The sequence below is a fragment of the Capsicum annuum genome, chromosome 5 (genome assembly GCF_002878395.1).
Source record: "Capsicum annuum cultivar UCD-10X-F1 chromosome 5, UCD10Xv1.1, whole genome shotgun sequence".
Classification (NCBI taxonomy): Eukaryota; Viridiplantae; Streptophyta; class Magnoliopsida; order Solanales; family Solanaceae; genus Capsicum; species Capsicum annuum.
This window is the reverse complement of record NC_061115.1, coordinates 167885277-167957365: the sequence shown is the minus strand read 5'-3', so window position 1 is coordinate 167957365 and position 72089 is coordinate 167885277. Positions and strand designations below refer to the sequence as shown.

General features: G+C 33.9%; 1 pseudogene; it reads right to left on the bottom strand.

The window, feature by feature from the left end:
- Positions 1 to 34273: 34273 nt before the first annotated feature.
- LOC107872554 lies at positions 34274 to 36380 on the bottom strand (annotated as a pseudogene).
- Positions 36381 to 72089: the final 35709 nt, after the last annotated feature.

The window sequence follows — 72089 nt, the reverse complement described above, 5'->3', positions numbered from 1 at the left end:
GGTGGTGCAATAGTAATATTTGAAGAAACTTTTCATATTTCCATGTTTGTTAGTGGTTCAAGAACATTAGCATAAGTCCTAAAGTATGTTTCCTTACTGTAGAACCTGTCAATATTGTCGTACATAGGGTACTTCTTGAATAACAATGTAACCACAACATGTTCACATGGTATGCCCTTTAACTGACATAGCCTACAACTACAAGGTCTCTAGACCGTACTATGGGTTTTAGCCGCTCATGCTTGTGAAGAAATCAATAACATTCATATTCAAAAGCATAGATGAAATTACAATGATAAAAAGTAATAAAATCCACAACCGTAACTAAATTAATGAACCAAAGTCAATACAAAAAAAATCCCAAGATCAAAATTGGATCTTGGAATTAAAATATGTTTGTGAATATCAAAAGTGTGTAACTCCTACTAAAATGTACATAAAGGGTATTTATAGTACATGAGGAAACCCTAAAACCAAAGCCCAAACAAAATAGGAGAATACAAGGTCGGTGGCCACATGCAGTCTGTACCCGTGGTCTGGACCTAGGCACAGGTAGTACCTACAGTCTTGGCCCTGGGCACGGGTACAAGCCACAGGTACTAGATGAAAATTTTTTGCAAGTTTAGCTTTTGGGGTTTTGGACTTCTGGCACTTACTTTGCCTACCAGATGTCCGTAGGTCCTACATGCGGTTCGTAGGCTGACTTAGTAGGTGTCGGGAGTCATCTTTTCCGCTCTTCTTCAATTCACGAACATGCTTTGATCACAATCAAGCTGGAAATTATCTCGAACATCCACAATTGCTCCAAACATAGCCAAAAACACCTCTTTTTTACCCTTTTCACGAACTTTCATCCAAAACATGATTTCCTGCAATACATACCCAAAAAGCATTATATATAACAAATAACCTCAGAAACTTGCATTTTCCCCTTATTTTAAGCATCGAAGGTGCTATATTTCTATAGCACATCAACACCCTCAACTTAGAATATTTGAATGTACTCAGGCAAAAAAACATAACAAAAACAAAAAACGAAGATTAACTGGGAGAAACTATGCTATTCAAGGCAGTCAGTCAATACTTAAAACTCAAATTACAACATCCCCCTCCGATCTTATTTTTCAAAACAAATTGTGTATGAACATGAAGCATAACAATGTGACACACTGGGATCAAGGTATGGTAATTACATTAACAGTAGATGACCACTCATATATATAAGTTACACTACCCAAAACAAGCAAATTGCTAGCAATACGACTCAAGTGCCCTCACAATAAGGATGTCTCAGTCACTCAGATAAAATTATACATGTTAATGCAGGGACAGTCAAGAGACACTCATACTCAGAAGAGAAGTTTCAATCAATGCATGTCAAATACCATAGGCTTGGCTTTATTCTCTTTACCTTAGCATTCAGATAGTCAAGTTAGGATCACTATTGGACTTTTCTCGGCTTGTAATATAGGCTTGGGGGATAGTACAGTACGTATGGGCATATCAAGTGACTAGCCTCCTTGGCACTAAAATAACCTTAGGGTCTTGCTTATTAACCAATTTCCATTTTATTCCACCCTTATTTCTCTCTTTTTGTTCTTTATTGCACATTCACGTTGGGTGTGGTCTTCTATTCTTTCTTTTTCTTTTTTTTTTCAGAAATTTCTTTTCTTTTACTTTTTCTTTTCTTTTTATACCACACCTAGCCCTACTAACTTTTGTCCTCTTATTTTACCCTTCTTCATACCCATTTTACACTATGCACCCCTATGATAGCCACCCTCAACTTAGGTATTTTATTTGAGTTGAGGTGAATAATGTCCAAGGAGGATTAGGGCCAAAATAGGTTCACTGTACTATGAATGGGCAGGTGAATAGCAGAACAAGAAAAAACAGGCTACAAGGCTCAAAATATGGATTGAGGGATATAATTTACATATGGAAGGTCATTTAGGCTAAAATTGGACTAAAATTAAACACGACCTATGATCGTTTCCTAAACGACTATCCTTCAACCTAGGAAAGACTAACTAGACAAATTTTGAATTCAACACACAAAAGAAACTAGGTAGTATCTCAAACACACATAGCCTAGAGTCAATATTACCAACTACTACCTATCCGATACATGCAATTGTTAGAAAGTGATTATCATGTCCCTAATACTAATTCCATAACAAGATCCACAATGTTAACACATATATACATTCATACAGTTCTAAAACACAAATTTTTGGAAGGGTACAGTCAAAACATGACTACTATCCTAAATACTTAAAATCTCCTAATTACACTAAAACAAAACATAATACGAAATAAAATATAATACGACACAAAATTATCCTAGACATGTCGGTTTTACAATCATACTGCATACTGTTAAAAAAGAAGCACAACAACAAAAACTTACGCTGGCATGGTATGCCCACCTCCAATAAAAAACTACACACTATCCTTAATATGCTAAAAAAAGTAAAATAGAGGGAAGTGAGAACATACCAGTGACACACTAGGGCCCTAAGTTAGGAGCATCCCTAAATAGGACCATATCAGTTGCCCGAGGTGGCGGTGGTGGCGGTGAACTAATGGATGACACACCGGCTGCTATAGATGCACACTTCTACCTATTGATGAATGCATACTCCATCGAATCATGCCTGGCCTTTTTAACAGCCTGGTCATATGGTAAATCAGGGTCCTACAAGTCATCTATGAGACCTCTCTTAGCACCAACTATTGGGACTTCTTCATCACCCTTTGTGAAGAAATCAAACTTTTTTGATTCATATGTAGGCTATATCTAGACCACCTGGGGTATAACTGAGGGAATAGCTGCAACACAACTCTCTATGACATAGCATACCTCTGCTCATAATATATCAAACTCCTCCCATATCTAGGCTAAATTTGATGCATATGTATTTGTGTATCAAGCTATAACTTATCTCTCAAACTCATCGAGCCATGTATCAAAGTTGACATATAGCTCTAACAGTGTAGCACTTAGTGCATCCTCCCATCGGGCTTATGATTGCTTAAATCTATTCCTAACTCCTAATCTCATCTGCTTGTAGAGGGTGGTCATCTCAGTATTGACAACCCTCGCTATAGCATCTATGGTCCTCTGATTGTCCACTAAGCTCGATAAAAACTAGTTGGATATAGTGATCATACCAGAAGCAGGAGCTATAGTAAATAGGCGAGTAGGCTCTGAATGTACACCCACCAGGTTTAAGGTCAAAATCAAGGCTAAAGAAGAAGTAGCTGGTGTCCCCTCACCCAGCGTACTGGAGTTTGGATACTCTCTCTGCTCCCCTATCTCTATTGCAATACTAACACCCATATCACCTTGATGTGCTGCGTTAGGCTTTGTGAAAACTGTTGGGCCCTTAAAGCGGACCGTGGTACTATTGCCTGTTGTCTCTATCTGCTTGCTATCTCGATCTCTTAGAATCCTGGACGTTCCAGATCCCTTATAGTATTAGTCTGCATAGTCACCATAGTAGCTACCCTCTCGTCTACACCCAGTATCTCAGGCACACCAGCCTCATCGTATAGCCTCTGAATCATGCAAGGGAATAACAAATTAGTCGAATCCCCAAAGGTCTATCATATAACTCATACTTGAGGATAGCAGCAAAATTAACAGCATAACCGACCATCATACAAGCAACCAGTGCAGCTTCCTCTTAGGTCAATATATTATCCAAAGTAGTTGGTATCAGTCTGTATCTAATCAGCAACCACAAAAACTAATCCCTCAAATATCAATAGGCCCTTCTTGATCACATAATACCCCTCAATCCATGAGGTTGCATCACCCAAAGGTAAAATATAACTAGTTATGCACCTATCCATCTTGACCCTCTCACATTGGTGCTCAGCCTCCTAAATGATATATCAATCATGTGCGATGATTAGTCTATGATTGAACTCATATGTAGATATAAGAGTAATGTAATTTGGGATGAAGATAAATCTATGGATAGTCTCTGTCGATATGTCAACTCTGACCCCTCTAATAAATGTGTGCTCAAGTTGCAGCTGCCAAGAAAATCTGATCAGGACTGGATGTCTGTGCATAAGAAAGACCAAAGTAGCTCTATAAAATGCATAAAATTCCTATACCACAGCAGGGCTATAAGAATTGAGTGGCATAGTAATCCACTCTATCTAATATCTTTCAAATGCTTCTCGCAGTTGTAGTACTCGATCTATCCTTGATAGGTCAATCCGATGCTTTTTATTAATGCACCTCATAGGCCTGCCTGCCTCCCAGATATTACTGTCAATAATAAATATCTCCCATATCCCTGGCACACACACCACCTCTAATGTCCCTCCTCAGGAGGTGCATTTGAAGCATGTGCAGAAGCAGGACTCTGCCTCTGTTGTATTGACTCATTGTGGGTAGCCTTCACTGTAACCTCCTCAGACTGTGGTACATCTATGTATTGTACATGTGTAGCTGTACCCTCACCATACTAGAGAACCACTGATGGCTCTTCCTACTCTACCTTGTCGAATAAATCATGGGACCCCTCCTCAGATTGGGGGTCCTGAGCGATAACCTGTGGAGTAAACTCAAACTCTGTCTCTAAGTCCTTTTCATCATCATCATCATGTGGAAGAGTGTATGGTGGTGACATCCTGGATGACTTTATTCTTGACCGGGCTACAGCTAACTGAGCATCCTGGTGAGTCTGTCCTCTCATGACTCTACGTGTTACCTCAACTGCAGCATCTATACGTCGCTACCTTGGGTACTCCTTTCGCTAAACCTATAGGCTTGGGAGACTTCATCCATATTATTAAAGTATCGGCCTTCATCATTTTCACAACCTTAGATGTCATATGTACCTAAAAAACTAGTTATTATTTCCCAACAAAAGGGAGGGATATCAAAAGTTGAAGAAAAACTCAAAATTCAAAAGGTTTAAAATTTTCCTCAATTTTCACACCTCTATAACCTATTTGAATTTCCAACAAGTCCAATGTACACACACTTATCATAAATTACAGCTTTCAAAACAAACAAACATGCTTAACTATTGGTATACTTACATTCATTCATGGTCAACTTTCGGTTGGGGCCTAACTTTAGATTTTTCTTTGAAACAAGGCCCAACATTAAGTTTTTAGGCTACTTCAAGGATCCTACATAAAAGTATGATAGTTTCTATATATTCTGCAATGGAATACACATATCAACTTATTTAAACAATAGATAGATCAATACATAACCAATAGGAGCCAAGAAAGTTACCTTTTATATGAAGAACCGGAAGAGAATAATGAAGAGGTCAAGCAAACCAAAGTTTCAACGTGTTTTTAGAGTGTTGGAACAAGTTGGTATCTTAAACATGTGACAATTTATCCATTAAATAAGTCTAGAGTGAGTTGGAGTTTTTAGAGGAAAGTTTGAATTCAATGAGAAAAGTGAAGTTTTGAGGAATAAAATGAGTTAGAATGAGGTTAAGGTTGTTTAAATATAGGTGGGGGGCTGTTTTAGGTCATATGTAAGTGTTGGTGGGACCACAATTGACCAACCTACGGAAGCTACCTGTGGTCAGGCTATGGGCGCAGGTGCTACCTGTGGCCAACAGGGGCCAAAAATTTTGGCTCACTTTCCTGCAGTTTGGACTTGGCGTTTTGATATTTTTTCAGCTACTTATGGTCCCGTAACCTAAGTTTGAGGTCCTAAAAGTAAAAATAGATGCCAAAGTACACAACCTTACATATTTTGTTCATCCTCAAAATTTTAACTTTTCATCTTATTACTCAACTTACCGTGTGGGACTTGTGACCATGATAGGTTGATCACATAGCTCCCTTACCTAGAAATTGATGAATGTAGCAATTTTTTACCATATCCAGGTAAGTCCATGAGCTAAAAACCTACAAAATGAAAAAACAACACAAATGTAAATACTAAAAATAGTGGGTTTTCTCTCACTCAGAGCTTGATTTAACATCACGGCACAACATGGCTATGTTGGTTACACATACTTCACCAACAAGCCCATGGGTTACCTCCCATGCAACATTTGATTTAATGTCATGGCACGATGCGGGTATCTTGACTACTCAGAATTTATCAAGGAACTCATAGGAATATCCTCCAGGGTCATCAATATAATCAATCACCTACATTGCCCTCATGTCAGATGGATGCTTCATTGACTTTCGGATGTTGAATGTGGCCTCTGCACCGTTGACTCTAAATTTCAACTCACCTTTCTCTATGTCAACTATAGCTCTGCCTGTGGGCATAAATGGTTTTCCCAATATAATAGGCATCTCAGTGTCAACCTTACAGTACAGGAAGATAAAATCAATCAAAAAGATGAAGTTATCCACCCTCACAATAACATAAAAAGAGATTCCCACAGGCTTCTTCACTGTGCGTTCGGCCATCAATAACCGCATCAATGTTGGTTTAGTAGGGTTCAAACCTAATTGCTTGAGTACGGCCAGTGACATCAAATTAATGTTGGCCCCTAAATCACATAGGCCTCTGGTAAATCAGGATGACCCAATAGTACATGGTATAGTGAATGCACCAGGATTACCCTTTTTTGTGCCCAAAACCTAGTCGTGAATGCACTGCAGTGGTGCATACCATCAACATCCTCAAATGTTTCTTATTTCTTCCTTATGACCAACTGTTCCATGAACCTGGCTATCCAGGCATCTGCTCCAACGCCTTTAGAAGGGGTATGTTCAAGCTCAATTCTTTTAGTACATACATAAATTACTTAAACTTACTTTTATCTTTCTTTTGCCTCAATCTCTAAGGAAAAGGTGGGGGCGGTCTCAAAATCTGTCTAATTTCTGGCTCAATGACCGGACCTTTATCTTTGTCTTCAACAGTTTTACCTTTATCACCTGTTACCTTCTCAGACTCAATAACAGATGTCTCATCATCCGTAGCTTCTGCAGCAGATCGTGGGGGATCCATTGTAGTAATACAACTCCTTATTGTAATAACAAGTATGTGAGCACCATTCTTTAGATTTTGCATCGTGTTGCTCAGAAGGTTAACTGGTTGTTTCTAATTCAGAGTTGCTGGCATCTCCCAAACTGGTGCTCCATCTGCTTGATAGCAATGGTATGTGACTCGACCTTCTGGTTCAATCCTAAAATGATGACATTAATCTACTTAAGTTCGATCTCTTGATTTTCCTGAACCTTCACCAGCTTAGCCAACATCTCTTCCATTCTGGATTCTGCATCTTATTTTTCAGGTGGAATGTATCTATCACCCTTTTCTCTGTAGTCATCTTTTTTCCTTTAGTCACCATGTCAATCTCTGCTACAATCTCTGTATTTGTCATAATATTTCTAACCTTAGTTCCCTTTCCCTTGGGCTCGAAAACTCACCAATTGACAATCTAGATAGTTTACTTTCTCTTCCAATTCTGACACATACTCTTTGGAAGATGACCCCTGTGCTTATATTATATTTACCTTTTTTGAAGTTGCTGCTGCAAGTTGCTTTGTAAATATCCCAAAATCAGTCCTTTGCAACATAATCTCTTACGCTACTGTGTCATTAGCTACTTTGTGGTCGCAGGAGGCACCAATATCATAAGTGTGAGATCCTCTCTCAGCCTCCCGAGTTTGCCACCCTCGGTTAGTGAGCGAGATCTAATCTAACATCTTCAAAGATGCCTCCCAATTTTGGCTCATAAAAGCTCACCCAAATATAGTGTCTATGATGGCTCTAGAGCTAATGGTCAGGGCTCTGTAGAATATCTCTAGTAATTTCGTCCCTGATAACCATTGGTTGGGTACCATACTCAGCTTCTTCTTTAACCTGAACTAAGCCTCGTACATAGACTCTAACTTCAGCTGCTTAAAGTTATAAATCTTGTCCTTGAGCTGCAATATCCTACATGGAGGAAAGAACCTATTCAATAATTACTTGTACAACTCATTCTATGTAGTGATAGAGATTTTTGGCAGTTTCCCTAACCATAAAGACGTTTGTCCTATAAGTGAGAAGGGGAATAGACTTAAACTAAATGCTTCTTAATTCACCTCTAGATTTGTATATGATCTGTAGATCCCTAGAAAATTGGCAAGGTGCAAGTTTGCATCATCTGTAGGCAGACTTGCAAACACTCCCTTAAGATTTAAGAGTTAGATTATTGCACTCGTAATATCGAACTTGATGCCTCTGGGCAAAATAGAAGGAACTATGGCATCAGTATCTGCTGGGTCAACCTATCCTAAGTCTTCTTTGTATCTTTATATGGCTGCACATACTGATTGCTGATATTACTTGAACACTGGCACTTTTTGCTTGTCTCTACTCAGCTAGCTCTGCCTCCCCAGCTACTTACTGAGCTTCTTTCTTAACCCTCCTCTTGGCTTCAGCTTAAGCTAATAGCTCATCAGTCTATCGATTAACTATATCCTATACCCCTTTGGGAGAAAGGAAAGGTACAACATCACGAACCCTTTTAGGAGATTCATCTCTTTTATACTCAGACATCCTACCAGGTGTTTGTAGGATCCTTATTAGATTCGAATTCAATGGGAGTCATGGATTGCCTCTACTCTATATTCTAGGAATACACCAACATATACCTAACTAAAAACAAAATAAAAACCCAAAAACTTCAACAACTTCAAATCACAAATCAACACCGTATTCCCCGACAATGGAACCAACATTTTGATGACATCCAAATAATACCTCCTATCAGATGATGATATGGTCTCTATCAAAATATAGTAACCCAAGAAAGGTTGGGGTTGAATCCCAAGAGAGCACGTGGCTTTGCGGATCTTAGCAGTTGCAGTCAACGAACAAAACAAGAAAAGTAAATGGGGGGTTTTTGTGTAGTAATATAGAGCAAGTGACTACATTAAATTCGGTTGTAATCAATGTAGGTGAACACTAGGATTGTGTTCCCTCTGGCTCCTCAACTTCGTAGGCTTATTGTGCTTTGTTGAACCAACCCAATACTTTGCATGAAAAATCGATAAGTTATGTACTTTTTGCTGTCTTTTGGATGAGCAAAATAATTTCACCCTTTACCTTTTGAGTCTCGAGATGTTGCCTTACTAACCCTTATCTTGATCCCAGTTAACTATTACCTTTTGAGTCTCTAGTTATTAGATAAAACCTAACCATCTTACTAAGATAGAACCTAGAAGTGTGGATCGACAGTTAAACTCCAAATTACTATTGTCTTTATCTTTTCCTAGTCACTACTCCCCTTTTGGAGTAAGCAAAAATATCTAGACGGGATCCTAATGTGTGCACCCATTAAGAAATCTATCATAACAAAGATAAAGCAGTATATACATGGGTATCGATTTAGAACAACAAAAGCACTTCCCCTACTTCGTCAATCCACCAGGGTTTTCAAAACTCTAGCTATGGGTTTTAGATGCTCATGATTGTGAAGAAATCAATAACATTCATATTCAAAAGCATAGATGAAATCACACTGATAAGAATTAATAAAACCCACAACCATAACTGAATTAATGAACCAAAGTCAACACAAGAAAATCCTAAGATCAAAATCGAATCTTGAAATCAAAATATATTTGTGAATATCAAAAGTGTGTAACTCCTACTAAAAATTAAATAAAAGGTATTTATAGTACATGAGGAATCCCTAAAGTCAAAGCCCAAACAAAATAGGAGAAAACCAGGTCAGTGGCCACATGTAGTCTGTACTCGCGGTCCGGCCCTAGGCGCAGGTACAAATCACAGGTACCGAATGAAAAATTCCTGCGAGTTCAACTCTCAGGATTTTGGACTTCTGGCACTTGCTTTGCCTACCTACGGTCCGTAGGTCCTACATGTGGTCCGTAGGTTGACTTAGTAGGTGTCGGAAGTCATCTTTTTAGCTCTTCTTCGATTCATGAACATGCTTTGAACACGATTAAACTGAAAAGTGTCCCAACATCCATAATTTCTCCAAACATAGCCAAAAATAACATTTTCACCTTTTCATGAACTTATCATCCAAAATATGATTTGCTATAACACATACCCATTCTGAATAAGGGCATTATACTCCTCTTGCATGGCTTGCCTCCAATCCGCATCCTTGTTAGCTTGAGAAAAATAAGTATGTTCAATAGGAAGGGATGTAGGATAGAACAGGTACTTAGAGGCCGAGTTAGCTTATATGACATGCTCTTGGCCTTATCTCTAGTGATCATAGGGTGTGGAATAAATGGAGCACTTGGCTTGGATGAAGTAGCTACTGGATGTAACGAAGAAACATTTGAAAAGGAAAAGTCAATAGAGAGATTTATTTTTGGTACGAAAGATGGAGAAGTAGGAAGAGATTTTGAATGAAACTGTGGCTTTGTTGAGGGCTTGAGACATTTCGGGGAGGAATAATATTTGGTATGGTACATGAAAAATTATTGTGTACATTGTATGGTTGTTTCACATCATGAGTGAAACTAATATTAGGATTACCTTGTAGTTGAGAAGAAAAACTACTACAAGGTACAACAACTAGTAACGAAGGAGGAAGTGAAAAAGTAGACGGCAAGGTCGGGGACAACAAAGATGGGGACGACTGGAGAACAACCTTGAAGGGAAAATTTGATTCATCAAAAATCACATGTCTTGATATGTACAATCTATTAGTTGGAACGTGCAGACATTTATACCCCTTATGATGAGCACTGTATCCAAGAAAACACATTGGAGAGACCTAAATTCTAATTTGTTAGAGTTGTATGGTCTCAAATATGGGAAACAAGCACAACCAAACACCCTTAAGAATTTATAATCTATAAATTTTCCAAATAACTTTACAAAAGGAGAAATATTATCTAAGATCGGTAGTCTATTGATAAGATAAATGCCAGACAAGAATGCATCATCCCATAGTTCAAAAGGCAACGAGGAATGAGCTAACATAGTTAAACCTGTTTCAACTATATGACGATATTTGCATTTAATAGTGCCATTTTGTTCTTGTGTGTGGTGACATGAAACTTGATGAAAAATGCCATATTGAGCAAGAAAATGAGAAAGCTTTCTGTATTCCCCACCCTAATCAGACTGCAGTAACTTTATTTTCCTCTTAAAATAGTTTTCTACTTGTGATTTAAACTTTAAACATATGGAATATACTTCACTTTTGGAAATCATTGGAAATAACCAAATGTACTTACTATAATCATCAACAAAAATAGCATAATAATGAATTTTATCATTCGCAAGATAAGGAGTCGGTCCCCATACATCTGAATAAATTAAATCCAAAGGATACATAGATACCAACTCAAATTGTGAAAATGACAATTTATGACTTTTGCCAAACTGGCATGCCAAACAAATATGAGATAAATAACTACTTAAAAGTGTCAGATTAAGCTTTCTAAGGACATGAGTAGCAGTTTTAATTGATGCATGACCTAAGCAATTATGCCAACGCTCGACACTTGACTTTGAGGAGAGTAGAATTTGAGGTTGCATATTTGCCGATCTAAGATAAAATGATGAGGATACTTGGAGTTTATACAATCCATGCTCAAGAGTTCCTCGCAGAAGTAGTTTCCCCATTTTACGATCCTTCACAAGAAAAACACGTGGGTGAATTTCAAAGTAGGTGTTATTTTCAGATATAAATTGAGAAACAATAAGTAGATTCTTAGTTATAGTTAGAACATGCAATACATTTCTTAAACGTAATGGATGAGGAGAACAAGGTAAAATTGAATCACCAATATGTTTGATAGATAAACCTTTACAATTTCCAACAATGATCTGACCAACACCACCATATTCTCCTCGAACATTTATGTTCTGCAAGTCATTAGTTACATGGTTTGTTGCTCCAGAATCAGGATACCAAGCTGGATCAGTAACAGAGGATGGTTGAGGAAACAATGCTTCCATTTGATTCTTTGAATTTGCCCTGGTAAGCATGATCAAAGAGATATTAACAATTAATCGTTGAATAGCCAAACCAGTTACAAATTTGACATTGCACCAAACCACCAGATTTTTGATTAAACTTTTGATGGTCGGTTGTATTTTAACGGCCTACGTGACCACGTCCTCTGCCATTTTTATTGTGGAAATTATTTAAAGACTTCTTGGTACTGCCATCATTCTTGGGACCATTGTGGAAATTGTTATTATTAGAATTTCAGGAAACAAGATTAACTTGAGCCAAGTTGTGCTCAACAACTTGCATTTGTTCAAGCCTATACTCATGGCTAAGCAAGAGACCATGAAGGTCTGTAAGTGTAATAGGTTCTGATCTAGCGGTCACAGACACTACTAATGCATCATAGTCGGGATCAGGACCTCCAAGAATATGAAGAATTAAATCATCTTCTTGAATAGGTTGTGCAACAGCAACTAAGTTATCAACAAAAGTCTTCATTTTTTGAAGATAATCAACCATAGACATGTCTCCTTTCTTGGTTTTTTGCAGTTGCAGGTGTAATTGCACGATTTTTGCATGAGATTGTGAAGCATACATATGCTCTAATGATTGCCATGCACCTCTAGCAGTAGTACAGCGAACAACTTGAGCTAATACTCCTTCAGTTAAGGATGAAAAATCCAACTTAAAAGTAATTGATCCTATTTTATCTAGGCCAAATATGCAGGATTAAGAATAGCTTCCGCCTTACTTGAATTCGTGTCGCTCGATAAGCCTGCAATGAATTTGGGAGGACACAATAATGAGCCATCTACGTAACCTTTCAAGCCATGACCACGTAAAGCGGGAAGGATTTGGAATTTCCACAACACAAAATTATAATTATCCAACTTGATTAAGTTAGAAAGAGAGAAAGAATTATTATTTAATGACTGGTTTGAATTGGATAGACCACTGTTTGAAGGAGAAGCCATGGTGATTAGACGTGAGTCTTGTGTTAGGGTTTTTTCCCTGATTTTCTTATCAAAATTAAGTTTTATTTTTATTAGAAGGAAAATAAAAATAATACTATAATTACTTTTATTTTTTCTGAAAGGAAAATATAATTCTTTTTTATATTTGGCTAACCTCTTTCTTGGGAGAAAGATTTCGTTTAAGAGGTTTATTTAGGGGGAGATTTTCTCTCAAATAGTTTTTATGTTTTTTATTTATTTTTATTTATTTTTTAATAAGTAGGTCAATTGGTCAAATCATATCAATAACATACCTTTCTAATTAGTATGTTTATGTGTCATCTGAATTATCTCATCTATGATTGACAAACTTTATGCTTCCACATGACACTCTCTCAATTTCGAGCCCAATATCTTGTGTATTCCCTGATACCATGATACTAATTGAGTTTGAATAAAAAATCAAACTTGAGTTTTACAATTACTAAAGTCAAATATATATACACAATACATGTGCAATAATTGAATCTACTAAGAATATCTAATTAATAACTTCCATTAGTATCCTACTTAAAATACAAGACTTAAGTCTTTATCCTAACAGGAGGAAACATTAGTATATATCAATATTACAACACAAAAATCAACAACTTCATCATCTTAAAGATTCTGATGAATATCGGTATCTCTTTGAAGAAAATTTGCTGAAGCAGTCATGGACCATCCATTTCATATTTAGAATACTTATATTTCATTCGACCTAAATTAATAAAGACATATTCAGTATCAATAAACATTTCAAAATTATTGTTACAAATTTTAAGAAAAAAATTATTTTTTTGATGATCATCAAGTTGTTGGACAAAATATTTAATTTGTAGTACATCAAAAATAGTTTTAGTACCCCACACCAGTCACATGCAGTTGTAGGAAATTGATCCAGCAGAAACATTATTTCACAGAAAAAATAATTATTTTATTGAAAAATTTATCTTCACGAACATGGTTTAGGTACATTTTTTGGAGAAATAAATTCAATATAAGATGCATTATTTTACTTTAATTATATTAAACCATGCCTCAGCATCGCATCATCGTAAGTTCATAATTTAATTTAATTTTGTTTAATTAATTATTTGTCGGGTTCATGTAACTGAATTATCGTGGATTGGCCATATTTGTTCATGATCTCCAAATCATAATGAAATGATTTCTTTATTTATCATCATGTACTTTTGAATCTTCCAAAATAACAATGGAATATTCCCGCAGAGTGGGATTTGGGGAGCGTGAATGTACGTCATCCACATCATTGCTTTAGAGGTGAGATAGATTATTTTCGATAGACCACGACTCAAAATAAAAATAGTCTAGAAAAATAGTAAAGACAACAAGAAATATAAATATTAACACACCAAATAATAAAATAAACAAGACTATCAATATATAGTACGGCAAACAATAACGCACCTGAAACAAGGCTAGTACTATAGCTACTATCACGGATTTTAAAAAAAGAAGTGTTGCTATTTCATATTGCTACCTGTTAATTCTTCTTAGTGGAATTATTGTATTCCATATTTCCATTTAATAAACATGTTTTCCGCTTACAGGGTTATTTCGCTGATGGCTACTCAACTTTTTTACAGCACCAAAGTTATGAAATTATTTAATTATGTCACTAACAAAATTTGTAACTAAAAGTCATTTATTTTGCCAAATATCATAGCAAACGTATAAGTTATTTTCTCGTAGAGACGTTGTGTGATAACTTTTAATTAATAAAAATAATTAGTATCATTAATGTAAGAAATAAATTAAAAATGTTAAAAAATAAATAATAAAGAAGAAAAGAACAAGCGTAGAGAGAGAACAGAGGAGGTTTCTCTATTTCTCTTGATGGATGAGAGATATCTTGAGAGATTACTGAGAATGATTTACATTGAATAAAATCCTTCTATTTATAGGAGAAATTACTTCTAGTTTCTATCTAAAAGATAGATACTTCAAATCCTAATAGATATCTGTGGGCAACAAAATTTTATTAAAGCAAAATCCATACGAAATTCGGATTGTGTTAAATTCAAAATAGATTAGTCCCAAATAAATATTGTGGATTAGTATAATTGAATTAATTATTTAAGTCCAAACATATATGGATTTAATTAAAGTCCAATTTTTATTGGGCTAGCCCATTGATTTGGGCTGCAAATGAGGAGCCCACTTTGCTAAGCCCAAGCTATTGTTATATTCTAGAGGCCCAAATAAGTGTCACGTGTCAAATGACGTGGCATGTCAAGTCAAGGGAAGAAGCCAATAGGACCATGCCACATGTCAAAATGATGCAGCAGGCCCAATGAAATCAAAGCCCATAAAATGAGCCATGTTACTTGAATTTGATTGGTCAAAGAAAGTTCATCTTCATCATGACTCTATCCGTTCCACAACTATAAATAGGGATATCATAATACAGAAAAAGAACCCCAAGAACTCTAACAAGAATCAAGAGAAAGCTCATAAATAAAATACCGCAATTTCTCTACAAAGCTCAAGAATTCAAATCAAGTTCATCAAGATTCAATATCAAGACCGCAGGATTTAAGAACAAGCTCAAAAGGCTTTGAATTCAAGAACAAGTCAAGATCAAGTCCATCAAGTCAACAAATCAAGTTCAAATTCAAGATCAAGCTTCAAGCCCTTGAATTTATTTTTGAAAAGGCGAATCAGAGGATTCATAGAAATTGTAACACTCACATGCTGAAATCAATAAATTGATTGTCACAATATTTTATTGTCTTGATTATTTATTTTGGGTCTCAAAAATTTTATTGTCCAACAAATTCTGGCACGCCCAGTGGGACAATATCTACCTCTCATCTCAACCTTCATATTTCCAAGTTTAAGAATAACGAAATGACTTCCAAGAAGGTCAACTCTCAATCAACTGCTTCCAATGTTGATGATTCAAAGTTCTCTGCTAAAGTATAAAGCATCCTTGGTGTTACTTTTAAAAGCTTGGGAGCTGTCACAAGGAGCAAGGCAGGCTTTCTAGGACAACAAACATATCCAGTGTCGTCTGCGCCAACTCTAATTTTTGGATCTTAAACCCCCCAAAAAATGAAGCCCAATGCAAGTGCTTCGAATGGAGGAAGCAGTGTGGCGAAATCGCTTAAGAAGACGTTAGCTCTACTTGAGCATTTCGGTTCCAAATACTCTGGTGTAAAGAACGATGGTCGTTCAACAAATGCATCATCTCCACTTACACCATATAAGCTGAGAACTTCAAAGATATACTTATACAATAATTCGTGTTACTCTCCAATGTCTTCAGCAATCATGCAAGCAATGGTGACTGATGCCTCATCTATGGAGGAATAGCTTACGAATCTGACAAAGGCAATTGAGGGTCTAACCATATATGTTCAGAATTATGATGCTCTAATTGATAAGATAGTGGATAGGGTGGAAGGCCTGATAGATAAAGACTCTAGCCATGCACATGAAAAATCTCCAGAGGCTCACGAGATAGAACATCTTGTGAAGCAAACACCACCAACTAAAGAAGTAAAAGTTTCTTCTAAAGGAATGATACCAATTGAGCAATTGAAGGAATTCATTGAAGAGACCCCAAAAAAAGTATAATGTTGTCACTAAGTCTTCCCCTGCATATGCCAAGCCCTACACTACGAGAATAGATAGCCTCAAAATGTCGGCCGGCTATCAACCCCCTAAATTTTAATAATTTTATGGCAAAGGGAACCCAAAATAATATGTTGCACACTTTGTTGAGACATGTAATAATGCTGAAACTTACGGTGACTATCTTGCCAAACAGTTTGTTCATTTCCTAAAGGGAAACACCTTTGATTGGTTTACGGACCTTAAGCCTAACTCCATCAATAGTTGGGAGCAATAGTAGCATGAGTTCTTGAATCACTTTTATAGCACAAGAAGTACAATGTGCATAGTAGAGCTCACAAATAATTGGTGAAAAAAGACAAAACAGTCATCGACTTCATCAATCGATGGAGAAATGCTAGCCTAAACTGAAAAGATAGGCTCAACAAAGCTTCTGCAATAGAAATGTATGTCCAAGGAATGCACTGGAAGATTCTCTACATCTTTCAAGGAATTAAGCCTAAATCCTTTGAAGAGTTATCTACCCATGCTCATGACATGGAGTTGAGCATGTCTTCTACTGGAAAGGGAGCAATGCCTATCCATGACTCTCGAGGGGAAAAGGATAAGCAGGAATCCAAAAGATGGGCCAAGTTTGTCCCCGAAAATGACAAAAGGAATCTATGAATATTGACGTGTCTCCTGTGAAGGCCACCATGAAAGTGAGCAAGAAACAAAGTATGAAGACGACTTCTGGAGCACTTCTAAATCAAAAAACTTTAAAAGAGATGCAAGAAAAGAGATATCCCTTCCTTGATTCTGATGTTGCTGAGATTTTCGACGAACTCCTTGAGCATAAGCTCATTGAACTCCTAGAGATGAAATGACCCAATAAAGATGGAAGGACCAATGAACCTAATTATTGCAAGTGTCATAGGTTTGTGAGTCACCCTCTAGAAAAGTGCTTTGTCTTTAAAGACAAAGTCATGCAACTGGCAAATAAGAAGATCTTTTTCGACGATGAGACAACCAATTCTTATCAAATATCTATCACTTTTGGCTCGCTTGATCCTACCCAAATATGTGTTGAAGAATATAATAAGAAAATATTAGAGCCTAACAGATTTTCAGTTGACGAAGGCGATGACAAAGGTTGGACTCTGATGACCAGGAGCAGATGCAGAAAGATGAGTCTACAAAATAAGTCATTCAAGTAGCCAACTAGAAAGAGGATGGTAAAAAAACCAAAGAAATAGAATTTGGTTGAACTTCCAAAGAAAGAGAAGGTAATAGAGCTTCACCACCAAAAACCACGGTGTCCAGTAACATTAAAAGAATTCATACCAAGTTGGTTTCTTGCAAAGACTACTCAAGTCAACCTTGAGGCATTATGTTTTAATACTGGCAAAGAGGGGGCAAAGGGTGAAAACCTACCCGCAGATGTTCCTCTATCTTTTGAAAAGCCTATGGATCCACTTATCTAAGAGACACATGTATGTGATACAAAAATTATATTTACAAATAATAATCTTCTACTTGGAGGAACCCTACACAATGGTCCTTTGTACATAGTAGGTCAAGTTCTAGGAAAGAAGATAAATAGAATCTTGATTAATGAGGGATCCAGAGTTAACATCCTGCCTATCCGTACAATGAAGGAACTTGGCATCACTATCGACGAATTGGATGAAAGCCGTATAATGATCCAAGGCTTTAACTAGGGGGCCAGAGAGCCATGAGAGCTATTAAGTTAGGGATTCTTATGGATGATTTTCAATTAAATGCATTGATGCATGTGGTCGATGTCAAAACTTCATACAATATATTACTTGGTAGGCCTTGGGTGCACAAGAACAAAATTATCTCATCCTCTTACTATCATTACTTGAAGTACCTTAAAGGCAGAGAGGAAAGAAAGATAGTTGCCAATGATAGACCATTCACTGAAGCTGAGTCACACTTTGTCGATGCAAAATTCAACTTAAAGAATTATGTTGTGAATATGAAATGGTTGAAGATATCACCAAAACCAAGTGTGATGATCTTGCATCTAAGAAGTTCATAGTGACTATCAAAAAAGTCACCACCAAGAAGCCCTTCTTCACTTCCAATAGAAAAAGCTTCGTACCTACGAAAAATAAGCTAACTCTTGTTCTTCGCTATGTACCAAAGGTAAAGAAAGATAAAGATCACCATTTTGATACCCAAGATAATGTGCTAAGTGGGCTAACTTTACCTATCAGGAGAATTGACGCAATAAATCCATCCTCAAGACTAATTGGAGAGTATGTGGCTCAAAATTCATCGCAAGATATGAAACTCCCAATGAAGCATATGAAATAGGGCTTCGACCCAAATGCATACAAGATATTTGTAAAGGTTGGATATAATCCTAACAAGCCATCAAATTTGGGAAAATTTCCATCGAAAGGTATAACTAGGTAGGCACGTGAAGGCCTAGGATACATGCAGCCACCTCCAATTCTCATCTCCATAAGAAGAGTGGTTAATAACTATATCACTATAGAAAAAGAGTCTATAACATCCAACAAAAGGTCTTATATCTTTGACCGACTTGGAGAATCAACTGCAAGAACTTTTGTGTTCGAAAGGTTGGGACCTCTAAATAAGAAGAAAAGCAACAAGCATTAAAGAAGTCGCAAAGCACGATGATGCACTCTTCACTTAAAATTCAGAAGGATTTCTAAAGTTTTATTCCTTCTAGAATGAGGCGACAGACAGAATAGGTGGTTTCATGCAATAAGGTGTAAGAAGATAAAGCTCATACCGTAGTTTATACCAAAAAGTGTGAGGAATATGAAAAAAGTGTTGGCTCCTCATATCATGTTATGGCCCAAAATGTGAACGAGGTCTCATCCCAAATAAAGGTTGATAAAGTGATGGAAGATACTTTCTGTAGCTACCACATATCTATCAACGACGATGATCCTCAAGGGGAGGAAGATACTGGAGATGCTCTATCGCAACTTAAAGAAAGAGTAAAGGCCACAATAGATCCCCTAAAGGAAGTTAATCTTGGAATTAATGAAGACCCAAGACCAACTTTCCCAAGTGCATTTCTTGAAGTAAAGGAGGAGATTACTTATAAGGACATACTCAAAAAATATATAGATGACTTTTCTTGGAGCTATAAGGAAATGTCTGGCATAGATCCAAGAGTAGCAGTCCATCAGTTGGCGGTCAAGAATAGTGATCATCCTGTTAAGCAAGCCCAGAGGCACTTTAGGCCAGAGTTGGTTCCATTGATTTAAAATAAACTTAACAAACTCATTGAAGCTGGCTTTATTTGTGAAGTTAAATAACCCATGTGGATTTCAAGTATTGTTCCAGTACGAAAAAAGAATGGCTAAATTCAAGTTTGTGTCGACTTTCAGGATCTCAATAATGTCTGCCCTAAGGATAACTTTCCAATCCCTATGCCAGAGTTGATGATTGATACCACCATTGGTTATGAGACAATGTCCTTCATGGATAGTTCATCCGGCTACAATCTAATTCGTATGGCACCAAAGGATGAAAAACTCACTGCATTTCATATGCTCAAAGGTATTTATTGCTACAAAATGATACCTTTTGGTTTGAAGAATGATGGCGCCACTTATCAAAGGGCTATGCAAATCATATTTGATGGTATACTCCATAAAAATATTGAATGCTATATGGATGACTTAGTGGTAAAGTCAAAAAAGAGAGACGGCCACTTAAAAGACCTAAGAATGGTGTTTTAATTACTCCAATGATATCAATTTAGGGTAAATCCATTGAAGTTTGCCTTTGGAGTTACTTCTGAAAAGTTTCTTGAATTTATTTTGCGACACTGAGGAATTGAAATTGATAACTTAATGGTCGATGCAATTTTAAAGATACATGAGCCTCGAAATATTCATGAGTTAAAAAGCCTTCAAGGAAGGCTAGCATATTTAAGGAGGTTTATCTTAAACCTAGCTGGAAAATGTCAACCATTTAGTCATTTCATGAAGGATACTCCCTTCGAATGGGACCAAGCTTATAGTAATACCCTTGAGAGTATTAAATCATACTTAATGAAGGCACCAGTTCTTACGGCACCCATACCTTGGAAGCCGTTGATACTCTATATCGCGGCATAAGAGAGGTCAGTTAGAGAACAACTGGTTCAAGAAAATAGTGAAGGCAAAGAAAACTCTCTTTACTATCTAAGAAGAATGGTGACGCCGAATGAGCTAAAGTATTATCCAATCAAAAAGTTGTGTTTTTTATTGGCCTTCCCAATTTAACAGATGAAACACTACTTTCAAGCTCATGTTGTCCATCTTTTGTCTAGGACAAATCCCATCAAGTTTGTAATGTTGAAGCTTGTCCTCAATGACCGACTTACAAGATGGTACCTTCAATTTCAATTGTTTGATATTGTGTCTATTCCCCAAAAGGCTGTAAAGGAACAAACATTGGTTGACTTCTTGGTAGACCACCTGATACCTGATGACTGGGAATTGAGCGATGAACTTCCTAATGAAGATGCAATGGTTATTGAAGCCCGACCCCCATGAAATATGTACTTTGATGGTATCGTACATCGAGATGGAGCTGGTGCCGGTGTGGTGTTCGTCACTACATAAGGAAAGTTCATCCCATACTCTTTTACCTTAACAAAATATTGCTCTAATAATGTTGCTGAATATCAGGCATTAATACTTGGACTTGAGATGGCAGTTGACATGAAACAACTGTAATTACAAGTCTTTGGTGACTCCCAATTGGTGATCAAGCAGCTTTTGGAAAGCTATGAAGTCAGAAATCCTGAACTACGACCATATTATGATCATGCACAAAAGTTAATGGGATGGCTTGGAGAAGTAACCCTCCAACATATGCCAAGGAGAGAAAATAAGCAAGCTAATGCCTTAGCTGCCTTAGCTGCCATAGCCTCAACCTTTACTCTTCCAAATCAGATATGAGTTACTATCCGCTAAGAATGGGTAGTACCGCCATCAAATGAGGATGTAGAAAATGAGGTTGAATAGCTCGTTGTCGTGTATGAATCTATAAAAGAAGATTGTCGATAACCTATCATTGATTTCTTATGTTATGGGATACTTTCAGAGGATCCAAGGAGAAGGGCTGACATTCTTCGTCGTGCACCTTGCTTCCTTTACTATAAGGACACACTGTACAGAAGATCATTTGAAGAAGTACTCTTACAATTTTTCGGAGAGGAAGAAATAATTCAAGCTTCTCAAGAAGTGAACTCAGGAGTTTGTGGATCGCATCAGTCTGGACTGAAGCTCTATTTTCATATTAAAAGGATGAGATATTATTGGTCAACGATGGTGAAAGATTTATTGGACTATGCTAGAAGATGCAAAGCTTGCCAATTCCATGACAATTTCATACATCAATCTCCTAAAGTATTACACATAATTGTAGAATATTGGCCATTAAATGCTTGGGGAATGGATGTTATTGGTCCACTACCAAAATCTTCTGGTGGACACTGATACATCTTGGCCGTAACAGATTACTTCTCAAAATGGGCCGAAGTTGTTGCACTTAAAAAAGTAAAGAAAGAGAATGTTACAAATTTCATCCGAGTGAATATCATCTACCTTTTCGGATCCCTCAATATATAATAACCAACAATGGCAAGAGATTAGATAACAAGTTGATGAACAAGATTTGTGTTCTCTTTGGCTTCAAGCAGCGCAAGTCTTCTATGTACCTGCTGTCGCTAAAGGCCTTGCCGAAGAGTTTAATAAGAATTTATGCAATCTATTGAAGAAAGTCATTTCCAAGTACAAGTAAGACTATCATAAATGAGTGGAAGAAGCTTTATGGGCATATAGAACAACTTACTGCACACCAACACAAGTAACCCCATATTCGCTTTTTTTTGGAGTTGAAGTCGTTTTGCCACTTGAGCGTCAAATACCTTCTTTAAGACTGGGTATTCAAGAAGGGCTCACTGATGATGAAAATGCTAAATTGCATCTTTTAGAATTAGAAGATCTTGATGAAAAGAGACTGGAGGCTAAGCAAAATCTTGAATGTTACCAAGCTCGTCTATCTCGTTCTTTCAACAAAAGAGTTCGCTTGAGGTGCTTCCAAGTTGGAGATCAAGTCCTCACAGTAAGAAGATCCATTATTACTTCTCGTAAGTCTGGGGGGAAATTTACCCCAAAGTGGGATAGATCATATGTCGTACGAGACGTATATTCAAATGGTGTTTACAAGCTTGTCGATGTAGATGGAGTGAAAATCGGCCCTATCAACGTCAAGGTCTTGAAGAAGTACTATCCTTAAAGAAAGATGACACTCCTTAAGGAAAGAGTATAAACTTCATGTCCACTCCTGGCCCGCAAGAGTACAAACTGTGTACGTCTAAAAAAAATGTCTGCTGGGTTGAAAACCTCAAAAGAGGCATCCCAGGCAAAAGTTAGGATACAAAAAAAAAGAAAAAAAATTCACCCAAAACTACATTGTGACTTGATCCTCTTCACTGAGGTACATAGGCGCTTAAATTTCATTCTAAGTTCAGTTGCATAAGTGTGGAAAAAATATGTTCTTGCAGTATCTGTCAAACGAACGCCAAGTATGAAACTATTCAAATTAAATTTTGGACTTACTCTAAATATTTATGGCTCATGGGGCAACCCGTCGAAAAAAAAAGAGTTCCTTCAATGGAATTTGTAATGCTAAAGTTCTCCAAGCTTGCAACTAAAAGGATCTCAAAATTTTCATGCCTTAAGGTGGACAAAATTTGTCACTTTGCACCTTAAGCTAACCTCTTACGTGTTTATCCTTAAAAGTTTCCATACCTTAAGGTGGACAAGATTTTTCCCTTTGTAACTTAAGCTGACCTCTAACGAGTTTATACTTAAGAGGATATTGTAATTTTCTTGCTTTAAGGTGGACCAGATTTGTCCTTTGCACCTTAAGCTGGTCTCTTACGTGTTTATCCTTAAAAGTTTCCATGCCTTAAGGTGGAAAAGATTTGTCCCTTTGCACCTTAATCTGGCCTCTAACGGGTTTATCCTTAAAAGGATATCAAAATCTTTATTCCTAAAGGTGGACAAGATTTATCCCTTTGCATCTTAAGTTGGCCTCTTACATGTTTATATTTAAAAGTTTCCATGCCTTAAGGTGGACAAGATTTGTCCTTTTGCACCTTAAGCTGGACTCTCACGGTTTTATCCTTAAAAGGATATCGAAATTTCCATGCCTTAAGGTGGACAAAATTTGTCACTTTGCACCATAAGATGACCATTGAAAAGACCCATACTTCAAGAAGACCATTGGATAAATGCATCGGTTAAAGGGGCCTTACTTAAAAAAAACCATTGTATCTTGAAGCAAAATTGGTTGGGTCTTGAGGTGACGGATGAGAAGTTAAACCCTCGCACCTTAAGCCAACTTCCACCGTCTTCAAGCAAAATTGGTTAGATCTTGAGGTAATGGAGGCAAAATTAAAACTTCGCACCTTAAGCCGACGTCCATCGTTTTCAAGAAAAATTGGTCAGGTCTTGAGGTGACGGAGGAAAAATTAAACATTTGCACCTTAAGCCGACGCCCACCGTCTTCAATCAAAATTGGTCGGGTCTCGAGGTGACAGAGGCAAAATTAAACCTTCGCACCTTAAGTCAACGTTCACCGTTTTCAAGCAAAATTGATGGAGTCTTAAGGTGACGGAGGCAAAATTAAACCTTCGCACCTTAAGCCGACATCCACCATCTTCAAGTAAAATTGGTAGGGTTTTGAGGTGATGGAGGAAAAATTAAACCCTCGTACCTTAAGCCGACGTTCATCATCTTCAAGAAAAATTGGTCGGGTCTTGAGGTGACGGAGGTAAAATAAATCCTCGCACCTTAAGCCGACGTCCATCGTCTTCAAGCAAAATTGGTCGGTATTAGAGTATACGGAGGCAAAGTTAAACTCTCACACCCTAAGTCGATTGTCGCATATTGCTATTTATTTCAACCCTTAAAAAAAAGAAAACAAGAAAGAAAGCAAAAACACAAATAGAAAGGATGTTACCTGTCAGAGCGTTGCGATCTTGAAAGTTGTATATGACCAACTTGGATTGAGACAAGATGCCTTGATGAGAATAAATCCCTAAAAATCTAGTTTCAAGCAATCAAAACACTCTTTGGTGGTTATTGTCCCATATCAAGATAAAAATTATTTGGTGAGGCGGTGCAAATCTAGAATCCTCTGCCAGACAGCGTATAAGATCGACTTCAAAAAAATCATCTAGAACAATCCAAGAAGTGTTAAAATTTAAATTTTGGATATGTTATATATGCATGTTTCGAGATCTATAAAATCAAGCGGATCATAATTTCGAAACTCTCACATTGAGATATAATTTTTTTGGTGACATCACATAAATCTGAAATTGTCGATGCATCAAAACTCAATCCTGATGTCGAGATAACACCTAAAATAATATCGAAAGTATTAAATTATGAATTCCAGATATGATATATATCTTTGTGTCTAGTTTCTTAAGAATCAAGCGGCTTGCAATTTCGTCATTCCTAGTTCAAGATATGAAAGTTTTAGTAAAGATGCACAAATCTAAAATTTTCAGCATGATAAAATTCAGGGCTAAATTTAAAAAATTATCAAGAATTATATTGATGGACTTTAAAGCTAAATTTTGGATATGTTGTCGATATCAAAGTCTACTTTTTAGAATATCAAATGGTTCATGATTTTGATATTCCTACAATGAGATATGAATTTTCTACCACTAGCATGCTGTATTGAAAAAAGTGACGAAAATAAGAGAAAAGTAGGAGGAAAAGAAATTACCTCAATATTATTGATGGCTTGAAAACTCCAAAATTGATATTGAAATAGTGTGGAACCTACATTCTTTTATAGAGTTGTTGGGTGTATGTTTCCTTCTCCAATATAAATTTGAATTGGAAGAGCTTCCATCTCCAATACAAATTCAAATTGGAGGTTGTTTTCTTTTGCCATACAAATTCAAATTGGAGGTTATGTTCTTCTCCCATACAAATTCTAATTGGAGGTTATGTCCTTCTCCCATACAAATTCTAATTGGGAGCTGTTTCCTTCTCCAATATAAATTCAAATTGGAAGAGTTTTATTCCTAGTTAAGTAAGGCAGTGAAAAGTTTTCCAAAATCTATTTGGAATGAGATATCATGCCTCACCAACGGGTCTTACATGTAGAGATTCATGAAAAAAAAATATGAGATTTTTTAATAAGCAATATCAATATGTAAATTGCATGGTTCAGCTTTATAGAAATCTTTAAAGCATGAAGGAAGCATGTTTAAATAAATCATACTTCAAGTCTAGTCTCAAAAAGATTAAATACCTCGACAAGTCTTGAAGTGAGGGGTATTTTATGGGCAACGAAATTTTATTAAATCAAAATCCGTACGAAATTTGGATTATGTTAAATTCAAAATAAATTAGTCCTAAATAAATATTGCGGATTAATATAATTAGATTAATTATTTAAGGCCAAAGATATATGGATTTATTAACGTCCAATTTTTATTGGGCTAGCCCATTAATTTGGGCTACAAATGAGGAGCCCACTTTGCTAAGCCCAAGATATTGTCATATTCTAGAGGCTCAAATAAGCGCCATATGTCAAATAATGTGGCATGCCAAGTTAAGTGAAGGAGACAACAGGACCATGCCACATGTCAAAATGATGCAGCAGGCCCAATGAAATCAAAGCCCATAAAAGGAGCCATATCACTTGAATTTGATTGGTCAAAGGAAGTCCATCTTCATCATGACTCTTTCCATTCCACAACTATAAATAGGGGTCTCATAATACATAAAAAGAACCCCAAGTACTCTAACAAGAAGCAAGAGAAAGCTCGTGGATCAAACACCACAATTTCTCTACAAAGCTCAAGAATTCAAATCAAGTTCATCAAGATTCAAGATCAAGACCGCAAAATTTAAGAACAAGCTCAAAAGCCCATGAATTCAAGCACAAGTCAAGATCAAGTCCATCAAGTCAACAAATCAAGTTCAAATTTAAGATCAAGCTTTAAGCCCCTGAATTTATTTTTGAAAAGGTGAATCAGAGGATTCATAGAGATTGTAACACTCACATATTGAAATCAATAAATTGATTGTTGCAATATTTTCTTGTCTCAATTATTTATTTTTGGTCTCAAAAATTTTATTGTCCAACAATATCAACTAGATCTAAGATCTTGATAGATCTTATCTATATTCTTGATAGACATTCACTACAATGTAAATACATTTATGACACTCCCCCTTAAATGTCTAATTGATAGATAATGTGCCTCGTTAAAACCTTACTAGAAAAACCTAGTGGGAAAAAAAATCTAGTGAAGGAAAAAGAGTACACAACTCTAATAATACGTATTTTGGCTACCTCATTAAAAACCTTACAAGGAAAAACCAGTGGGACGAAACCTTGAAAGGGAAAAAGAGTACAATGCTTATTAACTCCTCTAATAAGAACATCCTTGAACCTTTGCATCCAAATCTTGTGCACCATCTTCTTGAAAGTTGTAGATTAAAGAGACTTAGTGAATAAATCAGTCAATTATTACTTGAACGAATCTGTTACACATTAATAAAATCATTCTTTTATAGATCATATGTATAGAAAAACTTTGATGAAGTGTGCTTTGTTCTATCTTCTTTTGCGAATCCTCCCTTAAATTGTGATATGCATGCTGCATTATCTTCATATAAGATTAAGGGTATTTTGCCACATTTCGAACCACATTTTTCTCGAATGAGATGTATTGTGGACCTTAACCACACACACTCTCGACATACTTCATGAATAGCTTTTATCTCAGCATGGTTCAATGAAGTGGCTAGATAGACTACTTTGTATATCTCTAAGATATGAAAATTCCCCCACATATGAACATATATCCTATTTGAGACCGAGCTTTATGCAGGTCAGATAAGTACCCAACATCAGCAGAACAATAAGATCGGGACTGCAGTCTTTAGAATAAAATAAGCTCATGTTTTTTATCTCATTTCGATGTCTCCTAGTAGGAGCAGAAATATACCTTGCTAACAAATTGATTGAAAAGGCTATATTAGGCCTTGTAGTATTTGCAAGATACATTAGTACATCAACTGCACTTAGATATGATACTTTATAACTAATTCAATTCAATATATTTCTCACGTCAGCAAATAATCTATTGCTTTTGAAAACTTTCTAAAAGTTTCAATAAATTTTAAGCTATAAACTTATACAATATAAGGATTATAAATAAGTTTCTCAAAAACTTTTATATGCTTCAAGCATTTTGAATCCTTAGAAAGTTTTCATTTAAATTCTGTCAAATGACAATATTCAATATTTCATATGTGACATCTTCAAATGTCTAGACTGCAAATCAAATATAAGTTTTTACACTTACCAAGATGCATACTTTCATATCACTTGATGAATGTTTCTACGTTAGCATGCTTAAATAAACGTAGAATTCGAATCCTCGTAATCTTTCACAATATTGTAACAATATTGTATCAAAGTTATCATTAATGATATATTATTTATATCAGTTCACAATGTGACATAACAATTTGAGATCTCATCACTTTATTTTTTTCAGGTACCTGAACCTCTCATAAGGTTTCATGAAGTGGTATGTCATAGGCTCTTCAAGAGTACATTCCTTCTTATTATGATTATTTTCTCCTTATTCTTTTCAAGTATTATCTCATTTGAAACTTATTGGTCTACCACGCTTCATGCATGCATGGAATTTGTCCTTTCAGGACACAAAATAGGAGCACTTACAACTTAGATATGAGATGCGCTCAGCATTTGACTTTAATTGTCTTTTGAATGAGAATCTGATGATAATTCCTAACATATTTCATAGTTGCTTATAATCTCCCCCTTATGTTAGTAAAACTAACTTACATCCTCCATCATCTTTTAGGAATCCATCTTTGTGCATTATGGTATATTCATTAATCGTTTACCGCACATCAAAGAAATATTAGATGGACAACGTGTGGTTCTTGACTCAGAACTAACTTTGAGGAGAATTAATCATAATTTATTAATTTGATGCATACAAGTGCTTTTGTATATATCATATTTCAAACCAATAAATAAAGATTTTATTCTCATTAGCAATGGTTCAACTATTTATCGACGACATTCAATGTCAAATCATCATCATCAAGATTAATTGTCTTGATTATACAATCTGAAAATTATCCTCTTAACTCAATTTTATATTGAGCAAGCAACTTTATGAATGTCAAACTACAGGTTGAAAATAAACATACAAATGGTCATCTTATATTGACGCATCATAACATATCACATGACTGGTGAACGGGCCCTTATTCACCTTTTGTTTTTTTTTTTCAGATTTTAAGGGATCCAATTCCAATATTAGTTGCTCCATAACTTATCACAAGAACAATCAAAATCAAAAGTTCATGAAGAATTTTCTAGTTCTTCACTATATGTTTAATACTCAATATGTACATCTTCGAGATGTCACACTTGTTCATGTCAACTTATGAACTTATTTATTGTAGTAAACTCCTAGTTTACCATGACATGTATTTTTTTTTTCTTTGGTAAATTTTAGATTTACTATTACATGAATAAATTTTTGAACTTACTACTTCAGAAGTAGATGTCAAAATAACTCTTCTAGTTATTCTGCCTTTTTCAAAGGTGAGTTGTGATTCCATCATAATTAAGTGCACGCTTGCATTAATATGCTTCTCATTCCCTAGGAATGAAATATAATCATGCCTTAAGCCTATTAAATTCTGATTGCTTATAACCTCTTTCATGATATTGCTACTTTATGAGCACACCGAGGCGCGTACATATCTTTCAAAGTATATCATCTATTGCTACCATATTCACTATAAGAATGGAGCAAATTATCATCTTTCAGACTTTCATATATTGCTACCACATTTACTTCATGGAATGGAACATACTCAATGGGTTAGATTTCATGACTTTTCACCGCATACCCTTTATTTTTCCTTAGCCATCATAATATCTTCAATATGGTGCATTGATATTCAAACTCAATGTCTTATCCATATAAAGGCGTCTTAGTTATATAATTTGGTGTGACTTGAATTAAAGACCCATATTTAATTACTTCTTATAATTAGAAATCAATTTGAGATAATCAATATAAAAAAAATCTTACCTGATTTAGACAAATTCTACAAAAGAGACCTAAACAAGAAAGTTATGCTTCCACCTCCTTAACATTCCCGTATAACATATGTCATATATGTCAAAGTACTTAGAAATTTGTAATTCTTGAAAGTTTTAAGAGACAAAAAAATCTAAGTATCACATGAAATTGAAATTTCGTGAATTAGTACCAGAATAAGACTCAACACATAAGATTGAAACTTGTCATATTGAAAATAAATCTAAGAATTTGTCCAATCAAACATACATGTGCATAATATATCATTATAAAAAATTGTCCAGAATGCACATGATATGAAACATGTGGTATTGCTGTATTGCATATACCTTCACTAGTTTTGGCACCACAATTAATTTTTTGATAATTGAAAGAAAAATAGAGATAGTAAATATATCCAAGAACTTCTTTAAGCAAATCATTATAATAAAGGGAAATATTAAATTATTATAAAAGAATGTGAATGTCCATAACTCCTTGGTGTAATTTCTCCATAACTCCTTGGTGTAATTCCTCCATTACTCCTTGATGTAAATCCTCCTTTAAATGTAGTAACTCTCACATCTTTACCACCTCATCATTGATCATCATATTTATGACACTTGTTGAAATCCCCCGTGTAATATTATAAATAGAGGTCTTGGGGAAGATATTGAATACACTTGAAAGAATTATCTTATATTGTTATCTTGCTATCTTGTTCTACTATTGTTATTTTCTTGTAATTCTTGTTCTTAATATTGAAATACGTTATCAGCACGACTCTACTCTTTTTTAAGTTTTCAATCCGTCAGGTATAATCAACTTATTTGTCTTGGATATTGTAGTTTTTTATTTTTCTTTTATCAAAGTTTTGGTTTTACGTTAAAGTTACACATGAAAAAATTATTCTTTTCTTATGTTATTGTATTGTTGTCTAACTTCATTATTTTTATGGCAGTTTTCATCATATCAAATTTGTCAAAGCTTGAGTTTGTGGCACTTGACATCTGCGGAAAAAAATTACTTGTCATGGATTTTCGATGCTGAGATTCACCTAGCTGCTAAGGGTCTTAGTGCTACTATGTAACATCCTGTACTTTCGGGCTAGAATTTAGACCATCGTTCCTATGCGTATAGACCCGAACTAAATTATTCCTTGTTAATGTATGTGTGGTGATCACTCCTATAGTGTGGTAAAACCTTTGAATATGAATTGAGGTCACAAGAATCCCCTAACTCTAAGACGAGTTGAAAACTATTCTATCGATTAAGTTTTAGTGGACACTTTAAATTGGGTCAACTTTCATCCACCATAACTTTTGTTATTTAATGAACTGTGTGTATTGATATATATCAAATGAAAGGTATTTGAGTTCTCTTTCCAACGCAACTGATTTCGTCTAAATCCAACAATGGAGTAAAAAGTTATGCCCAATTTACTTCAGCATACCAGCCTGTCAACTAAGGGACTGTTGCGACCTTTTTTGTTTCCTTAGGGGTATTTTCGTATTTTGTCGAGTCTCACCTCAGCCACAACTTGATTTTAGAATATTATTTAGAAGCATGGTATCAATGTTCATAACTATTGTTGAACTATTTAAGATTGATTTTAAATTGATGAGATGGGGTTTTACATGTTGACAAATATTAACTCTCTCTCTCTCTCTCTCTCTCTCTATATATATATATATATATATATATATATAATGAAAGAATTGCATGGGTTGCCAAGAATACACGACCACCACATATTTGTTGAAATGATTAAAAAGAATAATCTTTGCATAATTTGATAAATGTTTTTGAAAGAATGAATCTTCTTGAATTATTTGAAGTATGGTGGTCTAAACTTATGTTTTGAAAGAGAAAACTGTGATATGATATTTAATGGCTCAAAAATATAACTTGCAAGTCTTGGTATGACGATACCAAATCAGACAATGCCATGACAGACATAGAATTGAATAGAAATCAGATTTCACTTAGATTTTCAGATTTTAAATTCAGAAAGTTGCATGTTTTGAAAAGGTTAAAAATAGGCTTAAAGAGAGTTAGATGGTTACCCGAAGAAAGTACGAGTTGAAAGACTCTATGCTAGAAACCGTGATTTGTCAACATGGGATTATGGTACCGTGCTTTGTGATCTTGTGTACCTTGATTCATATCGTCCCAAATTGAGATTTATGGTTAGGAGCCCTGCTTTGTAATCTTGTGCACTACCATGACATGTTGACTTGATTGGGGATTATGACACCCTGCTTTGTGATCTTGCGTGTCTTCCCTTGCTGACACCCTAATCCTTGCGGCAAACTTGGATTGAGGGCTTGGCCGCCGAGCCAAGGGCGGATTCCATATAGCCCGTGGGATTGTAGAAATGTAGGGTGTACCATCTAGCTCAGAAGTAATACAAAGAATGAAATCACATTGACAAGATTGCTTTAAGATCTTTTGAAATGACCGATGTATTTTAAACTATTTCAGGCATAATATTTTATGACTTGCTCTCACCTATGTTATATATGTATAAACTCATTATTTTAGATTGTCCTGCGTACCAGTACATCTGTATTGACCCCCTATATTTCAGGATTCTGATACACAGTCCTAGGGTCCCGTTAAGCAGTAGATTGACTTGTCAGAAGTTTGAAGTTAGTGTGCCTCCCTTATTTCGGAGGGCCTAATGTATATGTCATTGTTATTTTATTTTGATTCATGGTCTGACTGGGGGCCTTGTCCCAGTCTTTAGACAGAGATTATTTTTAGTTAGTAGAGATTTCGTAGAGAAGTGTTAGATGTTGATCTTTACAAATTTATTTCAGTATTGAGTAGTTTGAAATATAAGTTGACCATGATTCTGTTGTAATCATTTTCCATATTTTTTCTTTATTGTATATGAATGGTGTTCACGATTTCCAGATAGAAAGGGGTGCCCGGGCCTTCATGGTTTCGGATGCTCATCGCGTCTAAGGTCCCAGCTCGGGTCGTGACAAACTTGGTATCAGAGCACGGTTCATGGTCCCAGGGTGTCTGGGAAATTGTGTCTAATAGAGTCTTGCTTATGGGTGTGTCTTGCACCACACTTATAATCAGGAGGCTACCGAGCATTTAGGAGTTGTTTCTTATTCTTTCATACTCTAGTTCGTGTTGTAGAGTTGTCCATGTGAGAGTTATATAAATTCATTCCTTGTTCTAATTTCATGGGCCTTACCTCATTGTTGAGGCAATACAAGTCTAAGAGTCTAGCTCCTCAACGATGTGCTTTCGTCTGATTGAGTCATCCATAAAGTTATGAGACAGCATGAGGACTTGGGAGAAGTCCATTAGTCTTTAGGTTATATTAATTTGAGTGTATGCTTTTATTCTGATGATATCGTGCTTTTCAGCCTAAGATACAAAGTCTATTCCGTCCCCTTTCAAAATTCTTGTTGCGGATATCATGCATAAGGGTAATGATGTTTAGCAGAATGTCGGAACTATATTTCCACCCGAGTAGTAGAAATTAATAAAGTGTCATGATCTATTGGCATTGAAATGGGTCAAGAAGTTGGTGATATGAAGTCACAAGGTTAGAAGTCAGAGTGAGGATGACTTTTGTGTAAATAAATAGTTTTAGTTGTATAATCGTTGATTGGAGGATGGTTTGCCATTTTATAGTGATATACTAATGTGTGGCAATATTTGTAGATTGTATGGTAGTTTTTGAAGGAAGTGACTGGATATGATTATTATTTATTGAAAATAGAGATGGAGCTCAAAGTGGATAGTTATGGTGGTTATAGAAATGATTTATAGGTTGTGAATGGAAAAAGATAGACTAGTCAATAAGTTACGGGTAAAGACTCATTGGTGTTTCTGGAATTTGGTGATAGTGAGAATATATACATGGCTAAGTAAATATGATGTGAGAAATTAGAACATGTTGATAAGATTGAAATGGGTTGTATTATAATATTGAGATTGACCATCCTTATTATGTAACCTTACCCCTTTGATGGACTAGTATATTATGTTACTTGCTTCATCGGCAGTAGATGATTGATGCTAGACTATAGGCTTGAACTTTAGATGTAAAATGTGATGGTAAGAATAGTAGCTTAAGATTAAAGATGTATGTTTTGTGGGAATGAATTAGTGGGCTTGATCTGATTTGTGAAAAATCCTAAGTTGATAATTTATGAAAAGTTTAAGTGGTAATTGTGATATGTATATATGCAAACACTAGTGTTATAATGATGAATTGTTGTTGAATCATTAAGTGGATAAGAGCGTGGGTATATTAGAATAAGTTAAACCCTGAGGTAGTATGTTGTTAGATAAGGTGATGTGTATAGGTGTCATGTGTACCTAGATTTTGTTCTTGAATCTTGTAGTATGGAGAAGTCGGGAAAGTTGTTGGATGGTGTTCTTTATAGTTGAATTGAGGAGATATAGGTAGGCAATGCGCGCCTTGGTATAGTTTTACAGCTTTTGTTAAGTTGTATGTGATTAAAGGAGTAATAATATTATTCTAAGAATTTGAAGATGGAGAATTAAGAGCCTAAAAGTGTGAGTGTCTATGCCCATGAAAATGTTAGTTGTAAGTTGATGATTTTGGGAGTTAGAAGTAATTACAATTAGTGTTTCTGAAAGGGGGAGATGATAGATTGCAGCAGTTTCCAAAGTTTCTTGTGGTGTTTAGTTTCAAGTAAGAATTATGATAAACCATTTCCTAATCCTATTCAAGCAAGCTCCTCCTACTTCGATTTAAATGGACATCTATCTATGTCTTATGTATTCAGGTCTTGCTTGTACCTAATGGTTTGAGCTCTCTATATAACTCATGTCATATTTCGACCTCAAAACAAGAAGCTATAATGTCCCTCTGTGCTCCAATATGTGGTATTCCCGAGCTATATGATACTATGATTCTGCGAAGAGGTGCAGTTAATGGATGTCACTTGTGAACATCCTACAGTTTTATCTTTTTCCTCTCATCTGATGGCATGAAGAAATTTTCCTCTGGCGGGAAACTACATCGCCCATCACCAGTACAAATGCCATCTCTTCCACATACAGTTGGATACCCACAGTTCCCTCCATATGAAAGGGAAAGATCAGATATGACTTCTAAGCTAAGTACTTTCTCATCCTATTGGTATACCCGTAAATGCCTATCAGGCTGAAGCTTTATGAATTGAGCTGGTGATGTAGGAGAATCTTGCAATGCAGTAAGTGTTTGACCATCAAAACTGAAATGAATACTATCCGGAGAACTTGAAGAATAGTAAAACTTAGGTGGATTAGACTCGATATAATACTGAAGGCAATATTGAACTGTCAGTGGCTTCGCTCTGTTGGTTGCCAGATCGAACCTTAGTAGGCTAGTGAAATTGTAATACAAGTTGGTTTCAACAGACACCAAACCTTCCAATGCTTTAGCCACCAATGACATGGAAGTCCTCTTGGTGAAATCGCCCTGTAGACACCACGCAGCAATGCTCATCATTTCTGTCACTACTACTTTGTGCATCTGCATTTCCTTATTGTTTTTGTCAACCATATCCATGAGTTGTTGTTGGTCCACTTTTCTTTCAAAAACAGTTAGCAAATGAACATCTTCATAAGCCTGGGATGGGTCTAAATTTTTCTACCCACAGAGAACTTTCAAGAGCACAATACCAAAGGAATACACGTACACTTTCTCAGTGATTACAGATTTCAACCATTCCGGGGCTAAATATCCTCTTGTCCCTCTCATTCTAGTTTTAATTTTGCTTTTGTCTATTTCAATTAGCTTTGACATCCCAAAAATCAGATATCTTATCATTAAAATTTTGATCTAGCAGGACGTTGTGGTTTGATATCCAAATGAATTATCTTCTGGCTGCATTCGTCATGAAGCTAAGCTAATGCTTTGGCAATATTTGTTATTATCCTTTGCCTTGTATGCCATGTAAGCCCATTTTCTTGATTCTTATTATAAATCCACTTATCTAGCGATCCATTTACCATGTGCTCATAGATCAAAAGCTTTTGTTTTTTTTTCAGCACAAAATCCAATGAGTTTTACTAGGTTGACGTGGTGAATGCCACAGACTATCTTTACTTCTGTTAGGAATGACTCTTATCACATGACCTAGACCATGTAGACGCTTTACAATTATTTTAATGCCATTACTCATTGTTCCTTCATATACAGCGCCAAAATCCTCCTTCCCTCAGCTTTTTGCTGAAATTTTCTGTTATTATTTTAATTCATTGTAAGTGAACCAAGTTAGCATTCCCGATCAGATTGGTTAGAGATCCAAAAAATCCCCCGACTTTCTGGAATCGCGTGTCCTCTTTTTGAAAAAAACAAAGAAAGCAGTGATACTTACAATCATCTCAAAGAAAGCTGCAAGAGTAGATCCTATTATCACTATGTGAGATATTGATTTTTTTTCCTCCAGAAATGATTGGAGACTGTTTCTACGCTTTTGAGGAATTCTGCACCTTAAGAAATACTCTCTTGTCCGTTCTTTCGTCATCTATAATATAAAAGACCTCATTTATTAATAATCAGCTCCCACTTCTAGCCCCATCCGATTCATCTCTGAAAACCACAGCTTTACAGTGTCTCAGGCAGGTCCTTTTGCAATCTTCCAGCTTTTTTCCCTCAAACCGTAATTTGGATGAAGCTATTTCATGATCCAATTCAAATGCTAAATATGTGGTTAGTATTCCTTGATTTAAAGTTAGGACTTGAGTTGTCTGTTGGATTATAGAGATGAGGCATGTAATTTATTGTTTGGGGCGTAGACAAATAGTGTCTCCAAGTTTAAGTATTTTCACTGTATCTTGTAAGATGGAGAATGTTAATATTCTTATGTCCCGCGAGAATCTCATCCATATCTTGTACCAATCTTAATTAGGCTGAGGATTATTATAAAAAGAAAAAGAAAAAAAAGTCATGTCTTACAATGTTTTGATCATGTGTAATAAAACACATACCAAGATCGTGTCGACATCAAGTTTCGTTATCACATGTTTCGTGCTTACAGTTTCCCTATGGGTTATCAAAGGTCTCATTGACTGACTTGGCATATTTTGTTGAGGAAAAATGGTCAAAGCGATGTTATGTTCTTTAGTTTACAATTTTAGAGCTTCAAAATTCCCTACCCATTATTCAGGGACGAATGATCCCAAGGGGGGATAATGTAACACCCCGTACTTTCGGGCTAGAATTTAGACCATCGTTCCTATGCGTATAGACCCGAACTAAATTATTCCTTGTTAATGTATGTGTGGAGATCACTCCTATAGTGTGGGAAAACCTTTGAATATGAATTGAGGTCACAAGAATCCCCTAACTCTAAGACGAGTTGAAAACAATTCTATCGATTAAGTTTTAGTGGACATTTCAACTTGGGTCAACTTTTGTCGACCATAACTTCTGTTATTTAACAAACTGGGTGGATTGATATATATCAAATGAAAGGTATTTGAGTTCTCTTTCCAACGCAACTTATTTCGTCCAAATCCAACGTTGGAGTAAAAGGTTATGCCCAATTTACTTCAGCATATCAGCCTGTCAACTAAGGGACTGTTGCGACCTTTTTTGTTTCCTTAGGGGTATTTTCGTCTTTTCTCTCATCTCACCTCAGCCACAACACTAAATAAAATCAGTAGTTGGACAAAATACATTACAAACTAATCAATTGCTCTTAAAAATCCAACCCTAATCCTTTCCCCAAAGATTAAGAACTCATCCCTAAGATCAAGAATTCCAAGAAAAGGATCAAGATCCGGATTCTATCTTTCAAACTAAATTATCTAAGGTACGTGGGGTTTTCCTATACCTACATGGGCATGGTAAATTCTTCTTAATCATGTTAAAGGTTTAGAAATCATGAATTTACAAAAAGGAATTTTTGATTTATAATTAGATTTAAGCTTTTAAAGATTTTGATGATATTGATTTGGTCTTGAGGCCTTTCCCCCAAATTGACTTGTAATATTATATATGTATGTATGTGTTTAAGTTGTTAATTGAATTTAGATCATGATTATTTACGTTCCCTCTCATGTTGCGACACCTCTTGATTTTAGAATATTATTTAGAAGCATGGTATCAATGTTCATGACTATTGTTGAACTATTTAAGATTGATTTTAAATTGATGAGAGGGGGGTTTTACATGTTGATAAATATTAAATATATATATATATATATATATATATATATATATATATAATGAAAGAATTTCATGGTTTGCCAAGAATACTCGACCACCACATGTATGTTGAAATGATTGAAAAGAATAATCTTTGCATAATTTGATAAATGTTTTTGGAAGAATGAATTTTCTTGAATTATTTGAAATATGGTGGTCTAAACTTTATGTTTTGAAAGAGAAAACTGTGATATGATATTCAACGGCTCAGAAACATGACTTGCAAGTCTTGGTATGACGATACCAAATCAGACAATGCCATGACAGACATAGAATTGAATAGAAATCAGATTTCACTCAGATTTTCAGATTTTGAATTCAAAAAGTTGCATGTTTAGAAAAGGTTAAAAATGGGCTTAAAGAGAGTTAGATGGTTACTCGAAGAAAGTATGAGTTGAAAGACTCTATGCTAGAAATCGTGATTTGCCGACACGGGATTATGGTACCATGCTTTGTGATCTTGTGTACCTTGATTCATGTCGTCCCAAATTGGGATTTATGGTTAGGAGCCCTGCTTTATAATCTTGTGCACTACCATGACATGTTGACTTGATTGGAGATTATGACACCCTGCTTTGTGATCTTGCGTGTCTTCCCTTGCTGACACCCTAATCCTTGCGGTAAACTTGGATTGGGGGCTTGGCCACTGAGTCAAGGGCGGATTCCATATAGCCCGTGGGATTGTAGAAATGTAGGGTTTACCATCTAGCTCAGAAGCAATATAAAGAATGAAATCACATTGACAAGATTGCTTTAAGATCTTTTGAAATGACCCTTGTATTTTAACCTATTTCATGCATAATGTTTTATGACTTGCTCTCACCTATGTTATATATGTATAAATTCATTATTTTGGATTGTCCAGCGTATCAGTACATCTGTATTGACCTCCTATAGTTTAGAATTCTGATACACAGTCCTAGGGTCCCGTTAAGCAGTAGATTGACTTGTCAAAAGTTCGCAGCTGGTGAGCCTCCCTTATTCTGGAGGGCCTAATATATATGTCTTTGTTATTTTATTTTGATTCATGGTCCAACTGGGGGCCTTTTCCCAGTCTTTAGATAGAGATTATTTTCAGTTAGTAGAGACTTCGCAGAGAAGTGTTAGATGCTGATCTTTATGAATTTATTTCAGTATTGAGTAGTTTGAAATAAAAGTTGACCATGATTCCGTTGTAATCATTTTCCACATTTTTCTTTATTGTATATGAATGGTGTTCACGATTTCCAGATAGAAAGGGGCGCTCGGGCCTTCATGGTTTGGGATGCTTATCGCATCCAGGGCCCCTGCTCGGGTCGTGACATACTGTTACCTTGGATAATGCAGCGTCGAATCAGGACAAGGCCAAGGCTATGATTTTTCTTTGTCATCATCTGCATGAAGGACTGAAGGTTGAATACCTTACATTGATAGATCCACTTGAATTGTGGACTGATTTTATAATGCCCTGAGATCCCATCCTAAGACGTCACACGGTGCTTACAGACCCGAAGAACCATAAGCTAATCCTTTACTGATATTTGTACCTGTACACTGCATAATATATGAAATGAATGCGAAAATTGGCAATAAGGTTCAATACATCTATACATACTCAAAATTGAAAAATGAATACTAATACATTCGCCATCTGTCTGAAAAGCCTCTAAACTTTCTGATCTATGGATTTGATGGGACATGTCCCTAACTAACTCCGTCAACTGAAAATATAAGCAAAATCTAATGCAATAATAGTAAACTGAGATTCATTCTCGAAGGAATAGGACTCACTGCTACTGCTGCTGACTGGGACTGAACTAATAGGGAGACTCTGGATCCTGTGCCTCTGAACCTATGGTGTCAAATAAAACACCATAGCAAAAATGCGTCAATACAAAAATGTACCGAGTATGTAGACGAGGTAAGGCTAAATGCAAGGGCTTATGCATGAACATAACTTAACTTAATAATATGCAAGAGCTGGATTAACATACATAAAGAATCTATAATTACTAAACATACTGCACATACTGTCACTGAGCATACTTGGAATAACTCTGGTAACTGATACTGAATATACTGAAATTCTAAAATTTCTAGACATACTGAGACTACGAGTATCTGAAGCTTCTGAAACTGATAGCAACCCTATCTAACAGGTTATCTTTGAATTTGCGGATAATAATACTACTTAATAACTGATTTTGAGATCGGCCTATCTAGCAACAAATCTTCGAATTTGCAGATAATCATACTTGATGGCCTGTATCTAACAGCCTTGCATTCTGTACACTGAACAGAGCTCTTTCTTGAAGTCTGAGACTGATTCTGAAACTAAGACTGTGGGAAATAGACTTTAACCGACATGCCCCGCCTAGCTAAGTTGGAGTCCAACCTGTGCTCCAGTTGGAAGGGTGTCAGTACCGCGCCACTGGTAAAGACAACTTTATTTGACCCTCATCTATCAGGTACTCAAACGAGAATGGTGAAGCCCTCATCTAACAGGTCAAGCCACCCCATATACCCTCAACTATCAGGTATGATGTCTTAACCTACTCTAGCTACGTAGTTTGGGAGCACAAGGAATTCTTTTAAGAATCACACCCTCTACTAGTAGGTTAGTTCCCATCCTTGAGCTCACTCGGTGCTAAATACTACTCCCAACTGAAAGACACTGATCTGATTCTTAACTGAACTTAGACTAAGCTAAATCTGATATTGATCATATTTCTCAAGAGATCTAACTGAGTTACGCTGAGATTACTTAGTTTTGTATCTGACTAAAAAGGGTATCGAATCATGGTATCTGACTGACGAGACAGAGCTTGAATAGATTACTCAAATCACTTCTGAGTTTAGAATTGAATCATTTGAATACTATTAGATCTAAGCTAATTTACAGGACTGAGGCTAAATTACTAATGATACAGTGATTACAGAGATTTCTAAGATTACAGAGTTTTTTTATGTTCTGCACTTGTCTGAGGATACAGAGTTCTGTAGTTCACTGAGTTCTGAGAATCATGGCTCGATTGGAATTATCGCAAAACTGACACCGACTCTAGACAACAGCTCTATTATCGGCTATAAATACCCCCAGAACTTGATAACATAAAAGTAAAACATAATCATGCTTGCATCATCACGATCATCCATACATCATCACAATCATTCATTCATTAACACAAGCATTCAAGCATTTCTCTAAGTAATTAGGAGTCATAACATCCTTTCCCCCTCAAAAATCCTTAAGGCATCACATCAAGCATTTAGAAAACATAGACCTCTATTCATCATCACAATCACCAAAGGGGCACTTTAAGCATCTCGGAATAATAATCATATAATAACATAGGAAAAACATGCTATTAGATTGTACTCCATTCAACAAGATTTTTACCTCAACTATTTCATACCTATATCAGTCTTGACGTATGTTTGGGTATTACATGGCTTAGAAAAACTTCATACTATCATGTTATAACTTACTTGTTAACCACTTGGCATGTATTAAAAACTTAGCATATGTCAAAGGGCACATAATTGGGGAATTTACTACTATCACATCTCCACTTGTTCACTAAGGTCCTTCAACAAACACTAGACATGCATAGGTTCACACTTATTTGGGGATTTCACACTATCATGGTACAATTCATTAACTAGGGCATTTCGTGACACTCATAGTTCTCAAAGTCTTATACATTGGGGGGGGGAGTGCATATAACAACATGCCATACGTCCATCGATCTATCTTCACGAACATTTCATCAATAACCATAACACATAACAATATCTTAAAAGTCATCATTTTCATAAGGATGTAGCATGCATTTGTCATTAGATCACAATTTAACTACAATGCTTGATTTCTAGTCTCTTAGACATTTTATCGAACACCTCACATGCACAACTTAGGCATAAGTATAATAACCCAACTACTCATCATGAACAACCAAATTTACATGTTTCCAACTCATATAATACCATAGATTCATACAAACCACATAAATATCCCATCTTGTGGATCATTCAACATCAACAACAAGTACATAATCCATTTACCACACAAATACCACATACTAAGGCCAAGATTTGATTCTTGTAGATAAACATGAATCACAACTCACAAGAATCATTAAAAATTCATAAACATAAATCTTGGAGATTTAGAAAAGGGTAATTGAGCTTCTTAGATAAAAGAGTCCCAAGAATCAACATCTACATACCTTGGGGAAACTTCTTTCTTGAAGGGTCTTGGAGAGATTCTTAATTTCTTGACTTCTCTTGATCTCTATTGATTTTTCTTAAAGGAGAAGTAAGGGTTTTGATCTTAGAAATAAACACTAATTTGATGTTTTGGATGAAGGAGAAGTTATGAGCTTTGATTTGGGGTGATTGGGTATTAAATAGGGTGAAAAATAACCCAAAAATCCCTTTAAAATGGTGCTTCAGCGCTGTCTCGGACAATTCTGACGGTTAGAGTGACGGACCGTCACTATGGTAACTAACCATCACTCCTACCATCACTTTTGGTCCATAAAAGGGTCTTAATGCTTCAGTTTTGACGGCCAAAGTGACGGGCCGTCACTGACTTGACAGTCCGTCAGTTTGTCCGTCACTCTTGGACAACTCTGATAGCTCTCAGTAAAACGGCCATAACTTCTTACTCCGATATCAAATTTTGGAGAAATTGGTATTTTTGAAAAGATGATTCAATTATCTATCTGTTGGTATGTCATAATCTCAAAAATTATTTGTATAATTGGATATATTCTCATTTGAAGTTGACTATGGCAATGTTCTTCTCAAGAATTCTATCGGTAAAGGATGTTTTGATTCGTCTACTAGCTAGGACGTATTTAAGGCCTTAATACACATCAAACTTGATCATAAAACTACCAAATCACTAAGATTTATTTAACATGAGCTTGAATCATGGTTCTACTATCGGTTGGGATTCTCGGGGTATTACAGATTTGAAAGGAAGGTTTGACCACCTAATGGCCACGGTACTGCCTAGAGCTCGTTATAAGTGGATGTAATTATGGTTTCAAGACTTTAAAACCATTATTTAATATAATTTTGTTGTATTCAAGATTGTTTCTCAATTAAAATTATGTGGGGAAACCATAAATGATGAGGATATGATGGATAAAACACTAACTACTTTTCTTGCCTCAAATGTGTATTGCAGCAGCAATACTAGGAAAAAGGGCTTTTAGAAGTATTCTGAATTGATCTTATGCCTTCTAGTGGTTGAGCAACACAATGCTCTTTTGATAAAAAATCATGAAGCTCATTCCACTGAAGCTGCTCCACTACCAGAAGTAAATGGGGTACAAGCACATGGCCAGCCTAAAAGACAGCAAGATCGAGGTTATAATAATATATGTGAACGTGGAAATGGCAGGGGACAATATAATAATCGTCGTGGTAGTGGTAACTAAAAAAGATAACCAAATTGGTCCTTAAAATAATCCTTCAAGAGGTAATTATCATCGTTGTGGCATGAAAGACCACTGGAAGAATGAATGCCGGGCGCCTAAGCATTTTGCTAGGTTTTATCAAGAATCTTTCAAAAGAAAGAGAAATGAAGGTGGGACCTATTCTAATGCCCAAATGGAGTCACATTTGACTTTCAAAAATAATGATGAGGCAAGACCTTCTTAAAAATATGATGACAATGTTGAGGCAAACTTAGTCTTGAAAGATGATGATTTTAATGGTCTTGATGATATAACTCATTTGAAAGTTGAAGACTTCTTTGGAGATCAAAACTAAATCTTGATCAAGTTATTGGGGAAATAAATAATGTTGTTTTATTATTTTTTTTTAAGCATATTTTTCGATTATGTTGTTTTTACGTTTCAAGAAAAAAAAATAAGTATTTAAGTTTTATTGTAAGATTGTGAGATTTCACATTTCAAAACTAAATCTTGATCAAGTTATTGGGGAAATAAATAATGTTGTTTTATTATTTTTTTTTAAGCATATTTTTCGATTATGTTGTTTTTACGTTTCAAGAAAAAAAAAAAAGTATTTAAGTTTTATTGTAAGATTGTGAGATTTCACATTTCTTATCATGTATTTTTATTTTGTGAAGATAATAAAAATTTTTCAATCTTTAATTGGATCCAAGATGAGTAATGGAGATATGTGTCTTCTTGATAGTGCTACAACTCACACTATATTAAAAGAAAAGAAATATTTCTCTAATTTAATTATGAAAATGACATATGTTAATACAATATCTAGTAGTACAAATTTAATTGAGGGCTCTGGAAGAGCGACCTTATTACTAACTAGAGGAATAATATTGGCCATTGATAATGCATTATATTGTAGTAAGTCTCAAAGAAACTTGTTAAGTTTCAAGTTTATTCGCCAAAATGGCTACCACATTGAAACTGAAAATGAAGGAAAGACTGAATATCTTTATATTACTACAATAAAAGAAGGGGAAAAATTTGTGCAGGAAAAACTACCTGCACTTTCTTCTGGATTGTATCATACACGTATTTGTATGGTTGAACCACATGTCATAGTAAATAAAAGGTTTACATTTCATAATGATTTTATCATTTGGCATGACTGGTTGGGCCATTCCGATTTTAATATAATTCGCAGAATTATTGAGAATTCACATGGAAATACTTTAAAGAATCAAAATATTTTTCAATCAAAGGAATTCTCTTGTGTTGCTTGTTCTAAAAGAAAGTTGATTATTAAACCATCCATAGCTAAGGTTGGGATTGAATCCCCTGCATTTCTGAAATGTATACAAGATGATATATGTGAACCAATTCACCCTCCATGTGAAACTTTCAAATATTATATTTTCTTGATAGATGCATCTACAAGATGGTCACATGTGTGCTAATTATCAACTCGCAATATGGTTTTTACGAGATTGTTGGCTCAAATAATAAGGTTAAGAGCACAATTTCCAGATTATGCAATAAAGACCATTGGTCTTGATAATGTTGGTGAGTTTACGTATCAGTCCTTTAATGATTATTGTATCTTAATTGAAATAAAAATTGAACATCCGGTTGCTCATGTTTACACTCAAAACGGTCTAGCAGAATCATTATCAAACGTCTTCAATTGATAGCTAGACCAATTTTAATGAGGACAAAACTTTCTATTTCAACATGGGGGCATGCTATTTTGCATGTAGCAGCACTTGTGCGTATAAGGCCAACCAGTTATCATAAATTCTCCCCATTACAGTTGGTTTTTGGTCAAGAATCAAAATTTTCCTATCTTAGAATTTTTGGATGTACGGTATATGTTCCAATTGCTCCACCACAACGCACAAAGATAGGACCCCAAAAAAAGTTGAGAATATATGTTGGGTATGAATCTCCTTCCATTAAAAAATATTTGAAATCTATGACAGGAGATTTATTTACGATAAAATTTGCTGATTGTCTTCATATTGATGAATTAGTATACCCAACATTAGGGGGGAGAGCATAAGCATCTGAAATATAAGATATATTGGAATGCATTATCATTATCTCATTTAGATCCTCGAACAAATTAATGTGAGCAAGAGGTTAAAAGGATGATTTACTTATAAAATATTGCAAATCAACTGTCATATGCATTTACTAACCTTCCAAGGGTTACTAAATCTTATATTCCAGCTGTGAATGCTCCAGTTTGAAACGTGGCAGACCGATTGGTTCCAAGGGTAAAAATTCTCAAAAAAAAAAATGGTCAGAATGATCATGATATGATGGAGATTTCTCAAAAAGAGCCTCCTAATAAATGATAAGACCACTGAGGAGGTTAAAATACCTGAAACTAATAAGAATAAAGAAATCTCAATAAGTTATGTCTCGACGAGAAATAGGTGGAATTGAAATAATATTGTGGTTGACAAATTTTTTACTTAGAATGTTGCTACTGAAATAATCCAACAAGATGAGGATTTGGAACCAAAATTTGTTAATGAATATAGATAGAGAAATGACTGGCCAAAATGAAAGGATGCAATTCAAGCGGAATTGACATCACTTGAAAAACGTGAAGTTTTTGGATCAATAGTCCAAACACCTAAAGGTGTCAAGCCAGTGGGGGTACAAATGGATTTTTGTGAGAAAGAGAAATGAAAAGGTGAAGTCGTAAGATATAAAGCACGACTTGTGGCACAAGATTTTTCGTAAATGCCTGACATTGATTATGCGGAGACATATTCTCCTATGGTGTATGGAATTACCTTCAAATATATAATAAATCTGATAGTTCATGAAAAGCTTGATATACGCCTATTAGATGTTGTCACGTCCTATTTTTATGGCTTATTGGACAGCAATATTCTTATAAAAATTGCAGAAGCCTTCAAAGTACCTGAAGCATATAAAAATTCGCAAGAAATTTTCTCAATAAAGCTTCAGAAATCCTTATATGGATTGAAACAATCAAAACGGATGTTGTACAATCGTCTTAGCAAATATTTGCTAAAATAAGGGTACAAAAATGATCTTATTTGCCCTTGTATTTTTATAAGAAGGTCTGGATTTGAATTTGCTATAATAGTTGTTTATGTTGATGACTTGAATATCATTGGCACTCCTAAAGAGCTTTCAAAAGTTGTTCAGTGTTTGTAGAAAGAATTTGAAATGAAAGATCTGAGAAAGATAAAATTTTGTCTCGGCCTACAGATTGAGTATTTAACAAATGAAATTTTTATCCATCAATCAACATATACTGAAAAAATTTTGAAGCGATTTTACATGGATAAATCACATCCATTGAGTACCCCAATGGTTGTGAGGTCGCTTGATATAAACAAAAATCCATTTCGACCTCAAGAAAATGATGAAAAGCTTTTTGGTGATGAAACTCTATATTTTAGTGCAATCGGGACACTAATGTATCTTGTCAATAATACTCAACCAAACATTTGATTTATGGTAAGTTTATTGGCAAGATTCATCTCTTCCCCAACTAAAAGACATTGAAATTGTGTCAAGCATATATTCAGATATCTTTGGGAAATCATTGACGTGAGATTATTTTATTCTAATGAATCCAAGTCAGAAATGATTGGTTATGCAGATGTAGGATACTTGTCTAATCCACATAAGGCTTGATCTCAGGTGAGTTATTTATTTACATATGGTGGAACAGCTATATCATAGCATTCAATAAAGTAAACATTAGCTACTACTTCTTCAAATTATGCAGAAATCATTGTCATTCATGAAGCGAGCCAGGAGTGTATTTGGTTGAGATCAATGACTCAACATATTCAGAAAATGTGTGGATTTTATTTGAATAAGGATATTCCAACTACATTGTATGAAGATAATGTTGCATATATAGCTCAGTTGAAAGGAGGTTACATTAAAGGAGACAGAACAAAACAAATTTCATCAAAATTCTTTTTCACTCATGATCTTGAGAAGAAAGGTGAAATAAATGTTCAACAAATTCATTCGGCCGATAATTTGGCAGACTTGTTCACTAAAGCATTACCAACATCAACATTTGAGAAGATGATATTCAAGATTGGGATGCGCCGTTTCCAAGTTATGAAATAATGTTTGCATCAGGGGGAGTGAAGTACGCGCTGCACTCTTTTTCCCTTGGCCTGGATTTTGTCCCAAATGGATTTTCCTGGCAAGGTTTTTAACGAGGCAGCAGATAATGTGTATAAGAATATATGTGTACTCTTTTTCCTTCACTAGGATTTTTCTTCCCACGTGGTTTTTCTTTAGTAAGGTTTTAACGAGGCACATTGTATCAATGGACATCCAAGGGGGAGTATTTTAAAAGATTGTGGATGTCCATAACTCCTTGGTGTAATTCCTCCATAACTCCTTGGTGTAATTCCTCCGTTACTCCTTGGTGTAAATCCTTCTTTAAATGTAGTAAATCCCACACCTCCACTACCTCCTTATTGATCATCATGTTTTTGACACCTCTTGACCCCCCTCCCCCTATGTAATACTATAAATAGAGGTCCTGAGGAAGATGTTGAATACACTTGAAAGAATTATCTTATATTGTTATCTTGCTATCTTGTTCTACTATTGTTCTTTTCTTGTAATTCTTGTTCTTAATATTGAAATAGTCCATGATATGTAGTAACATAGATTATAAAGAATATGTATATCAAACCGTGATGATTGCATAGTTTGAGCGGTCTTACTTTCTCCATCTTCCGATCTAATTTCTTTTCTAAATTAAAATAATTTTAGAGACTCGTGCTGATAACGTATGATAAAATAATAAAGAAGAAAAGAACAAGAGTAGAAAGAGAAGCGAGGAGATTTCTTTATTTCTCTTGATGGATGAGAGATATCTTGAGGAATTATTGAGAATGATTTACAATGAATAAAATCCTTCTATTTATAAGAGAAATTACTCCTAATTTCTTTTTAAAAGATAGTTACTTCAAATCCTGATAGATATCAACTAGATCTAAGATCTTGATAGATCTTATCTATATTCTTGATAGACATTCACTATAATGTGAATACATTTATAATAAAAATTAAATAGTCATCTATATAATTAAGTCGGACATAAGCAAAGAAAGGATCGAAGAAAATTAAACTTGTACAAAGTGTCAAGTCCCCATGTGGTGAAACAAAATGCAACAATCTACCCGCAAGAGTACCTGTGGCGGGATGGATAATATATCTACACACTTAATTATGTATAAATCTTGCGTTTAAGTCATAAATCAGAAAAAAAAAATACAGCTAGAAAATATTTTCCCCTTAGATAGTTCTTATGCGATGCAAATTTAAATTGATCCAATTTCTAATACAAATAGCAAACACAAAATGAGAAAAAAAATATGCAACTGATGCACATCAAAGTTTAGATTTTAAATGAAGAACACCACATCAAATAGTTGTTGGAAATAGGAGTGTTCTCTTTTTTTTTTAACTAAGCCATTAATTAAGAAACTTGAAATAGGTGTAGCTGTACATTTTATTCCTATCATTTTGTTGCATTCTTAAGTAACAAAGTAAACATGCCTGTCTCTAAATTACGGAAAAATAGCTAACAGTACCTATATATAGTATTAAACCTAGCTACTGTGGTTAGATGCTAAAAAGCTTATTTCCATATGAATTTGAGTATAATATCCACTCAGACATTAACTGCAGAAATTAGGAAATACCGAACCTTCAACAATTTAAATTTCTTCAACTTTGAAGTAGTTTTCAACATTTTTTCGCCGTTCAAAATTATATGTGCCTGTTTTTTTTTGTTTTCAATGCATGTGTGCGCTTAATCACCTCTGCATATCTCAAACTTGCCATCATGAAGCACTTCTCTCAAAAAGAAAATAGCTAGCAACACTTGCATTTACATATACAAAACTTAATTATTCTGACGGCAATAATAACATACTTGAAGGGGAGCCTTGGAGTAATTGGTAAAATAGTTGTCATGTGATCAGGAGGTCATGGGTTCAAGCCTTGGAAACAGCCTCTGACAGAAATGCAAGGTACAACTACGTACGATACACCCTTGTGGTGGGGCCCTTCCCCGGACACCGCACATGGCGGTAGCTTTAGTGCACCGGACTGCCCTCAATAATAACATACTTAATGTAATTTTATAAGTGAATTTGGGAAGCGTGAATTATACGCAGCGTTAATTTAAGCTTACCTTGTGAAAGAAGAGAATATGTATCTCACACACCCTTGGCTTGAGTAAGCATGTCACAAATCAAATATATAAAGAAAATACAATAACGAAGACGTCATGCTGAAAATAATTAAGAAGAGAGCATTAGGGACAACAAATAATACGATCATTAAAGCCAAAAAAAAAAAAAAGACACTGATAAATCAACTAAACTTATTTTGACTAGAAAAAACTTACTTTTAGTATTTATTGATTATAAATATATTAGAAATTAATTAAAGAAGCTAGAAAATATCAAATACTCAATAATTTAAAAGATTCTTCAAATTATTCTTTATTCTTTCGTATCATCATGATTTCATGAGCTCGGAAAGTCAATCCATAATTTGGTTAATAAATTAAAATGTGAAAACTGAAAAGGTTGTATAGCTTGTATTTCCATATAGTTTTTGAGTTCACAATTCTTTTTTCAAGTGAAATTTGATTATTTTCCAATTTCATATTATTAATTTGTTACTATGACAATATGAAAAATATATTTGGAGCAATAAGCTAGTATTTAGTCGCAGATTTAGCTGTTTTTTTTTTTAAGAATGAGTTTTTAAAGTTTTTAAGAAAATAAGTAATTTTTAAAATGGAAATGGGCCTAAAATGCCCTTCACCTATTGGAAATTGTGCAAAAATGTCCTCCAACCACCTATTGGCCTGAAATGCCCTTTTCGTCTACCTATTAGGACAAAATTGTTCTTTCATTTAACGGATCAATTTGACCCCACTTTATTAACGAAGTGTCTTTTTTTTATTGGTCAATTAATTATTAATTAAAACAATAATTTTTTTCTATAGGCTCTCACATTTTTTTTATCAACAGTAGCAACATTGTTCCTACTCCAAAAACGAATGGGCACAGATGTTAATTTTCCTACAGGCTCTCGCATTTTTGTGGCAGAACTATAGTCAGACAAATCATTCTTAGTTTCAACAACTTCAATTAGTTTTTTGGCTATGCATAATATTTCAACGGAAGGCAAATTCATCGACATAAATTTACATCTACATGATTCAGGACTATACTTTGACCAAATGATCGCATAAATAAGAGGCTGAAAAATATTTGATAGTCCTCTGTCATTGTTGAAAGGGATCAATCAGATTGAAACCAGTATCCCTTTACATTATGGACACCCATGGTAATCAAAGAATTCCACTGATAGAATATGCCATGTCTAAGATAGTTGATAGCCAAATGTGAGATGAACAAATAAAAAGAAAATTTAACAAATCTTTCTTTTCCTTTACTTATGAGCCATGAAACTTCATAAAATAACCAAGACAAAAAATATGCAAACTCGTTACCCTCCCTTAAAAACTACAAAGAAACTCCAGCAATCTATTTCTTTGATTGAGAAATTACAGATAAAAGAGAGGAGAGTAGATGCCCGACGATGAATTAATCAACGGATTGGGGTGGATAGTGATGGGTCGGGTTATTAGGCCTAACAGATTGGGGCGGGTAGTAGTGGATCAGGTTATTAGGACTTAAGACGGGTTAAGGTGTTATTAAAAAAATTAATTATTTTAATTAATAATTAATTGACCAATAAAAAAAGACACCTCATTAATAAAGTGGGGTCAAGTTGCTCTGTTAAATGGAAGGGCAATTTTGCCCCAATAGGTAGACGGAAAGGACATTTCATGTCAAATAGGTGGATGGCGGACATTTTTGCATCATTTTCAATAGGTGAGCGTATTTTAGGCCCTTTTCCATTTTTAAAAATTTAAAATTGTATTTGAAGATATATTTTACTTAAAAACGAATTAAATTCTGTAAGTGAAGTGAAATTTCACTCACAAACCAACTGAATCTTATTTTTAAAACTTGAAAATTCTTTTAAAACAAATTTTAGAAAACAGACCAAATTTCAAAAGAAATAATATGCTCAACTTTACCTTTTTCTTATGTGAAAACTAGAGGTAATAACTTGTGTCAGCACGGGTCTAATACTGTAAAAAGTAAGATAAATATTTGCTAATCATTTTTTTTTGGTCCCTCTATGATTGTTTTAATTTACTTGTCTAATTTATAAAATAAAAATAATTTTATTATATATATTTTTTTATCCTTAGTATTAAATAACGACATAAAGTAAAACTCCAAAACAATATCAGTAATAGTCAATAAAGTTGAGTTTTCTTAAGTTAATTTGGTAAATTTAGAATCCTTAAACGACATCAATAATACCCAAATTTAGAGCTCCAATCCAGCATCTATAAGGTTAATGTGGAAAATATATTCCTAATTTTAATTTTCTTAAGCAGCGTGTCCGGTCAATAATTTTTAAAAAAATTTAGAAAGTCATTTATTTGTTTTAAAAATAATTTAACTTTACAAATTATTTTTTAACAATATTTTATACATTAAAATTTATAATTATAGACCCGAATATGTTAATACATAAAATTTTTTTGGTCAAATAAACTTTTCTAGCATGTAAAAGAATGAAAAATCTGTATGTCAATTTTTATTCTTATTGGGGTGTATATGTTGATATAAAATATTTTTCTTCACTTATTTTTTAAAATTGGTTCTATGTTGACTTGACATAGACTCTAAGAAATTTTTTTGTTAGAAATTTATCTTATTAAATTAATTTTATTTGTATATTTTGAAATTCTAAATTTGAATATTAATATTTTATATAGTTATTTAATCGTAAAATTAGTATTAGAAGAAAATAATAAATCTCTCTTAATTTTCTAAAATAAATAAGAATAAAAATTATGCTCAGTATAAGATCCAAAAAATAAAAGAAGAAATATATGACATTTATTTAATTTTAATATTTAATTAGAATTAATTAGTTTAAATTATCATTTCTTAAAAGTACGTAACTATATATAGATAGTACTCCTTCAAATTCATATTAAGTGAATTGTTGAATATGCAATATTCCTTAAGAAAAATATTGTAGACACGCCATTTTTTATCCTCCCCGAGTTTTAACCTATTTTTTGGTATTAAATATTTATATTTTGTCTAATATTTATTTTAGCTCTTATTTCATTTTTTATAAATTTTAGATGAAAATAAATAAATAATTAAAGTTAAATTTTGGGATATTTTTATTTTTATTTTGTTTTTAAAATAATATAAAAAAATCAAAAACATATTTCCTTTTTTAAAATTTTAATAAATAAGATACTAGTTTTATGATTATCTTAATTATATTTATTTTAGGCTATTTATAGATTTTAATTGTATTTTCTCAAAATATATAAAAATAATTAATTAGTTAATATTCTTTTATTTTTATTATTTATTTTAATTTATTATTTGTCTTAAAAAATAAAAAAATTAATTAAATTAAAAAATATTCAAATCCTAAAATTACTCAACCTCTCCCCATTATCTGAATGCCCCTCAAGTGCTCCCCATATATCCCCTTTTTAAGGAGAACTTCCCCAACCTCCACAAAAAGAGACGCACTTTTTTAAAAACTGGCAGAGAAAGAATATCAGAGAGGAAGAAAACAACACCAAAAAACCAGAGAGAGCAAGAAAAGAACAGAGAGAACAAGAAAAGAATAGAAAGAGAAAAATATATCAAACAGAGAGTGAAAGGAAGGAAAAATAGTAAGGAAGAGCATTTTCAGAGTTTGCAGTTTGAAGTTAGAGTTCCGTTCAAGTTTTTGGTGACGACATTCGAGTTTCTACTTTAATTCATCAACAGGTTCTTATTCGATTTTGTATTATTCATTGTATGTTTTTTTATGAATTAAATCATGTTCAAATTTATGTTAATGATTTCATAGTTTAACATGTGATTTTGTCTGTTTACTGTATAGAATCAAGGAAAAACAGACATGGCAACACACACACACATGAGCAATTCACTGTACACACATACACCATACACACAGTCTTTCATAATATGCATATATACTCATAATATACATACTGCATTATTTCAATATAAACTCACCTACCATTTTATTCTCATAAAACAATGTTGCACACTCACACACAAAAATAGACACATATATAGAGAATAATCAATGGAAAATTAGGAGGAAAATAGAGTTAAAAAGAGAGAGAGAAATAGAGTTGAACTGAGGGAGCGATTGGATAAAAATGAGGAAATTAATCGGAAAATAGAGAAATTCGGTGAGTGAACACAAAGATTGAGAGATAGAAGGAGAAAACTATCTCTTATTGACTATTGTTAGCGAGTTTCTCGTCATAGGCTCGCCGGATTCGCCACCAGGGACGGCACCAGTCTCCTTTTGTTACTATTTCGGTGAACTCTCACTGGTTTCCACCCCCGCTGGTACTATTCTGACAAATTACCGCCAGTAGCGATCACAAAATTCAAAACCAGTCTGTCCCTTCACCCGATCTCGGTACTGTCGTCGCTAAATAGCAGAACTACCGCCGAATTTTTTCCTCCAAGTGTCGCCTCCACAAACTCTGGCTAACATAGCCGATGAAAACTCACTGCTCGCTGATCAGCCCTTCTCCCCACTGAAAATATGTTGGATTCACCATTGGGAAACATCGCCAGTGGTATTCGCTACCATTCCATTGAAATACGTCGGAGAATGAATCGGTCTCACCGCCACTGTCGGCCGAAATAGATAGATATGGCCGAATTTTTGTGATTTAAGGCATTACTCTAGCGAAGCCTATCGTAAAATGACGACTTCATTCTTCCCAAGATTGGATTTAAATGTTTAGTTTTGTATTTTGCTTGGATTTGTATATCATATGATTTAGGTTGCCCGTTTTGTTCGCGACTTTGTGTTCGAGTCAAATTTTGGTAATTTACGTATTTAATCTGTCTCGATATATGTTATTTGGGTTTGTATTAATTTAATGAAAATAATTTTAGGGGATAATATTAAATTTTAGCATAATACAGGTAACTGTGAGTATATTTTTTATTTATTTTATTCTTTTATTTTTTTATTATTTATTGTCATTAATAAAGCTGGATAATTATTTTTTTAAATTAGTTAATCGCATTAAATAAATTTTGCTCAAGCTTACTTTTAAAGTTAGATGACATTTTGAGTAGGCACGCTTTCAAAAGTTAGGCAAATATAGGATAACTAAATCTTGTCTCAATTAAGAATGCGGTGTAAGTATCCTTTTTTTGAGATATTTAAAAATAATTCAAGGATGCAATAATGCACCTTGACAAATAATTTTAAAGTCAATTTTTCACCAATTTAATACAAATGTTTTAAATAGTTTCAATATATTAAAAATGAGCGAATTTAGGTCTTAACATAATTTATCAAAATAGTTTAAGTCAAGATAAGTCAATAAAAGCGACCGTGCTAGAATCACGGGACTCGAGGGGTGCCTCACACCTTTTCCTCAGTCAATAAAATTCCTTACCTGATCTTCTATTTTCGTAGACCAATAAAGAGTCATTTCCTTTTGATTAGGGATTCAATAAGGTGACTTGGAACACCACAACTCAATCCAAGTAGCGACTCTGAAAATGATAAAAATAATCCCTATTCAAACCCTTCACTTTAACTAAAAAAATCCTTCGGGTATAAAAAAAATGATGTGACATCTCTGGCGACTCTGTTGGGTATCTAACTAGAATCGAGATTTTGATATTGACTTTACTAGCATTAATTATTTTGATATTTTGTTTATTGGCCTAATGTGCTACTTGTTGGTCATTTATCGTTTTGATATTGTTGAATTGTATTATAAATTGTCTTCTCTTGTGCACCCCCTCTGAGTCGCTGAAATAGGATAGAAGGAATGTAAAGTATGCATCCTACTTTCTTTTTGAGATAGCCGGGATGTCAAGGCACCTAGTGAAGGATTATTATTCACTCATGTTAGACGGGGTTTGGATCCACAATGAAGTCAGAGTAGCACTGCTACCGAACAAGTTATCCCTTTTCGACTCGAGTGTCCGCTCGGGTAAGCCAGTCTAGACACCTATCCCTATTAGGTTAAACTTAGTAGAACTGAAACGTATAATCGGGTTATCCCTATTAGGTTCCACTTTATTTGCATCATGCACATTTGACTTAGCGGTACTCGGCACAGGAGTTGAGTCTGTCTAGGACAGGTGTCCCTCTTTATACTTACCGACATGTGCATCTTACGTGCTCTTTGACATTTATTTGGAAGACCATTTAATTGTTGACCGGCTTTAGGCAACTTGGTGAAGCGTAAGAGAATTTTCGTCCTCAAATTTAATGAATCATTTTTTTAAAGAAAATAAAAAATATATATATATAGTTTGTAAGGTCTTTATGAACTACGAGCGTATGATTCTCACTCTTTAGTGAGATACGCAGGAAATCCTTCCCGGAATACGATCCTTCCTTTTTAAAATATAAAATTTATTCATTAATTTATTGAGGGATATTTTTGAAAATATGATTATTTTTCATTAGTGATATTATTTATTTTATTTTCTCTTTCTTCTTTCTTATCCTTAAATTTAAATTTTAATACAAATTCTAATAGCAATGAACCTTTAGGGATCATGAGCTGAGTTTTTATAAAGTAATAAAATATGTAAATATATACCTTAACAATCCTGAACCTTTAGGGGTCGTGAGGCTGAGTTTTGCACAACTTAAAATATGTAAATATATACCTCAATAGTCCTGAACCTTTAGGGGTCATGAGGCTGAGTTTTGTACAACTTCAAATATAAAAACATTCATTTTTGTTTTCCTTTCTTTTCAAGTCATTATTATTTTATTTTCTTTTTTCTTTTTTCTTTTAGTGTACTTAGTTGTATTTTCTACCAAACTCATAGCTGAAATTGTATAGGGGTCCGTCGTTGCAAAATTCCTGGCAGAGTTGGTCTAAATAAGTGTCATCTTTTAAAAGAAATGTTGACGTTCATTTTTCTATCACTTCTTATTTTGAATAAAATCATTTTGCATCTGAGTCAAATTTAATGGTTGCATTAACTCTCACGAGTCAAGTTAAAAAGTTCAAAAATTAGTGATTATGTTCTGCCGAGAGTCTAGACATTTCCTAACCTTGTGTCTCTATCCATAGGTATAACATGTCTCCTCCAATTCGTGAAAAGTATCAAAAAGGAAAAAGAGATGGAAATGTACCGTTACAGGTTGTAGACTGTACCCCCTAGCATCTTTAGACATGGTGGAATGAGATGGATTCATTTGATCATGGTAAGATATATAAGTATTTGGGTTTCTTGACAAGCATTATGACAATCAACCTTAGCAGGGAGGTGGTTGATGCATTACTAACTTTCTGGGATCTGATGAACAATGTATTTCGCTTCTCAAATTTTGAGTTGACTCCGACTTTAGAGGAGATAGCGACTTATATTGGATTTGGGGATATGCACCAAAAAAAAATCATAGCCCCAAGATTCATCTCGATAAACAGATTTTGTAAGCTCCTAAACATACGTAACTCAAAAGAAAATCAATGGAGAAAGGTTGGGTCTCCTTACAGTTTTTGTATGAAAGATACGGAAGACAAGAGGGGTTTGAGGAGTTCATTAAACAACTTTGTAACAAGGGAAGTTTTGAGGCTTGGAAAGTTCATAGACGATTTGCATTCATGATAGCCTTTTTAGGAACTATGGTTTTCCTAAGGAGAGGAAAAAAAATTAATATTTGTTTAGCTAGAATGGTACATATATTGACTAAGAGAGAGGATTACACTATGGTACCAATGATTTTGGATGACATTTACCGTGCTCTAACTATTTGTCAAAAGGGAAAAAGTTTCATTCGAAGGATGTAACTTCTTGCTATAAATATGGATTGTAGAGCATCTTTATCAACATCCTATGGCGGCAAGATTTGTTCTTGAAAGTGTCAATAAAATCAAAGATTATAAAGAAAGGATGGAGAAATATAAGTGTCCAAAAGGAGTTAGTGATTGGGATAAGCTTTTTCACTCACTGACGGCAGATAAGATCACTTGGAATTGCCTTTGGTTCCCTTAGAGATAGGTCATACATAGTTTCGTTCTTCGATCCTTTTTGTTATTGATGGATATTAGAGGTGTTCAACCATATGTACCATTGCGGGTTCTGCGTCAGTTAGGCAGATGTCATATAATTGCCATAACAGAAAATATGAAAGAGTTTGTGTTTGAGGTCAGACCAAAGATTCCTTTTCCAGAGGGATTGGCATAGAAGATTTAGTATGGTTATAGTCTCACGAGAATTGAAACAATGGTCATAAAATGGGAGAAAGGAGAAGTACACTTAGGCTACTATGAATGGTTTGAGAAACAACCACTTCCAGCAATCAGACCAGAAAGATCGGTTAAGAGACCCATAGATCAAGAGGTTGCAATAAGAATAGGAATTGAAAAGGACATGCAAGAACATCATGACGTCAATCAAACTTTGAGAGTGGAATTAAAACATGCTAGGGCAACCTTGACTCAACAAGAAACAGATAAGGATACAGAGAATGAGGCAAGAGTTAAGCAAGCACGATTAGAGATAGAGAGAGATTATCAGTCCACTATTCAGGTGCTTAATGATGATTTAGAATGAGCTAGGGAAAGAATTAAAGAACAACAGAGGGAATTTACTGAGGAAAAAGCTAAGTCGGCAGACATTGAGGTTGCACTTCGAGGATAAATCAAGTTGGCCACAACTAGGGGGTCACATATTGCAAAACTTGTCGCATCTCACTACCAACAGTTACAAGAATTTGAAAAGAAGATGCAAGAAGAATTCGATCAAGAGAGATCTCAGTGTATACGTAAAAAAGAAATCCTACAAGAACAGCTAGAGGAAGCTTCCGCTTGAGAGCAAGGTGCAAAAGAGATGATTGATTCACATTATAGAAAAGCCCAAGGATGGGATCAAGCCTTCAGTTCCCTTCGAGGGAAGGTCTGTCGTGTAGCACAAGATACCGCCAAAATGGGTTTGGACTACCAAGAGTTGAATCGTGAACAATTTCTGGCACAAGTACCAACGTTCACCTAGCGTCTCACCACTTCATTGGAAGACATATACTTGGGTTTGTGAGGCCACATAAAGCCTAAATTTACTTGATCGAGCATGTTGAGGTTGTGGAAATCAATTGAAGACCTTGAGACACTGGAGTTTAGTTGTAGGGATGGATATTTAGTTTCTTTTATTACAGTATTTCAGTTTCAGTCTTAGAACTTTTTTTCTAGATTTTATGTCTTTTAGCAAACCTTATTTGTTCAAGTTTAGTTTTCAGATGTCTATTAGTAGGTCTACTTTTAGGAGTCATGTCATTTGTTCTATCGTACTTATATTTGAAAATGACTGAATATAATGAAGTCGGCCGTTTATTACTATATATATTACATATATTTTACTTCATTTACTCTATTTATTTTCTTAAAAGAACATTTTATTAAGTTTTTTCCGAACTATGCAAAGACCTAATTCATGCCCTAGCATGCTATATAGGAAACCCTCCAAAGGGTTCAATCAAAACTTTTCAAAAAAAAAAAGAAGTGCACCTAGAAAAACTGGGATGAAACACCAAAGCCTTCCATGATAGGCTGAGAAATGTATATAGAGGCGTAACATACAACATGTTATTTTAATGTGTTAAATATGCGAAGCTCACCCATTTGCTAGTTGGTACTGAAAAGATAAAGTAGTTGGTGGTTGGTTTATGGTTAAAAAAATCCTCATTATTCAAATAAAATAATAATAATAATAATAATAATAATAATAATAATAAAAAAAAGGGTGTGTTTCTTAATATCTCCAATTTTACGAACTACGCACACCTGATACTCACATTAGTGAGATACGTAGACAACCCTTCATGCGTTCGGTGATATTTAAAAAAAAGATTGTCTTTCCTTCTAAACAAAAAAGAAGAGAGTTTTGATCCTTATATAAAAAGAAATTAATTTGTTTTTGAGAATTAAAAAAAATGTGTTTTTTTATCATTATTAATAATTCAAAAAAAATCTCATTATTCAAATTAAGAATGTGTGTTTCTTCATATATCTAGTTTCGCAAACTACGCACGATTGATTCTCACCTTGATGAGATACGTAGGTAACCCTTAGCGGGTTCGATGATATTCTTAAGAAAAAAATTTGAAAGTGTAAAATCCTAACACAGTTTTTATCTCGAAAGTCAAAATAGTATTAAGGTGGTTGGTTTATGGTTAAGTTGGCATCTCATTCATACAATCGAGGTCCAAAATAAAAGGCAAGATGACCCACAAAGCAGGAACAGAGTCCGACAATGAAGAAATGTAAAATTTGTTGATTCCATAGGAATCTGGATCAGTGAAAGAGATAGAGATGATTGATGTCTTCCTCTAACCACAAGAGCACGAGTACTTTAATCACCCGCTTTCTACAGTAGGTAAAACATTTGTTGAAGTAATCAAAATCGGAGAAATGATTGAAAATAGAATCGAAACTAAAAAAGTTGCAAGTCAAATAGCCCTTAAGTCTACAACTCAGGCAATTCAGAATAATTCAGGATACCTTGGGGTCAACATGAAAAAACTAATGATGTAGCAATGATTGTGGAGACTCCATTAAGTCTAACATGCAAAGCAGTAGCTAAAATATTAAGTTTGGTAATTTGAAAGTTACTTCGCTCCTTATGAGCAGGGAGTTTTGGTAGTCTGTTTTGTTTATCTTTCTGCTACCCGAATTATTTTAGGGTTGTAGTTCGAGATCTATCTTGTCTTATTCTCTTATTATTTCTATTCAAACCCTTTTATCTTTCTGTCAACAAAATGTGTGTTCCTTTTATTTTTATTTTTCAATATATATTGTTTAATTGTTTTTCTTTTCTTCAGAGGGCTCTTTCTATGATGATTCTAGTGATATGATATACATGCTGAATTCACAGAAATCCATTCTAATCATGAAACATTGAGCCAATAAATTACGTTGAAAATATTATATATATATATATATATATATATATATATATAAGAAAATAAGTAAAGTGTAGAGACGTTTGGTGATCGAGTTATAACGTCACTTCAATAAGATTGAGGAAATCACCTTGCAAATTAGAAAATGACTCGGTCATCAATAAGAAGGTCCATATCTAGCATTTTGAATGAGATCAATTAGAGGATATATAGTCTCCACTGTCAAGAGAAGAAAAAAAAAGTTAGCTCCAAAAAGGCATGAACCATTCGTTGTGAGAAAAGTACAACACAAGTGGACCTGTATGTTTCACAAGCTTAGAAGAAGTGACACACGTGCATGTACGTAGTCACGGTCAATATTAAAAAGATGCGTATGATCTTCATGTTCCACTCCCAGATTGCATGTTATGTACTTGTGTTTGTAAGGATTGATATGAGAAGGCATTTCATTCTGTTATTCAAATGTTGTGTCATCCTTTGTTACTCCTTTTGAGCTTTAGTTTTATTTTCTTTCATACCCTTCTTTTGTAATCAAAATAGATTTTGAAAAAGTTAAAAAAAAAAAAAAAAGGAAAGAATAGTGGCAAAAAAAAAAATAGAGTCAAAAAAATTTCAAAAGGAGATAAGTCAAAGAAAAAAGAAAGAAAAAAAGGAGTCAATTTTTTTTTTAAAAAAAAAAGAGAAAAAATCAAGAAAAAAATAAGATCTTTGAACTATGTTTGACCTAATTCTTGCTAGGAAAAGATAAGTAGTCAACATTACTCTGGGGTTCGGTCCAACCAAGTAAAATTCAAGATACCCAGTTTAAAAAAAACTGGGCAAAAGTGATTTTTCTTATGAGTGGATTTCAAAAGTTGTAAATTTCACCCTATGTTATGTATATTTTGAGCCTCATGCCGTCCTTTCTTTATGATCATATCTAAAAGTCAAGTTACAACCAAAGAAAGACCTTCAAATCAATCTTTGATAATGTCAAGACTAAGGATGTTATGGTATATGATGTTTTATATTTTAAGCGCCACTTTTCTTCATTAGCATAAAAAGGGGGGGGGGGGGGGGGGGAGCGCGAATCTTATTAGTGAAAACCCTCTTGGACATCATAAGGCGACAGTGAGTTGAATAAAAATGAAAATGAGAGAGTATTATTGGTGAAAACCTTTATGGGCACCATAAGGCAACAGTGAGTTGAGAGAAAATAAAAATGATAGAGGCTTGCTGGCAAAACCTCTTTGGGGAACCACTAGCCGAATGAGGTTCGTAATCTAGAGGCAACAAATTCTAGAGCATCCTCGATTTCAAACTCAATAAGTTAGCAAAAGTTGAAAATGATTAGTCTGGGTAGATCAGGTTGCTTAATTCAAAATACATGTCATAATCGTTGGAATCGACTGCCACACCCAGATAAGTTTTCCTTTTTGCCGTTTCAAAAAATAAACGCCAATTGTCTTTTTATTTTTATTATTGTTATTTTTAAATTTTTTATTTTTGTCCTCAAATGAAAAATCATCGTCATCTTTCGTGTATTATTTTGAGTCGAATTCACGTCAAGTCAAATGAAAAGTCTTCAAAACTTGCTACCAACTCCTTCAATTGTACAAAGCAAGACAAAAAGCTGACACACAAAAACAACATATTTCAAAATAAAGTAAGGTACTCAAGAATGCTTGCGACCTGGTAGTTTTTGGGCTCGTGAAAAGATTAAAGATGTATTAGAAGTTAACTATAGAGGCATCATGCAAGAGAAATATGATTTGAGTCAAGAGTTTCAATAGTCAGAATTCGGGTTCAGAAGTACGGAAAGTCAATGAATACTTATCAACGATTTGAAAAGGAGTTGAGCATAGCAAGTGCAAGAGCGGTTGCCTCAAAATCCAAATACCACAAACCAACCACCACATTTTTAAAAATCATAATTTTTTTTTGTTTGAAACAGAGATGAAATGTTGTCTTCACATTAAAGTTTTTAAATAAAGGATGCAATTCTACACTTCTGTCAATGCAAGAAGCAAGGTTACAACACACGATGCTAGATTTTAGTCATAGTAAATTTTATTCTTTGTGAGATGTACTTACCAAAGCTATTTCAAGCTTTGATTCATACTTTCATTGTATTTTCCAAATTTAAGATCCGATAACATTTGCAAACTTTTCTAGTACAAACTGGGGGGAAATTTTATGTGTGTTGTATGGAAATTTATTTTTGCTCAGGACCCTCCTGGATTATGAGAATTTATTTCTGCTTAGGACCCTCTTGGATAATGGGACTTTACTTTCTGCTTAGCCCCCTCCTGGATAATGGAACTTTACTTTCTGCTCAGGGCCCTCCTGCATAATGGGACTTTTACTTTCTTCTCAGGGCCCTTCTGGATAATGGAACTTAACTTTTTGCTCAGTCCCCTCTTGGGTAATGGGAATTTACTTTCTACTCAGGACCCTCCTGGATAATGGAACTTTACTTTTTGCTCAGGACCCTCCTGGATAATGAGATTTAATTTTTGCTCAGGACCCTCCTGGATAATGGAACTTTATTTTCTGCTCAAGACCTTCCTAGATAATGAGACTTTAATTTCTACTCAGGACCCTCCTGGATAATGGAACTTTATTTTCAACTCAAGACCTTCCTGGAAAATGGGACTTTAATTTTCGCTCAGGACCCTCCTTGATAATGGGACATTAATTTTCGCTCAGGACCCTCATAGATAATAAGACTTTAATTTATGCTTAGGACCCTCCTAAAAAATGGAAATTTATTTCTACTCAGGATCCTTGGGACTTTACTTTTTGCTCAGGATTCTCCTGAAAAATGGAAATTTATTTCTGCTCAAGACCCTCCTAGATAATGGGATTCTACTTTTTAGCTCAGGACCTCCTGGATAGTGGAAATTTTATTTTTAAGCGCACGACCCTCTTGAAGAATGAGACTCTTTTTTCTAGTTCACCTTTTATTTCGAGTTCAGGAACATGTTTGGAAAATCAGAAATACCAAGTCAGGAGTCCGCCTGGAGAACAGGGTGAAGAAGTTGCCAGTTCAAGAGCCTACCTAAAGAACAGAGTGAAGTAATAATAAGTCAGGAGTCCGCCTGAAGAATAAGGTAAAGATTTTCAAGTCCAAATCAGAATAAAGTCTGAAGAATAAGTCGATTGTCAAGTTCCTCTTCAATGCCAAGAATCAACATGGAGGAACATTTCACGTTTCAAGTCCAACTCGAAATAACAACTATCTCACCACTTGAGAAGTCATGAAGATTCAAGTCAAGATTCCAGAGAAACTGCATAAGATAGGATTTTTCACTTGTATCTTTAGTTTTGATTTTTGTTATTCGTTTGAAAGTAAAAGCAGAATGTCGTGAACCGAAAACTCTTCAGAACCCCACTCAACTTCTAACTCATTGTCTCACCATTTTACCTTATTGAACTACACGTAACCTGATTACCTTATAACCCAAGATATGTAGGCGGTCCAAAATCAGGACTCGGTCATATCTTTTATTTTATTTTATTTTATTTTATCCTCACTTTTTGAATAATCGGAGGGTCAAAAATCATCTCTTTGCCTACTTCTTTATATGAAAACTTTTCAGGATTTCACACAAAGAGGGGCAAAATGTAGACACGTGATTTTTGACCCTCTCCGAGTTTTAACCTATTTTTTGATATTAAATACTTATATTTTGTCCGATATTTATTTTAGCACTTATTTCATTTTTTATAAATTATAGATGAAATTAAATAAATAATTATAGTTATATTTTGGGATTTTTTAATTTTATTTTATTATTTTTATTTTGTTTTCAAAATAATATAAAAAAATAAAAAATATATTTCCTGTTTTTTAAATAAGATACGAGCTTTAGTATTATCTTAATTATATTTATTTTAGGCTATTTATAAATTTTTATTATAGTTTCTTAAAATATATTAAAAATTAATTAGTTAATATTCTTTTATTTTTATTATTTATTTTTGTTTATTATTTGTCTTAAAAATAAAAAAATAAATTAAATTAAAAAAATTCAAATTCTAAAACTGCCCAACCTCTCCTCATTATCTGAATGCCCCCCAACTGCTCCCCCCATGTCCCCTTTTTAAGGAGAACTTCCCCAACCTCTTCAAAAAGGGACGTACTTTTTTCTACATTGACAGAGAGAGAAAATAAGTGAGGGAGAAAACAACACTAAAACAACAGAGAGAGCAAGAAAATAACAGAGAGAACAAGAAAAGAACATAGAGAAAAACAATATATCAAACAGAGAGTGAAAGGAAGCAAAAATAGTAACGAAGAGCATTTTCAGAGTTTGCAGTTTGAAGTTAGAGTTCCGTTCAAGTTTCCGGTGACAGACATTCGAGTTTCTACTTTAATTCATCAACAGGCGTTAAATCACGAATGCCGGATTTTCGTGATTTAAGGCATTACTCCGGCGAGGCCCACCGGAAAACGACACCTTCATTCTTCCCAAGATTGGATTTAAATGTTTTGTATTTGTATTTTACTTGGATTTTTATATCATATGATTTAAGTTGCCTATTTTCTTCGCGACTTTGTGTTCGAGTGAGACTTCAGAAATTTATGTATTTAATGTGTCTCAGTATATGTTATTTGGGTTTGTATTAATTTAAGGAAAATAATTTTAGGAGATAATATTAACGGAAAAGGCTAAAAAATATTCTTGAACTATCTGAAATAGCTCAAAATTTTCCTCGTTAGATTTTTGGCTCAAAAATATCCCTCCGATAAATATTTGGCTAAAAAATACCCATCCCTCTAACGAAATTTGGAAAAAGATCAAAAATACTCCCGAACTATTTGAAATGGCTCAAAAATATTCCTCTGTTAAATATTTGGTTCAAAAATACCCCTCCCTTTAACAAAATTCCACCAAGCTGCCACCTAGATAAAAAAAAAATCACGTGACTATGCCACATTATCATCCACATGTAAAATGTTAGTATTTTTTAATTATAAGACATTCCTTTCTTCTTTATTTTTTTTTTTATTTTTTTGCAAAGCAGTGAAACGAAAAAACCAAAAAACCAATCTTTTACTAATTACTTCATTAGTGTTTTAAAAGTTCTAGATTTCACTTTTTTATTAGTGTTTTAAAAGTTCTAAATTTCATCTTGTTAATGTCGTTTGGGATGAGGGACAACTTGATCTTGATCTGATGGTGACTCGGAGGAGAAGCTAGAATTTTAACTTTTAAGCTAACAAATGTTGATGTACTAATAATTGAGTTGAATTTACTACATGCAAATTCTTTTTCAAAATAAATTAATTTCTTTTAACACTTGTTTAATCATTCGAAATGAATTCATTTTTCTAAATTTAGTCTTGATGAATAATCTTATTATTTTAGAACAAGTTTGAAAAGAAGTAAAATGATACTTCATATTGATAAATTATTCTTTAATTATGTCATTCATTAACTTTTTGAAGATGTGTGCCACATTCAAAGATTCATTAATTTTAAATTAGAGGAGGTATTTATTAAATCATTTTAACATAAACATTTTGAGTAAAAGATATCAAAGCCAAACACATCTTTTGAGTAACTAATTTGAAGTTTAATTTGAAATTTGTTACTTTTACGAGTAAATCTTAATTTTAACTTTTATACTGGCCTAATAATTAATGGGTTTATCAGTTTAATAAGACTCTTTTGTTGGGTTTCACACTTTTAAACCTATTAACAGGAAAAAACTTATTTTTTAGATGATCAAAGGAATTTGATAATACCGATGTTACATTAATAAATTTTTTCAAAAAAAATATTATGTAACCACCGTTTGTCTACTTTGATTAAAAATTAAAAAGCCGTGTAAGTTTTATCCGTTTCACTGACGTTTTAAAACAAAAATAAAAATAAAGAAGAAAGGAATATCATATAATTAAAAAATACTAACATTTTACATGTGGATGGTAATGTGGCATAGTCACATATTTTTTTTTATCTAGGTGACATGTTTGGTGGAATTTCGTTAAAGAGAGGGGTATTTTTTAGCCAAATATTTAACAAAGGGGTATTTTTGAGTCATTTCAGATGGTCCAGGGGTATTTTTTATCCTTTTTCAAATTCTGTTAGAGGGAGGGGTATTTTTGAGCCAAATATTTAACGAAGGGGTATTTTTGAGCCAAAAATCTAATGAAGGGTATTTTTGAGCTATTTCAGATAGTTCAGGGGTATTTTGTGCCTTTTCGTAATATTAAAGTTTAGCATAATACGGATAACTATGAGTATATTTTTCATTTATTTTATTCTTTTTTTAAATTATTTATCGTCATTAATAAAACTTGATAATTATTTTGTTAAATTAGTTAATCTCCTTAAATGAATTTTGCTCAAGCTTACTTTTAAAGTTAGATGACATTTCGAGTAGGCACGTTTTTAAACGTTAGGCAAATATAGGATAACTAAATTTTGTCTCAATTAAGAATGCGACGTATGCATTTTTTTATATATATATTTGAAAATAATTCAAGGATGCAATAATGCACCTTGAAAAATATTTTTAAAATCAATTTTTCATCGATTTAATAAAAAAGTTTTAAATAATTTTAGTATATTAAAAATGAGTGATTTTAGGTCTTAACATGATTTATCAAAATAGTTTAAGTCAAGATAACTCAATAAAAGCGACCGTGCTAGAACCACAGACTCGAGGGATGCCTCACACCTTTCCCTCGGTCAACAGGATTCCTTACCCGTTTTTCTGTTTTAGCAGACCAATAAAACGTCATTTCCTTTTGATTAGGGATTCAATAATGTGACTTGAACCACCACAACTCAATTCCAAGTGGCAACTCTAAAAATGATAAAAATAATTCCTATTTAAAACTGTCACTTTAACTGAAAAAACCTTTCGACCCTTCGGGCGGAAAAAAAGGGGTGTGACAAATATTAAGCTACTTTTCACTATTATCTTTTAATAATTTTTAAATTATTTTTCTGGAAAATATAAAGTAGTTAAGAACGCCAGTAAAATTAATAATAATAATAAAAAAATCTCAATAATTCTTTTTAACTTCAAAAAAATTAAATGCAAAAGAAAGAATTATCTACCTTTAAGAGAGCAAAATAAAATATATATGAAATATTTAATTATATATTTTAACAAGTATTGCCCCCACCATGTTCAATAGCACCTTGGGCATTATTGTAGTTAAATAAAAAAAGGACTTTCTTTTAAGATCATGATGGTAATTAAATTAGAAAAGTTGGACTTTTCTTTAGACATAGTGATAAAGTTCAAAAAATAAAACATTAAAAATAACTTTGACCAGCAAGCTAATTTTATAAGAAGATTATTATACTCTTAAGTTTTTTATTAATGCCTTTAAATTGATATATTGAGACCATTATTTTTAATATATAGAAATATACTTCAAAAATTTATGGCCAAACCTGAGTTTATAATATATGAGTTGTTGCTCTTGACCAACCCAAGCTCAACCAGCAAAGGCTAAGGCCACAATAATAAAGAAGGGTGTAATTCAAATCTTATCAAATATGCAAGTGTCAATTGTTTAATGTATATACTTATATTATATTTTGTACTCTCCAATTTGATTATAGATTGGATGTATGTATTTACTTTTCAACTCCAATAAAACAAAAGGCTCGACTTTCAGTGCTACCAAGTGGACAAATGATTCAGTCACCCTAATTTCATTTATTACTAATTATTTTTACTATCTAATAAGAGGCAAAATGCTGGAGAAGCAGGCAACTCTCCATCCACGTGCCTGCTTCTCCTACCTTCCTACTTGCTTCATCAGTTGCTTTCTCTGTGATTTTAATTATATAATCTTTAATTAATTATTATAAGTTATTTATATATTAAAAAATTAATAATATTTAATTAAAAATAAAATAGATATTTATGATCTTGCTTGCTTCAGAAGTTGCTTACTTCATAATTTTATTATATCACCTCTAATTAATTATTATAAGTTATTTATATATTAAAAAATTAATAATATTTAATAAAAAATTAAAATAGATATGTATGACATGTCTGCTTCAGCTGCTTCAACCAGATATTTTTGTATAGTAATTTTGTTATTTCACTTCTAATTAGATATGTCTGCTTCGCGGTTTCAATCGTGATTTTACTATGTCACTCTTAATTAATTATTATGACAATTTTAAAAAAATTTCACAAGTATTTTTTATAGTAATTTTGTTGTATCGCTTCTAATTAGTTATTGTGAGTCATTAAGACATGTCTGCTTCGCTGCTTCAATCCTAACTTTACTATATCACCCATAATTAAGTATTATGATCATCTAAGCAAATTATAATAGTTAACAACTTAAAATATCTAAAAAAAAAATCTATTATATGTTTTTTAAAAAATACTGTAAATCACAATAACTAAAATAAATTTAAAAAAATATTTATTGGTAACTAGTATATAAATAGGAATGAAGCTCCTCAAATAGGCGGCTATGATCGACATACTTGCTTCAGTTATTTTAATTGCAATTTTAATATAGTATTCTTAATTAATTATTATATCTATTATTAATATATAAGTGCGAAAAAAGCAGCTGAAGCAGACAGTTCATGATTGACATGTCCGCTTCAGTTGCTTCATTCGTAATTTTACTATAACATTCACAATTAATTATTATAAGCACTTTAAGTATTTGAAAAATTAATAAGATTTAATAAAAAAGGTTAAATAAACGCAAAATGATAAATTGACTATTGATGTTTTAAAGTAACTTGGGTTTTAGGCCACAGGTGACAAAAGAGATTTAAAATAAGGTGTAGGTGATACAAGTCTTAATAATTGAGTAGAGGTGACGATTACTTAATTATGGATTAAGAAAGCTTGGGAAGTTTTAAAATAACTCACAGGTTTTTAAATTTACACTTTGATCCAAATGTTAGTCAATATAACGGAAACGAAGGGAAAAAATGCGCATTTTTCTCTCTCCTCATCCATTGTTATTTTCCCTCTCTTCGCGATATTTGTTGTTCATTGTTGCTGTTGCTTTATTCATCATCTTCTGATTCATTATCATCATCTTATACTTCATTATCATCTTCATATTCTTCTTGTTAACCATTGTTGTTATTGTTGTTACCCAACTGCTGCTCTTTGACCAAATTCTTATGTCAAATTTTATTTCGTAAATCACTTTCAACTTTGGAATTTACTTGAGAGGAGACTTTGGTAAGTCAAATTATGCTTTTTAATTGAATTTGTCATCTGGGTAACTGCTAGTGTGCTGTTTTTTCAACAATAGCTAGCACGCGAACATGAATGCAATATAATAGCAATCTATTTAAACAGATCCATTATCTGCGGCACTAGATAAATGTTTTGTTGTAACAGTCGAATCATGTTGGATTCATATTTATGGTTTTAGGTGCCCGTAATATTAATCGAATAGATGGGTATTCTGTTGCACCAGATTAGTAATCTCTTTCAATAGATAAATAATCTATTTCACCAGATTACTAATCTGTTTCGAACAATAAAATACAGCTCCTGTCACAAACTCAACAGATAACTCAACTCATATGTTGATCTCTTGCTATTGATACTGTAATCAAATTATTCCTTAATTGTAGACATGTCATTCATTGAGAAAAAAATAGACAACACAAAAATTAAATAAGAAATAAAAAGTCAAATCCATAAAACATAATTTTTTATAAAATAAAAAAAAATACATAGGTAAAAGAAAAAAAAGCTTATTTATTATTATCATCATTATTATTTGTATGGCCAGCCGGCCAATCTTCAACCGGCAGCAGCAGCGCCCTCCTCAGCTTGCGGATCTCCCGCAACATCCTTACTCTGATGGCGGCTAACTCCCAATGCAGGTCATGAACCTCCTTCTACAGTTCCCGCATGGTTTCTATTAAAATAGCGACATCCCACACTGGATCAGCCATATCTAGAAAACGCATAAATTGACAAAACACATACGTAAAAATAGAAGTAAAGAAAAGAAAGAATTCGAATGTAATATAACGTATATTTACACAAAAATTAAGAAAAAAGCTTAACAGAGACAGGAAAAAGTTATCAAGTCCTTGAAGAGAAAGTAGTTGAAGGTATAACAAGAGCAAGGAATAAATAGTGTGTAGTAGAATGAATGATTTAGTAAGGAGAGACCTATTTATAGAGGATTGAACTTGAATGAGCTAGGCAAAACACCTCCATTTATTAATGACATTCTTGATTACTGTAAAAAGTTATGACTTAATTAAACTAAGTAGTACTGTGATAAGTCATGACTTTTCAGCCTTATTATTATTAATAATTAGTTCTTTCCAGGAACCATTTTTACACTGAGTTGGACAACAGATTATATATTTGTTGCATCAGATAACTCATCTATGACAACAGATATATAATCCGTTGCAACAAATAGATAACCTGTTGCATCAGATAATATATCTGTTTCAACAATAATCTATATATATTTTTTAAAAAAAATTATCTTCATGATCCAAATTTTTTGACTTTTTACTTATATAAATTAATAAAGCATATTTGAAGGTGCAACTGTTCACCTCCATTTATTAATGTCATTCTTGATTACTGTAAAAAGTTATGACTTAATTAAATTAAGCAATATTGTGATATGTCATGACATAGTTTTTTAATTGTATAAATTAATAAAATAGATTTAAAGGCATAACTGTTCACCTACATTTATTAATGACATTCTTAATTACTGTAAAAAGTTATGACTTAATTAAATTAAGTAATATTGTAATAAGTCATGACTTTTCAGCTTTATTATTATTAAAATAATTATTTCTTTCCAGAAACCGTTTTTACACAGAGTTGGACAACAGATTATATATCTGTTGCATCAGATAACTCATCTGTGAAAACAAATATATCATCCGTTGCAATAAATAGATAACCGGTTGCATAAGATAATATATTTGTTGCAACATATAAGCTATATATCTTTTTTTAAAAAAAAAATCATCTTCATGGCATCTAAATTTTCTGACTTTTTAATTATATAAATTAATAAAGCAGATTGAAAGGCACAACTGTTCACCTCCATTTATTAATGACATTTTTTATTACTGTAAAAAGTTATGACTTAATTAAATTAAGCAATATTGTGATAAGTCATGACTTTTCAGCTTGCTATTATAAATAATTAGTTCTTTTCAGGATCCGTTTTTACACTGAATTGTGACAACAGATTAAATATATGTTGCATCAGATAACTCATCTGTGACAACAGATATATCATCCGTTGCAACAAATAGATAACCTGTTGCATCAGATAATATATCTGTTGCAACATATAATCTATATATCTTTTTTAAAAAAATTATCCTCATGACATTCAAATTTTTTGATTTTTTAATTATATAAATTAATAAAGCACATTTAAAAACAAGAATATTTTTGGTGTGTTTTTTACGGTTTAAATTGTGTTTATCATTTATTTCCTTATTGTTTTCTGTGAAAAGAAATGACTTAATTAAATCAAGCTGATGAGTTCTTTATTATTGTGACAAGTCATGACTTTTCAGCTTATTAAATTTAAATAACCTTTTTCTCAATTTAAAAATCGAATACACCTAATTTTCAATAACGGTTTCTTTAATAACCATTTTTTTAATTGAGTTATGACATCAGATTGTATATTTGTTGCATCAGATAACCCATCTGTTTCAACAAATATACCATTTGTTGTAATAAATCGACCATCTGTTTAAGGAGCTTTTTTTATTTCTTCTAACTGATTCAACAGTCGCAACAGATGAGGAATTTGATGCATCAGCAATGTTT